Here is a 72,089-nt window from a genome sequence, read left to right on the forward strand (position 1 = left end):
AACACTTTTATAAATAGTTTTTTTCTTCTTCTTCAATGTGCCTTTTTTTTGAATAAATATTAGAAGAAGATGACGGGATCTTTAATTTATGTGTTTCAAATATTAGTTATAGAAGAAATCAATTAATCATCCGATCCAACTCGTCCGATATTGGATCAGATGCAGATGTTAAAGTTGAAATTCTCCGTACATTAAATTGGATGCGGATGTCTCAGAAACGGGAGCATGCTAACCCCTAGCTTCAAGTGTAATTGGACATGTTAATGGGCTTTTTGTGGGAACTTGTTGCTCTCCTGGGCCCAGGCATTGGGTTAGTTTTCTAATAATATGTAAGAACTATAATTTTGGGCATACCAAAATCTTCCAAGGCATACTGAATGAAGACAAAAAAGGTTGTGAAATAGCAAAATCAGATAACCCCTTAACCCAAAAATTTTAATGGCAAATCTTCCCTTTACGTATTAGTGTTAATAATCTTGATTAGTGATTAAATATTTTATTTAGTGATTAAAATAATTTTCAGAACTATAAGAGTTGTTTAGATGAAAAATTTGAGGAAAAAAAAATCAAAGTTTTGGTTTGGTTAAGAAGGAGAGAAAGAGAAGGAGAAAGTGAGAAAATTCTAATTCTTGATTCAATGGAGGATGAGGAGGGTCATCATTCATCTAAAAAACCTAGGAAAATACATATCAACTACAACAATGATCCAGAAATGGCTGATTTCTTAGATTATGAGAATGATTTTACACCCACTCAAACTCATGTTCAAACTCAAACACAAACTCAAGATGATGATTTTTATGAGCCAAATCCTTATGATGAAGACATTGATGAGGAACCCAATGCTTCTAATACACAGGTACACTTATATCCTATACTTAATCTCACTTCTATAGCTCTCAATTATCAAAAGTTAGGTTTTTTGAATCATGGTTCGGCGAAACAGGTTGAGGTTCGACTCACATCTATGAGCCGAATCTACCAATTGATGAACGGTTCGGCTTACTGAATCTGTTTACTGCATGTCCCGAACTGTTTGCTAGACACTAGTTCGGCTTATATGAAAGTTTCATAGTAAGCCGAACAACATCCTGAATAGCTCAGAAAAAAAATAATTACCGGTTTCGGCTTATATTTCGAAAATCGTATGAGCCGAACATCAATTTGTTATTTTTTGGGTTAAAATATTGTTATTGGTTCGGCACATATTGAGAATATCGTAATAGCCGAACCTCGTTAATGTGCTAGGTTCGGCACATATTATGATTATCGAATACGCCGAACCCCTATGCATCTCTATCTTTGACTAGGTTCGGCTTGAAATTTCATGAAATTTCATGCCGAACTGTTCATATACACTTACAGGAAGCTTTTGTGAAGAACAGTTCGGCTAAAAACGCAACTCAATTTTGAGCCGAACCCAACACTGTAACCGTCATTTAATCGATGAAAAACAACAAATAGGAGATTGGGTTTGTAAAACTTGCTTTCTTATCCTCATTTCCGGAGTTGGAGATGCAGTTGGTCCAATTTCTGGTTCAATTGGTGGTTGATTTTCAGTTTCTACACCTTCATCTTCAATTGATTCTTCTTCAATTGATGGATTAGAAGACGATTTGGTTTGCCTAGTCCCTGCTTTTCTTTTTACGAGTCATTATGTGGTTGAGTTTAATCGACGATCAAATTTTTACGAACCGACAATTAATCACGATGATGATTTTTTTTTTCGCAGGAGGGGGAAAAGTTCGGCTAGAGGAGGAGGAGGAAGAAGTGATGGTAAGGGAAACTGATTTTGATTTTTTAGAAAACTGATTTTAAATTTTTGTATTAAGGGTATATAGGTAATTGGACTACCCATAGGGTACCCAGACTATTGTTTTGTATGCCTAGAAAGATTTTGGTATGCCCAAAATCAGGGTTCATATGTAATCTTTTTTATTTAATTTTCTAACTTGCTCCAAAGAGTATCATTTTTTTAGCAACAATAAATATTCTACAGAATCAATTCCCTGTTACCAAACAACCTTAATATCTAGATGGTGTAGCTAGAGAGGAAAATGCTACCTTCCACCGTCGAAAGCCGAGCAAACTCGGGTGACTTGTGACATCTACTTATTATAGTTGCAATTCTTTAGTTGCACTTAAATGCCATGGTTGGTCGCCGATACGCCAATCAAACCTCTCATTTAAAGTCTAAAGTTTGAACCTTCAATCTTCTTCATACTTGTCCGTCATATCATATCAGAGTTTCGATCAGAACCTTGACATATACAAGTAGTACGCCTGACCTCTGTGACTGACACAAGCCATGAGTGCTTGTTGGGCCTACTATACATTGACTACATGCGGACAGGACAAGTACTGTTTCTGCCTATGACAAAGATTCCGTATTCATTACGGTTTACAAAATCCCCAAGGAATATAAATAAATTGTTAAGTACCTCAATCACGGAGTGGTATGATGGTTGGCATGCTCCCTCCCACTATGAAGGTAGGGGTTCGATCCCTGTAATTGTTGAAATCCACTCCAATTTAAGAAGTTTGGATGTAGTCTAGCGACCACTAATCTAGGACATCAAAAAAAAAAAAATCTGCAAGTACTCCATTCCATAGTAAGGGATTGGAAATTCTTTGATCTCCTTCCTCCGTTGACGTCCCCTTGTGCATGCATCCACTTGTGACGCAGAGTTGCTCATCAGTTGTGCTGCAAGAAGTTGTTGTCTGGTGATGAACGAGGCCACGAGGGGACTACAAGTGGACAATGTGACAAAAGAAACATGTGAAGTTTGTAGAAATCGGCAAATACAAGGGAGAAAATAAAATAAAGTTGCCACCTAAATTGCTATCTAGATAGATAGGGGGTGACAATATGTGCCTCCCAACCAGAACTCTCTCAAGGTTTAATTTAGGCGTGAGTAAATGCTCTTTGCCTAATCTTTCTGTCGATAGAATTACCTGCCAACCAGAACTCTGAAGCTGCACATATGCACGAGTAACTTTATCAAGTAACCCCAGATGGGTACATGCTTGTTGCTAAGAGATAAAATGCAAGTCTTTTTCTATCTAGCTATAAGCTCCCACTTTCGTTGAGAAAGGTAATTGTCTCGTCTTATCAAAATAGCATTTTTTTCAACTGTAGGAAGAAACAGATATGGTTTTGCAGAGTTGAATAGACCTCACTTAGTATAGCTTTTCCATGTTCGGTTTCAGTCGACCTGGATTAAGGATCTCATAGTTAAGGAATCTATGCAAGTAGGTCCGTGACACTAAATCATTAATTGTCATGCTTTCACTAGACTATAAAAAGGTAGCTTCATCAATAATTACAAGGTGCAAGGAAGTTCTTCCGAGAATTAATGTTCACCTGTACCAATGATATTACCTCTCAGTCTATCCTAAAAACAGGTTAAATTGGAAAAATAATGGCAACTCTCTTTCATATATGGAGGGAATAACACGAATTCTTAATTTTGTTAGTCGAACCGTATCATGTAGACAGGCAAAGCTTATACTTTAAGATTTTTTGAAACCTAAAGAAAAAAAGCAAATCTACCGGCAAAAGAATTTTCAGTGTAATTTAAATTGGATATTTAATTTAAGATTTTGGGATTCATTAATATTTTTTTCCTTAATATTTTCGGGATCCTGGCTCCATCCCTAAACGTGAAAACTTAGAAGTTGGAACACCACCAAATTTAATCACCTGAGCTATTTGTATTACTGATAATTCTCTATCAGCCCCATAATTATCAGTCACTCCCAATAGATTAAAAATGACAAAGATGTCTTGGAACATCAATCCACAGTGCCGGGAGCCTCCAAGTCTGCCAACAAGAGTGTGTATAAGGCAGGTTGCTAACTCACTTGTCTCGCTCAATCATATTTACTAGTCTCACTCAGCCATGAAGTCACAAAAGAAACAAAACTAGGAAACTAAAAGAACCTCGCGTTTTTAGGGGTCACTCAAAAGGATTTAGGGACCATCAATTTATACCCATCCAAAGACTCTAGTTAAGGGGTACCCTATATGATATTGAAGTTACATAAATGCCCTTCTGGTAAAACCGTATAAAAACCAAATCAAAAAAAATTCTATTCATTTCAACTCTTCTTCTTCCAGTTTCATATCTTCCGATTGTGGAAGAAAAAAAACTTTCCCTCGTTCAACCGAAACATCGCCGCGAATCGTAAAATCAAAACATCGTCGATTCGTTTATAAAACAATGGATAAGGGAAATGAAACCCACAGACCTAGAACCAAAAATGTTGCTCGGGGTATCGATCCAAAGATTGGGATTTTAGCAAGAAATAAAGAAATTCTTGCTGCAAATGAAGAAGAACGCGAAGAACGTGAAGAACAAGTACCCGACAATGTAGTTGGTGGTGGCGATTCCGACAGTCAAACACTTCGTCAACTTCAAATGGCCCCAATTAGGTAAGAATCTATCGTTTTTGGTGTTTATTTCGCTTTCATTCGACGAATCGAGAAAAAAATTTCTAGGGTTTTCGGTTTTTTATCCAGATTCGGGCGATATTCATGCTTATTTACTTACGAGTGTAGTCGTGTTCTTCGTTTCTCAAGAACATCGACAGTATTCGAGAGATATATTTGTTGGTTATCTGCCGAATATTGTTGGCCATATCTTCCTGGATACAAACTGGTAATAATCGGTAGTTTGATGAATTTTTTGGCTTCGGAATATATTTAAGTAGACACACAGTATTCGGAAGTACACTCACTACCGAATATATATATATTGAAAAAATCTCAAAATTTCTGATATAGGAAAAATCCCATTTTGGGGCCAGTATTTATTCGGAAGACAATATAATGTTTTATACCTCCGATTGTGTAGGATAAAATTTTAAAGTTTCTGAACTCCAGTTGATGAATATTCGGTTGTAAACATGTTTAGTTATATTCCGATTCGGGAAAAATATGTGTCTTCTTACTTCCGAATTTGTTTATTCGGGTTATAGTTTTGTACTTCTTCTTCCGATTGTGTAGGATGAAAAATTTAGAGCTTCAGAACTCCAATTGATGCATATTCGGTTGTAAATATGTTTAGTTAGCTTTCGATTGTTTTGTATTCGGGAACAGTATGTGTCTTTTTACGTCTGAATGCGTACATTCGGGTTATATTTCCATACTTTGTCTTCCGATTGTATAGTTTGTAAATATTGTTCCTTTCTTTGTTGTTTAGACAAAGTCGAGAAAGGAGGAAGAAAGTGACAGCTAGTGCTAGGAGGGAAAGGAGCGCCAAAGATAATTCAAGTGCTCAACAAAGCTTACAAGAACAAAGAAGTTAACAAGGAGTGCAACCAAGTGCTGAACAAAGTGTAGAACAACAAGGTAGTGAACAAGGGGTGCAACCAAGTGTTGAACAAGCCGCTCAACAAAGTGCAGAACCAACTGCTCCACAAGTTAAACCCCACCATGAAATTGAACCAGTTGATCCAGTGCCAAGAGTAGAAGAAGAAGGACAACCAAGTGGTACCCAAAAAGCCAAAAAAGGAAAAGATGGTGTAAATAAGGATATTGCTAAGAAAGCATCACATCTTGTCCCTCAGCACTTGAAGAAGAAGGGTATTCCAGCAGGCACAATCCTTGGGCTACCGGCGGATGGAGGAAAATTTCTATTTGGATACAAAGACTCATGGGCCAGAGAAATATACGGAAACCGAGGTAATAAAATTACTATTTTTTATTAATGTATTGTCTATGTGTTATATCGTAATATTTGTATTAAGGATTTTTTTATGTACTTTAATAGGATCATCAAGATGCGGTCCGTCTACTCAAACCTACCGCCGCACCAACAAAAATGCTTGCGTGGCCTTTATCCGGTGAATGTGAAAGGTTCAAGTCAGTTGTTGCCAACTCGGGGTTAGCTAATGCCGCCGAGAATTCATTGTTGGTACATGATCGTGTGGCCATATCGGCGTTCGTGGAGAGAATGTATCCTGAGACCGATACTTTCCATATTCCGTTTGGGGAGATGACGATTACTCCGGATGATGTTGTGCAGATTCTTAACCTTCCCGACCAAGGCACAACTGTGAAGTTTAACTACACAAAGCAGTTAAGTTGGGCACAACTTTATGCTCTAACTAAAAAGTGCTTAGGTTGGGATGAAGAGACAACAACAACAGAGTTTAGGAGGCATGAAAGTTACAGAACAAGACAGATCAACATTACAGCTTTGATGAATATGTTCCGAGGCACCTCGGAGAAGGAAAAAAATGGAACGTTAACTGATGAGCAAGTGAACCACGCTTCCACCACATATCTCCTTTGTGTATTGGGATGTGTCATATTCCCCAATACTTCTGGCAACCGGATCGACGCCAACCTTATACAACTTTTGGATCCTCTCCATGAAGTCGGTGACTATTCTTGGGGCACGACTGATGAGTGCCAAATATTGTATATATTTATCCCTTTTTGTTGGCATTTAACTCATCTTTTGCGCATTAATTCTACATTTTATCCCATATTCTGTATTTTCATTGTTTTCAAGAATAAATATTTTTATTAATTAATTTTGCATTTTTAGGTAATAAATAAAGTTCGGATGAGTCGCGGAGCGAAAAGAGCAGAAAAGTAGTGAAAAGCCGGGAGAAATTACGCAAGGAAGCCGCGAAGAATGGTGCGCACAACCTCATTTTCTACACACAAAAGCGCCTCCGTTCTCAGCCATCAGATCAGTTCTCAGAAGCATCCGACGGTCGCTTCTTCATAGAGCATCAAAATCGGAAGTCTCTGCCAAGCACCACAGCGCTGAAATTCCAAGCCTTCAGATTAGATGGTAGTTGAATCCAACGGTCGCTCCCTTGCTGTTCATCAAATCTCGATACTTTCGCTTAACACTACAGCACCTAACCTCGATCTTCGCCGTTAACTTTGTTGTATTTCACAATCCAACGGTCGAAGTGATTCATCTCTCATACCACCGTTAGATCCACCTACCATCTTCACATCCGACGGATCTCCTCGCTGCGCATCAACTTCAGATGATCCCGATCAACACCTTAGCCATCAAACCCATCGACCCAAACAAACACCCACCTTCTTCTTCCCCAAAACTCATTTCCCCCAAATTTCTCTTCTTCCCCCGACATTTGCAGAGACACCATGTCCTGCCACCACCATCTCTTCCATCACCACCTCCACAACCAGCCGACCAAGACACCTATCGAACCCCCTAGTCTATCTCTCTCCCTCATAGCTTCTTCTCACATAGGTGCTAAGATTAAGAGAGGCAGGCTTAGGGTTTCGCTCCAAGATAGGGTTGCAGTGCAAAGAAGACGAAGAATAGGGGATTTCGAGCAGCGTAAAGCCAGTACAAAGCATGGGTTGGGTCGAAATTATCCAATTGGTATGTCAAATTTGATTTTCCCCAAAAATCAATTTAGGGTTATCAACATTAGGGTTTGTAGAAATTTTAGGGATTTGTAAAACTATAAAAGGGGATGTGTAGGAGATGTAAAAACTGTTCTTGGACTAGCCAAGTTTCCCCCTATTTGGGTTAGGTTTGATTTTAATTTTTGCTGCACTGTTAACCATTTGCATATTTTTTCACTGTGCTGTGTATGATGTTGTAGTGTGTAACTGTTTGATGTTTGTTAGTTTAATGCTCTAATTCACCACTATGTAATTGTTTGATGTTGTGTAATTGTCTGTTGTGTTGTTAGTTTAATGCTCCTGTTCATTTGTAATTGTTCCTGTTAAAGTGCAATGTCTTGTTAATGTCTTGTTAGTGCCATTCCTAGCTCACTGTTATGCTGCTTGTCATGTTCTAAATCACCTTGCTAGGGACTTGATGAATCACTAATGTCTTATTGTGTAGTACATTGACCACATTGCTCTAGAAAGCTAAACAAGTTTAGGTAAAATTTGAACTTAGCTCATCATCACCTCACTTTCACAATGTATGCCATGTATACTTTGTAGTTAGGATCATGAGCTGCTGATAAGCTGCAACTTAAGCTGAATTCATAATCTCTTGACTAGTTGTGCTGGAGAAAGACAATTAGTGCTTTGGAAATAATACCATAGTTGTGTTTAACTTCCTATAGGAGAATATACAGTAAAAGTTAGAGTGAATTCAACCCCTAGTTCCTATCCATAAATCCATCTTTAACTGTTAGTCTTGTTTTTTGTCACTCATTTGCTTTACCTGCACTGCTGCATTACTACTTGTATTTCTGTTTTTGCACTCTCTTTACTACTTGCTTCCCCTGCTGCCAAGCTGCAGCTTCTACTGCATTTCTTCTACTGCAGCCACTTCTGTTGCTTTCTCTGTTGTGCCTTTTTCTTCTACTGCAGCTGCTTCTACTGCATCTCTGCTTCCCCTGCTGCCACTGCCTTTCTTGGACTGCTGCTGCCACTGCCTTTCTTGCATTGCTGCTGCCACTCCTTGCCTTGTGCTGCTGTTGCAGCTGTACAGTGACTTCTCTTCTGTGGCTGTTGCATAGCTGCTGCTTGCTTTGCTCCAAGGCTCACTTCATTCCTGAGCCCAAGCCCAAGTCCACTTCTGTGAAACCAAAGGTTAAAGGCCTAACCAACTCAAGCCCAAAGTTCACTTCCAAAAGCCCAGAACACAATCTGAGCCCAACTGTAAGATCAATACTAAGGCCCATTCCATTAAAGCTCAAAGCCCAGTTTGGGTTAAGGTTGAAGGCCAAATCCAAATCAACTGTGGGCTTAACCCAAAGCTCAATCAAAGGCTCAAAGCCCATTTGCACTTCAAAGATAACTGAGCCCAGGCTCAGTTCATTTTATGTTTAACAAACCCACTAAGCCCAATCCATTCAAAGGGCATTCAAACCCAATAGTACATTAAGCCCAACACTTCCAAAGGGCTTCTAAGCCCAAAGCAAATCTAGGAACCCAATTAGCTAAAACACTTCCGAAACACACCCGATCTCTGTGGATCGACCCGTACTTGCACGAGCTACAACTGACGACCGTGCACTTGCGGTATTACTGTAGGCCCGTTTCCATTGCACCAAATTTATACGCCTTTCCGGACCTGCCAAGTTTTTGGCGCCGTTGCCGGGGATTGGTGCTGTGTTTTTCTTGTGTTTTTCTTAGCTATTTTGCATTTCACTGCATAGCATTTGCATCTGCATCTGCTTCACTTCATTTGCTGTTGGACCTGCTGTTCTGAACCTGTTCTTCCTCTGCTGGGACGCCACCAAGGAAAAGAACCAAAACCCAACTGGGTTTTTGCAACAATATCAGAGCAGCTGGGCTGTGCTAAAAAGGTAAGCCTAAACCCATTCAATTGAGAGAACCCAACCTGTGGGCTTCCAATTTTTTATTTGTGGGCTTGTAATAATTAACCCAATTTTTTGGGCTTTTTATTTTTCTATTTTGGGTTTGTAATAATTTATGTGTGGGCTTGTTGTTTAATTTGTGGGCTTGTATTTATTTTGTGTGGGCTTGTTTAAATTTTTCCATTGGACTTGTATTTTGGACTCTGGGTTTAAACCCAGCTGATAACCGATTGTGGGCCGCAGCCTTCCTTCCATTTCATTAGAGGCTTGCACAGTGGGCTTGCTCCCATTCAAAAACCAAATTTTATTTTTTTTTTAATTTTACTTTTCTTTAAAAAAAAAAAAAAAAAAAAAAAATATTTCTACTTTGCTCCCAATTTTAAAACCAAATTTTTACTTGCTCCCATCTTAAACCAAATTTTTATTTTTACTCCCATTTTAAACCAAATTTTCAAATGTCTCCCACCAAAACCAAATTTTTCCCAAAAATCCAAACCCTTTAAAAACCAAATTCTGAGCTTTGTAACATAGTTACTTAGCTTTTGAGCCAATCATGTCTGGATATTGGTCTGCTCCTGGGGATGGAAATAAAACTCTTAGAGAACTTGCTTATGGGCATATGCCACGTTATGAACCTTCCACGGACCATGATGTCAATAGTCATAGGAATTATTATGGACATTTTCAAAGTCCCGAGCCGCAATACATGAACCCTAATGACTATTCATACATGCATCATTCGCCACAACGTGAAAATGAACATTTTGCTAGTGCCTCACTCACACAATCATCACTTATGGATCAAATAGAAGCTCGAATCACAGCTTTAGAAATGCAATCACATGAGGAATCTGTCACATCTAATTTTCTTAGGCAACCTGAAATCTATGCATGTCCCGCATGTGGTAGTTTAGACCACCCTGTTGAGAATTGTCATATTTTGCATAATTTTAGGCAATCTAGAGAAAATCCAAGGTATGAAATGCCCATAAATTGTGAGAATGGTAGTCATTGGGACCATAATCAATCCTTTGAGGGTTGCGATCAATCTTTTATAAACCCTAATGACCATGCACACATGTACCAATCACCACAATTTGAACATGAAGAATTTTGTACTCCCATGAATTTAGACTCCACCACACAGAAGCTTTCAGACTTAGTGAGCAAAACTTCGATAGATCTACATCACGAATTCAGGCATATTTAGATCAGATTTTGCTTCACCTACAAAAGGAGGAAATTCATGAGGAAATGTATGTTGTCCCTAATGAAGTGTCTAGTCCCATTCATATAAATAATGTTGAATATGAACCTAATTTAGAGGAACATGAATCGACTAACGACACCACCACTTTTAATGAGGACCAATATGCATGCTACCATGATGATGATTATGATGATTATGATGATGTGTTAGAAGAACATGAAAATATTATGGAACCTTTGGGTTCAAATACATTAGGCTTCTCTGCCCCGACCTTAATGCATGATATTTCTTCTAGTATTCCATGTGATGTTTCCCCTGATTTGCCGATGCATGAAAATCAATCTGTTGATGATGTTGATAATTCTAATTGTGATCTTGCCAATTTGATTAATGATTGTGAGCATGATGTGACATGTGTAGATGATTTAGAAGATTTTGATTTGATTGATAATGATATGCCTATTCTTCTACCTAAGTCACAATCTGATGGCCTTCCACCCAACCTAGATTTGGTTTGTGCCAATATTGTAAAACCAATTTTTCTGAAAATTCCTAATCTAGGATTGGAACTGTGTGCTTCCCAAGTCCTCTTGGACTATTTTGCTTCAAAATATAACACTTTTAAAGAGCCACAGTTGGAAATTGCATGTTTGCCCATCCCGAAAACAGTCCATTATGAGCTAGACCTTGTGCATGATGAACCCCCAAAACTGCGCGATTTTGTTTTCAAAATTATATCTTCTGTAAAATCCAGGTTTGGGGGTAGCTCATTTTGTTTCACAGTTTCACTTGCGTTTCTTTCCTGTTATTATTGTGTGAAGCTGTTGAAATGTCTACACTTCGTCTTTTGGGTTGATCCTCAACTCTTTAGATTGTTAGTGTATGGTGAATTTTTTGTATATAATCCAGTAGATAAAATTTCTTAAAAACCCCTTTTGTTCGTTTTGTATATATTTTGCTAATCCAATATGATCTCGGCTGAAATATGTTGGATTTTTGCCTTGAATAACGGAGTTTTAATTCTGCTTTCGCCGAAATCGGGTATTCTCTCTCCTTTTACTCTACTCAGCATGTCCCTTTCCATATGTTGCATTTTAATTCTTTCCATATTTTGAAACATTGAGGACAATGTTTAGTTTAGGTTTGGGGGTATAGAGTAGATACCACGATAATATGCTATAATTAAAAACGAACTCCTTCTTCTTTTTGAAAAAAGTGAAAAATTCCAAAAAAATTAAAAAACTCAAAATTCAAAAAAATTAAAAAATGAAAAAATCATAAAAAATGGAGCTCATTTACCTTGAAATGTTGACTCTTGTGCAAATATGTATTATTATTAGGAGTCTTAGTCTAGATATTTAGGCACCCTGATTCTAGCACAATTCACATAGTGATAAGAAATTTGCACGCGCACGATCTACCAATACATGTATGGCCTCGATCTTCAAGGTGTTGGATAGGAAGTTACGATTGCCAATCACTTTAGAATACTGAACGAAACTGGACTAGCTTGTTCTTTGGTTGGTTGGGATAGAAGGTGGAGGTTACATTAAGAAAGACAACCATCGAATTTAACTGGGTGCATCAAAAAGGGCTACCTCTTGCAAAGTGTCATGTAATCTTTTGTTTCCTTTTGTATATGTATCAAAAGTGTTTCTATGTTAAAAAAAAAAAAAAAAAAAAAAAAAAAAAAAAAAAAAAAAAAAAAAAAAAAAACAATGTATATATTCAAAAAAAAAAAAAAAAAAAAAAAAAAAAAAAATCGATGTATATATTCAGAAAAAAATATCAGAAAAAAAAAAAAAAAAAAAAAAAAAAATCAAGTATTTATCAATTCCATCATCTCTTGTTCCAAAAATAAAAAGAGAGTAGTCAATGTAAATAAGAGTCATGTAAATAGTCATCTTTTGTTGTTTCTTTTGTAATAAGCAAGGAGGGTGTATGCCATTGATGTACAACGCGAGTAATTGTGAAATACCTCCAACTCATTCACAATTCTCGTAAAGTCCGGACAGCTAGCTAGATTTCGACCTCAGTTCTTAGCCTGAGAAACTATCTCTTGGTGATTAGTAGTCATGACTTCAGATCTTTCTTTACACATGTGTAGATACACTTTACACTCTTATCACATGTCCTTATTTGTTATCAGTGCTAGGATTGTGCCTTCGATAGCTAGATTGACATCTCCATTTTGCTGTGAGCTTAACTGTTTTGCACATGTCACGTTTGATGGAATATGAGCTTATATTTTGTCCTTAGGTTTTGTAGGCACACCTCTGGTAAACCTTCACGAGACTTCAACTCGTCCACTAGGGACACTTAGTGGTTTAAAAGGCTTAGTGCATACGCTAAATGCATTGAGAGACCAGCGACAGTGGTATAGTTAGGATTTCCTTAGTTTGTTTTTACTTGAGGACAAGTAAAATTCAGGTTTGGGGGTATTTGATGAGTGCCAAATATTGTATATATTTATCCCTTTTTGTTGGCATTTAACTCATCTTTTGCGCATTAATTCTACATTTTATCCCATATTCTGTATTTTCATTGTTTTCAAGAATAAATATTTTTATTAATTAATTTTGCATTTTTAGGTAATAAATAAAGTTCGGATGAGTCGCGGAGCGAAAAGAGCAGAAAAGTAGTGAAAAGCCGGAGAGAAATTACGCAAGGAAGCCGCGAAGAATGGTGCGCACAACCTCATTTTCTACACACAAAAGCGCCTCCGTTCTCAGCCATCAGATCAGTTCTCAGAAGCATCCGACGGTCGCTTCTTCATAGAGCATCAAAATCGGAAGTCTCTGCCAAGCACCACAGCGCTGAAATTCCAAGCCTTCAGATTAGATGGTAGTTGAATCCAACGGTCGCTCCCTTGCTGTTCATCAAATCTCGATACTTTCGCTTAACACTACAGCACCTAACCTCGATCTTCGCCGTTAACTTTGTTGTATTTCACAATCCAACGGTCGAAGTGATTCATCTCTCATACCACCGTTAGATCCACCTACCATCTTCACATCCGACGGATCTCCTCGCTGCGCATCAACTTCAGATGATCCCGATCAACACCTTAGCCATCAAACCCATCGACCCAAACAAACACCCACCTTCTTCTTCCCCAAAACTCATTTCCCCCAAATTTCTCTTCTTCCCCCGACATTTGCAGAGACACCATGTCCTGCCACCACCATCTCTTCCATCACCACCTCCACAACCAGCCGACCAAGACACCTATCGAACCCCCTAGTCTATCTCTCTCCCTCATAGCTTCTTCTCACATAGGTGCTAAGATTAAGAGAGGCAGGCTTAGGGTTTCGCTCCAAGATAGGGTTGCAGTGCAAAGAAGACGAAGAATAGGGGATTTCGAGCAGCGTAAAGCCAGTACAAAGCATGGGTTGGGTCGAAATTATCCAATTGGTATGTCAAATTTGATTTTCCCCAAAAAATCAATTTAGGGTTATCAACATTAGGGTTTGTAGAAATTTTAGGGATTTGTAAAACTATAAAAGGGGATGTGTAGGAGATGTAAAAACTGTTCTTGGACTAGCCAAGTTTCCCCCTATTTGGGTTAGGTTTGATTTTAATTTTTGCTGCACTGTTAACCATTTGCATATTTTTTCACTGTGCTGTGTATGATGTTGTAGTGTGTAACTGTTTGATGTTTGTTAGTTTAATGCTCTAATTCACCACTATGTAATTGTTTGATGTTGTGTAATTGTCTGTTGTGTTGTTAGTTTAATGCTCCTGTTCATTTGTAATTGTTCCTGTTAAAGTGCAATGTCTTGTTAATGTCTTGTTAGTGCCATTCCTAGCTCACTGTTATGCTGCTTGTCATGTTCTAAATCACCTTGCTAGGGACTTGATGAATCACTAATGTCTTATTGTGTAGTACATTGACCACATTGCTCTAGAAAGCTAAACAAGTTTAGGTAAAATTTGAACTTAGCTCATCATCACCTCACTTTCACAATGTATGTCATGTATACTTTGTAGTTAGGATCATGAGCTGCTGATAAGCTGCAACTTAAGCTGAATTCATAATCTCTTGACTAGTTGTGCTGTAGAAAGACAATTAGTGCTTTGGAAATAGTACCATAGTTGTGTTTAACTTCCTATAGGAGAATATACAGTAAAAGTTAGAGTGAATTCAACCCCTAGTTCCTATCCATAAATCCATCTTTAACTGTTAGTCTTGTTTTTTTGTCACTCATTTGCTTTACCTGCACTGCTGCATTACTACTTGTATTTCTGTTTTTGCATTCTCTTTACTACTTGCTTCCCCTGCTGCCAAGCTGCAGCTTCTACTGCATTTCTTCTACTGCAGCCACTTCTGTTGCTTTCTCTGTTGTGCCTTTTTCTTCTACTGCAGCTGCTTCTACTGCATCTCTGCTTCCCCTGCTGCCACTGCCTTTCTTGGACTGCTGCTGCCACTGCCTTTCTTGCATTGCTGCTGCCACTCCTTGCCTTGTGCTGCTGTTGCAGTACTGACTTCTCTTCTGTGGCTGTTGCATAGCTGCTGCTTGCTTTGCTCCAAGGCTCACTTCATTCCTGAGCCCAAGTCCACTTCTGTGAAACCAAAGGTTAAAGGCCTAACCAACTCAAGCCCAAAGTTCACTTCCAAAAGCCCAGAACACAATCTGAGCCCAACTGTAAGATCAATACTAAGGCCCATTCCATTAAAGCTCAAAGCCCAGTTTGGGTTAAGGTTGAAGGCCAAATCCAAATCAACTGTGGGCTTAACCCAAAGCTCAATCAAAGGCTCAAAGCCCATTTGCACTTCAAAGATAACTGAGCCCAGGCTCAGTTCATTTTATGTTTAACAAACCCACTAAGCCCAATCCATTCAAAGGGCATTCAAACCCAATAGTACATTAAGCCCAACACTTCCAAAGGGCTTCTAAGCCCAAAGCAAATCTAGGAACCCAATTAGCTAAAACACTTCCGAAACACACCCGATCTCTGTGGATCGACCCGTACTTGCACGAGCTACAACTGACGACCGTGCACTTGCGGTATTACTGTAGGCCCGTTTCCATTGCACCAAATTTATACGCCTTTCCGGACCTGACAACGACATGCCTAGCATTCTTGATGGAAGAGTTGAGAAAGGATTCGAGGCTAGGAACCTGCCAAGTTGTCGGGAACATGGCTCTATTGCAGGTTTTTTCTTTAACTCTATAACTCACTCTATAGTTATTCGGTAGACAATACATATGATGCATATCCATAACTCCAAATGACGCATATTCAGTAGAAAATGATCCATCTCTTTTTCCGAATGTTGGTTATTCGGTGGTTAGGTACTTATTTTGTTTTCCGATTATATACAATCGGAAATATTCTTTTGATATTAGAACCGAATATACAGGCCAGAAAAGCTATAGGTTACTGAACTCCAAATGACGCATATTCGGTAGGACATTATCTATCTCTTTTTCCGAATGTTGGTTATTCGGTGGTTAGGTACTTACTTTGTTTTCCGATTATATATAATCGGAAATATTCTTTTGATATTAGAACCGAATATACAGGCAAGAAAATCTATAGGTTACTGAACTCCAAATGACGCATATTCGGTAGGACATTATCCATCTCTTTTTCCGAATGTTGGTTATTCGGTGGTTAGGTACTTACTTTGTTTTCCGATTATATACAATCGGAAATATTCTTTTGATATTAGAACCGAATATACAGGCCAGAAAAGCTATAGGTTACTGAACTCCAAATGACGCATATTCGATAGGACATTATCCATCTCTTTTTCCGAATGTTGGTTATTCGGTGGTTAGGTACTTACTTTGTTTTCCGATTATATACAATCGGAAATATTCTTTTGATATTAGAACCGAATATACAAGCCAGAAAAACTATAGGTTACTGAACTCCAAATGACGCATATTCGGTAGGAAATGATCCATCTCTATTTCCGAATGTTTGGTATTCGGTGTATAGGTACTCAGTTGTATTTCCGATTATATATAATCGGAAATAATGTTTGGAAATTACTACCGAATATACACAATCTATTTACTAAACCTTGGTTTCTTATGTATATAGGCATGGATCTATGACCACTTCCCTATCCTGAAGTTGGCCGGAGAGAACCCGGGATGGTGCAAAGGTACTCCTAGAGGAACAAAGTATATATTTGAAGACAACCGTTCTAGGACAAAAGAGCAGCAGTTGATTCGCATGAGGGAGATTTTGGACCAATTGAAGGCCTCTGACGTATGCTTTGATCCATACAAGGAAGATCGATCCAGTGGGCATATAAATGTTCGGTCGGACTTGTCCCTTTATTTTGGACCATTGTGGCACCCCACAGGATATGTGATGTATAACCCCTCTAGGGTGATGCGACAACACGGGTATATACAACAGCAACCTGTGGAGAAAATGGGGGATTACTACAAATTGGAGTTGGAGTTGTGCTCTTCTAGTGGTGATAATCTCACGATTGTTCACACAGGCCCACCTATTGTTCTTGATTACTGGGATAAGAGGAATGACTTCATTATCGACACTGGTAGACGAACCACCCGAGGTGATGAAAATTCTCCAGACTATATAAGTTGGTATAACAAGGTATCACATCCTTTGGTTATCCGTGAAATCAAATCCAACACTACTGCGGCGGGTTCAAGTTATAATTGTATCATCAAAGACAAACCAGCTGGTTATGATAGACTGGTGAGTGTTCTTATATTTTTGTTCATTTTATATTATTCCTATAAATCTTAGGTAATTACTGTTTGATGTTATGTCATTACGTATAAAAAACAGGTGAATAGGTTCAAGCGTGTTTCCAAAATGTTAACTGCATGCCTGAAGAGCGGAGATCCCATGCCAGCTGAGAAGATCAAAGAGGCTAGAGATCTAGTTGATAATATGGATAACGAAGATTATGCTACCCAGTTTGGGGAGAAAGTCACAAAGAGGCATCAGCCCAAGGTGGCAGTATCAAAGACGGGTAAAAGAACTCGAGCTTCATCGAGCGCTGAAGCTGCTCCAACTGAAGCTGCTCCAACTGAAGGTGCTCAAACCCATGGTCATGCAGTACTGGGAGGTAGTCACGGTCGTAAAGTAAAGAAGAGCAGATAAGTAACAATGATTTGTGTTGTACATTCGGAAGTTTGGGTAACTAAGTTAGACAAGTTCAAATGACAGTGATTTGTGTGGTACATTCGAAAATTTTGGTAACTAAGTTAACTTCCGATTATTTGAAGTTCAAAATTTGAAAAGTATCAGTTTTTCCCAAATTCTGATTTTTGGGCCATCGTACATTCAGAACTTTACAAAATCATTATCCTCCGAATATTACAAGTTCAAAACAAACCATGTCATGGCTCTAGGTGGTTCCAAGGGCCAATATAGAAGGTTAGACACCCCATATTCGGAAGTTTTGGTAACTGAGTTAACTTCCGATTATTTGAAGTTCAAAATTTGAAAAGTATCAGTTTTTCCCAATTTCTGATTTTTGGGCCATCGTACATTCGGAACTTTACAAAAAAAATTATCCTTCGAATATTACAAGTCCAAAACAAACCATGCCATGGCTCTAGGTGGTTCCAAGGGCCAATATAGAAGGTTAGACACCCCATATTTGGAAGTTTTGGTAACTGAGTTAACTTCCGATTATTTGAAGTTCAAAATTTGAAAAGTATCAGTTTTTCCCAAATTCTGATTTTTGGGCCATCGTACATTCGGAACTTTACAAAAAAAATTATCCTCCGAATATTACAAGTCCAAAACAAACCATGCCATGGCTCTAGGTGGTTCCAAGGGCCAATATAGAAGGTTAGACACCCCATATTCGGAAGTTTTGGTAACTGAGTTAACTTCCGATTATTTCAAGTTCAAAATTTGAAAAGTATCAGTTTTTCCCAAATTCTGATTTTTGGGCCATCGTACATTCAGAACTTTACAAAATCATTATCCTCCGAATATTACAGGTTCAAAACAAACCATGTCATGGTTCTAGGTGGTTCCAAGGGCCAATATAGAAGGTTAGACACCCCATATTCGGAAGTTTTGGTAACTGAGTTAACTTCCGATTATTTCAAGTTCAAAATTTGAAAAGTATCAGTTTTTCCCAAATTCTGATTTTTGGGCCATCGTACATTCGGAACTTTACAAAAAAATTATCCTCCGAATATTACAAGTTGAAAACAAACCATGCCATGGCTCTTGCTGGTTCCAAGGGCCAATCGGAGGATAACAATGTTATCATATCCTCCAAATATATAAGAGTAATTTCGCCATTACGAATTACGCGAGATAAGGGCTGGCTACATTTTTTCCTTTGGGTGACCTTTATTGTTTTATTGTTGGCCCCTAAATTCTTTTGAGTGGCCCCTAAAAACGCGAGGTAAAAGGACTCTAGTGTACCTGATCAAAGTTAGGCCCATGGAGGGAGGCTGCACAGTATGTGGAAGTCTCCCACGTCTTGTTTTTCTCTCGACCGTTATCACTTCTGACGTGTGTCTTCGTGTTTCGATTTACACGAACTCTGGATGGATCGACTCCTATACATATCTCACACTCCAATATCCCATATTTTCTTCATTTCTTTTTTCTGGAAAAACCCTTCGTCATCAATATCCAACACTCTCTCTTCATTACTAGTATCCATCTCGGTGATTCTATGAATTTAATGTTAGATTTTCATTTTTTAAATTTCTTCCCTATTCAGGAAACGAATTAATCATCCCTCCAATCCATTTTAAATATACTTCTCATTCCGTACTCTGTATTTTTCCATCTCTGCCTTTCTCTGAACCCTGATAAATATCATCATCTCCTCTTCCTTCTTGTTTCCTTACTCAAAACCCAGTTTTCTTTTCATACAGATTTTGTTTCTGTAGAGTTTATTTCTTAAAGTTCTCTCGAGTGTAGAGACTCTGATCACTACTCTGTTTCTGAATTTCTTAATTTTTTTCATAGATTTTTGATTAAAAATGATGCTTCAAAGAATTAATCTTAAGAACAGAACCCAGCTATCTTCTTTTACCCAGGTTTGTTCCTCTTTATCATTTTTCAGAATTTGTTTTCTTTGTTTTGCATAGGCATGCATCCATTTTATTTGCTTCAAAAACCCCAAATTCACAAAATATCTTTCCGTTTTAAGCAATTTGAGGAAATTTCAGGGTTTAGATTTATAGGTTGATCATTTACTCTGTTTTCTAAAAATGTGTTTTTCATTTTTTTGACAAGTAGAACTTACTTGAGGAAATGAAACCAAACCACTGAGATAAATTATTTCAAATTTACTGTCAACTAATGAAGTTTGAATTTCTTTGTTTCAGTTAGTAAATAAATCATTCTTTACCTCTCAAACTGCATCCACATTACAGTCATTGCCAGAATCTTCTCCTACTTACAGGTAATTTCACTATTAATTTTACCTTTGATGATCAATTTACCACTTCCTCTTTGATAATAGGTGAAAACATTTTTACTGTTTTAGTCAAGATTCAATTTGCTCTGTATAATTCCTGATCTATGGTAATTTATTTATTCATATTCATGTGAGAACATTTCTTGGCCTTTGATTTCCATTTTAATATTTGTATTTATTTGGGGATTTTCATTAAAAGTTGATCAGGATTTGTACTCTCCCAGACCGGCCCAACTCCCAATTACTAATATCGGTCTTGGTCCGTACCCCAGTGCCAGCACCAGTCCCATTCAATTAGTACTAGGGGCAGGTCGAGTTATAAATCGATTCATCTGCTTCTTGTTTTCCATGTGTGTGTGTTCACCTTTACTCTTTTGAACTAAACTTTAATGGAAAATGTACTATTTTTTTGTGGATTCCTGTAAATGTACCTACCCCGAAAGCAAATCAAAAAATGCCTTTCAGACTAGAGTTTTAATTTGCTAATGGTAACAGCCCGTGCAGTTGTGCACTTGTGAATAATTATCATACTAAAACACATGTTTCTCCCAAATTTGTAGTCTAACCCAAGTGGCAGTTGTTGATTCGCTTTCAAGATAGTTACATGAGTCTTAAAAGATTGATAGTTTTATTATTGGGTAGGAAGAGAACCAGCCAAATCTTTGTCTCGTGATGGATTGTGTTTAGGACTATCGATAAGTAAAGCCTCCGCAGACACCTAAAAAATGTGTAGGTTAATTTTTTTATACTGGCTGTATTTTTAGGTTGTTGTGAAGCGTGAACTATGTGACTGGTTGGAGGTCGGTCTCTCTCCCCTCTGCTTTTTGTATGAGTGCTTTATCAGTCTGCCTATGTTTAGGGGTGTTTCCGCTACTGAAAAAGAGGTGTTGTGATCTTTGTTCTTACTAGTAACCGAGTGATTGTCCCACAGTAAAAACTAAAAGTAAAAGAAGGAAGAGTTTGCGGAGGTATTTCATGAAATGAGCAAAGTGACAGATTTCGTAAGCTATTGAATTATAACCACACAGTAGAGGCACTTTCCTTGCTCTTAAGTTAGTAGGTCTGTTAAGTTTGACCGTAATCATTTTAGAGAGATCTGAATAATGTTTTACCACTTGAGAGTTGAGACTCAGTAGCTTAACTGTTTGTTGCAGTTGTGCTGGTCTTTCATCTGTTGGACATGTTTTTTATTATTGTTCTGCCTGTTTGGGTTGGGTTTTGCATCTTAGATTCCAAAATATAAATTCTATACGGAACTTAAAATCAATCTTTTGAAAAATTGAATTTACAATGACTAGGTTCGATGATGACGGAGAAGAATATGCTGATATAAAATGGGATGAACTTGGTTTTGGACTGGTACAAACTGATTACATGTACATTATGAAATGCTCAAACGAAGGGGAGGTTTTCACGCGTGGTGAACTCAACCCTTATGGAAACATTGAAATGAGCCCTTGTTCTGGTGTCCTGAATTACGGCCAGGTACTGTTAGTACTAACAATGATGTCAATCAATTTCTTTAGCTTCACCCTTTTTTATAAATAAGTAAATTAAAGTGGTTCATTATCCAAAATATCAGGGACTGTTTGAGGGATTGAAGGCTTACAGGAAAAGAGATGGGAATATCCTACTATTCCGTCCAGAACAGAATGCAATGCGTCTGCAAATGGGTGCAGAGAGAATGTGTATGCCATCACCCTCGATAGACCAATTCATCGATGCTGTCAAGCAAACAGTTCAAGCTAACAAACGTTGGGTAATCATAACTTTCCCTTGCATTTGTTTTCTCTGTTCCTGGCAGAGCACCTAAATCTGATTTTTGCCAAAGTGAGATTTCAGACAACTAGATTTATTATTTACTCAACTGGCGGATTTATATTGAATCAAATTAGGCCTTTGACACAAATGTTGCATAAAAAAACCTCTGACTTGGTGGCACAGACAAGTTAGAATGAAGAAGCTCTTTGTTGATTCCTTCTTGTTATAATGAGATTTTCAAATTGGATCCAGGTTCCTCCTCCAGGGAAAGGGTCTCTGTACATTAGACCGCTTCTCTTAGGAACTGGACCTGTTCTAGGAATATCGCCAGCACGAGAATGTACGTTCATCACTTATGCTTCACCAGTTGGTAACTACTTCAAGGTGAGTTTTTGTGTTCGATAAATTATGGTTTTCATATTGATCTTAAAAGAGGTTATGGTTTTTAACTTGTTTTCTTGCTCGTGTATTAGGAAGGAATAGCACCATTGAATTTGGTTATTGAAGAAACGATGCATAGAGCTAATCCTGGTGGAACCGGAGGAGTCAAAACTATCACTAATTATGCACCTGTAAGCAGTTACATAATGAACTTCTGCGAAATTCTGCTGCCAGCCAGTTTACTGTTTCTGCATCATATCTGATATTGTTTTCTTTATGATATCATAACTTTTTCCATCTACATGTAGGTTCTTAAAGCACTAACTCATGCGAAGAGTATGGGATTCTCAGATGTTATATACCTGGATTCGGTACAGAAGAAATATATCGAGGAGCTCTCTTCATGTAATATATTCATTGTGAAGGTATAACAGCGGATTGGATTTTTTCATAATTTCAGTTCAACTCTCCATTCGTGAATACAATTCCAAGTATGATAATTGCAATTCCTCATTGACATCCCAAAAATTGTGATGCTTATGTAAATTGACACCCAGAAACTCTATTGGCTTCGTCTCTTATCTTCATCCAATTGGATTGCTACTCGTTATTAAATCCTGCTTCCTTAGTAAAGTCAGATGATACACAAGTTGTTTTGTCATGAGGTAATGATTTAATTTGCGATTTCCTTCAGGGGAATAGGATTTCAACTCCACCTACAAAAGGCACTATTCTACCTGGAATTACTAGGAAAAGCATCATTGACATTGCTATTGATCAAGGTTATCAGGTAATATAATCAAACAATAGTCTTATATATGTATTCTGCTTCTTTATTTTCCCACTTATATGTAAAGGAAGAAAAAGTCTCTAAACAGTTTTGTGCAACTTAATTAGGTTGAAGAGCGTGCCATTGAAGTAGAAGAGTTGATTGACGCTGATGAAGTTTTCTGCACAGGAACTGCAGTTGTTGTTGCTCCTGTTGGTAGTATCACATTTCGAAGTAAAAGGTATAACTAACTGCTCACAGAATCCGAGCTATTTTTCCAATTCAAGAATAAGTTCGAACTACTGGAGAATCGTTGTTGCGAGTCTTGATTATTTAAGATAGAGAAAAACCAGTCCTATATGGGCTAAAAGTATTTGTGAACTTGTATAAACATATTTACATTTTTCTTGTTTCATGCAGATATGAATACAAAACGGGAGCCGGGACGACATCTGTGAAACTGCACTCAATCCTTACATGCATTCAATCAGGTCGTATAGAAGACAAAATGGGTTGGACAGTTGAGTTAGATTAAGTTCTTGTTTTTTCATTTCCTTTAGCCTCAGCATTTTGGTGTAGCTAGTCATTACACTAGACACCTAAATGCTGTATAGGTTGTTCTGTTCTTGGTCACATCCATTGTCTTTAGCCATCGGTTCAGAAATATAGTTACCATACAAGTGTGAAACAGACAATATGAATAATAATATAGTGATATTTCAATGCATGCATATTGATTTACAATGTTATGTAGTACAATATACTAGACATTCTTGAAATTGCATATGGAAAGCTGTTTTAACTTTTTAGCTTGTGAGTCGTTCGTTATGTCAAAAATTCTGCGGCACTGACAGTTCCCTTCGCTAGAGTAGAAAACAGCATAAAACTGCAGAGTATTGATTTTAAACTTTCAAGTCACCTTCATCAGCAGAGCCAACCATCCAACAACTCTAGAAAACTCTGGGAAGACAAGACCGACTGAACTTGCATTTACCAACATTCATCTGAATGCGAAGGGGTTGAAAACACATACGTACGTGAAATATATGAATGTAGCCTTTGTAAGTGTTTTAAAAGTCAACATCTAAAGTCGTCGAAATCAAATTAAGAAGATCTTGATTCTTGACTCTGTATCTGAAGAAATTTTCCTTCACTTCGACCGAATTCTACTACTAAATTGAGAATATTCTCATATCACGTTTATATATAGGACTCGGACTGGGTCAGTTGTAAGTTTTCTTTTTTGGTAAGCGAGATGACTGAAATCTAGTTTAACAAGTAAAATAGAAAAACTTAGTTATCAGATACAGAAGCTTAAGAGAAAGACATGTCGAGGCGCGGATTGAGATCGTTAAAGTTTGAAATGCAGTCTTTCTTAGAGAAATTGCCATTAAGAATGAGAGAGACGTGAGATTACTTTCAAAGCAGTGGAAGCGACAGACAGCCCTAGTTCAAGGAGAAGGCGTGTCATATGTAATAAGAACAAACATGAATTAACTAAGTAGATGATTGATGAAACTATTATTAAAGGGTTACAAATTAAGGTACGCTAATGTAAAATGCCGTCCTAAAAGCGGTGCTGGCTGGGTCCTGGGACATTGACTGGGGTTGATCGTTTGATATTAGCTGTCGTTTAGTTCACCAACAGGTTTTATTTAGGATCAATTTGTTGGTACAGCAGGTCAACAAGAAGAAATGTTTAAGTTTGAAAACCAAGAAAGGAGACGGTGGACATAGTCGTATTAGTGATCGATGCCCTTAAATCATGCTCCATGCATGAACAAAGCAGGGTGGGCCTTTGGGTGATGTACAATGTATGTACCTTAACCTCACACTCTGTCATTCTCATTCTTTGTTTTGCTTTGCTTTTGGGTACAGAGTAAACATATGTCATACTCCGATTTGGTTCGGCTGGGTTTTCAAGGGAAAAAAATCCGATCAGACGTGATTTGACAGGGTTACAGAAAACACTGTTTGAGTTTAAGGGTCGGCCTGGTTGAAAAAGAAATCATATTTGAACATTAGGTTCAGTTGGGTTTTAAAACAAAACCTTGTGAGAACCTTGGGTACGGTTCAGATCATTCTTCTTTTTCAACCATCATTCGAGACATACAAGAAAATTTTGGAGCATATTGAATAAGATAAAAATAGAATTGGAAATAGTGTTTTTAGGGTATCCGTTATCCAACCTATTTTCATAAATGCTAAAATACCCCTGAATGATTAGTGTTCAATTAGTGTTAATTTAATTGATTAGTTGTTAATGATTGTAGTTAGGATTAGAATTTAATTTAGGATAATAATTTTCTTTTTAAATAGATTGAGTGAGTAGAAAAAAGAAGAAGAAGAAGAGGAGGAGAAAGTAGAAAAAAAAACCTTTTTTTCTTTGAGATTTTTGTGATTGTTGATAGATGTGTGATCCAAATTCAAGTGAGGAAGGTGAATCTTCATCACGTAAACCTAAGAAAGTACATATCAATTACGATGGAGATCCGGAGATGGCTTATTTGTTGGATTATGAAAATGATTTTATCCAAACTCAATCGCAAACTCAACTTTTTTTCTCAAGCTCAAGATGATGACTTTTTGGAGCCAAATCCCGAAGATGAGTACATGGATGAGGAACTCAATGCTAATAATACATAAGTATGGCTGTGGACGTTGTTTAATGTCCGTTTTGTAGCTTGAATTCACCAAAAGTTTTGATTTTTGTATGTAATTCGGTGCAACAGAGTTAGGTTCGGCAGATAATTTGTATGCCGAACCTTGATAAATAAGAACAGTTCGGTTTGTACGATTGAATTCTTTATAAGCCGAACTGTCATAGAATTATTTTCGCACCAAATAAATTCTATGGTTCGGCTTAAAGAGGATGTGCTAATGATCCGAACTTCAAAGATCGGCTTTCAAGTAGTATTGTGAATGAGCCGAACCTAACTCCAAAAGATAGTGAAGTCTACTAATGGAGAACATCAACGTCCAAATTAAACTCATTCAAATCAATGAGATATTATCGTCATCTTCAAGAGAATGAAAAGACGAAACAACACAAAAAGAATGAGGCCGTCCCGACATCGGACGAAGAAGTTATGGCCAAAATAAAATTTAAAAACTTAAGTGTACAGAGATAAGTTCGGCTGATAACTCATCATCACGATCTAGCCGAACCTGGATCCTACAAGTCAAGATTTTCGAAGTGTTTACAGAGATAAGTTCGGCTTAAAAGTAATCTAATCGAGTCAGCCGAACCTGACAACCACCTGGGGTAAATTTCATTTGTCAGGTTCGGCCGGGAAAGGTTGGCAAGGTATTAGCCGAACCTGACACTATTATGGGGCATGTTTGGACGTAAAATTGACTTTTATCTCAAAGAGAAACAGTTTCGGAAGGATTCTAAAGCCTAACTTTGAGAGCTCTATATAAGAAATCCTTAAGAAGAGATCTTTCAATCTTTATCATCTCTTTACACCACATTTTATCATTCATATTATCTTCCACATCATAAAAAATACATCCAAAGGTATAAAACGACATGCATCAATTTTGAGAAGAAAAATCAAGTTAGAGTTTCGCGATCACCACCATATTCATCATCCCCTCATCCCCCTCCACCACCGTCTTCATCATCACCTCATACTACACCCTTATTTTCATCATTACCATCCTCTTGTTCTAGAAGCAAACATCCACCCGTGTCATTTCGCCTTTTCCCTGCATGCAAGTTTTTGGTGCTACCACCTCGAGGTTTGGGAGTTTTTGAATTAGAAGGAGTCACTTCCATTGTTCTGCTTTTAAGCTTCTCTTTGAATTTTCCCGGATGGGTGCTAAAACAAATGATACGCCTTAATTAATTTTTCAAAATAAATAAATATGACTCTACTAAACAATGTGATAAGTCACATATAAATGGACAAGTTTATATGAAGCTATTAGTCATACACAGAGTAAAGTTCGGCATATTCGATATTTATCAAAATGAGCTGAACAGTGTAAGATAGATTATTCAAGTTCGGCTAATTATCATAAAAAATATTTATAAGCCGAACATGTAGGTTCGGCTGATTCGATATTCAAAACACAACATGTTTTTCAGCAGAACTGTTCTTCTTCTGTAGAAAAAAAAATAAGTTCGGCTGATGAATGTCAGCCGAACACTACTCTGTAACTACCAAAATCGCAAGGAATCATCGATTACATGTCATGAAATCAATGAAATACGAAAAAAAAAAACAAGCAATGGGTTTGTGGGAAATACCTTTCAATGTGCAATTTTATGGAATCGGGGTCTATTTATCGCTCTCCAACACCAATTAATTCATTATCCTCTTCATCTCCATCTTTTCCAAAAACCCTAGATTGAGATGCTACAGAAGCAACACCATGATTCAGCGTCTTACCTCTAGCAGATCGCTTATAACGAGGTGCCATATATGGGTTTAATCGAGAGCTTAATCGAAAAATCATGTTGTGTTTTGAAGGGTTTTGGTTTTTAAAAGTTTAATTTATTAAGTAACGGTTAATTAGTGGGTAACGGTTAATTAGTGGGAGGGTAGTTAATTAGTGGATGGTTAATTAGTGGGAGAATTTTAGGATTAGAAATTAATTTAGTGGAAGGGTAATAATGTAATTTAAAGTATAGGGTATTATTGTAACTTAAGCACCATTAGAACATCTCTTATCATCCAGCATTGGATGGCATAATAAATCTGTATGCCCCAAAATTTTCATGTATGCCCCAAATGAGGGTTCTTCATTTTCTTTTCTTTTGAACTCGCTTTTTCACCCTTTGAATTGACAAAGTGAACCGAATTGAAAAGCAATTTGTCAAATGATCTAAACAAGCTTTCATAGCTCAGTTTGTTGGAGCACCCACTTAGTAAGCTTACCTCTCTTCTCCTCCTTCAAATATCCAAGTTTCTGGGCAGGTTCAGTTTTTTTGGGATATTATGGTCAATCGTCGTTAATTTTTGTATAACTCGTAATCTCATATACAGAGGATCAAAGAGAAGATAATATTCACCTGCTCCTTTGGAACATTCGCACATAAAAGCATGTCATTAGCTAGCTCTTTGAATTTTTTTCTTTTTTACAGCTCTTTGTAATGGTCCTGCTGCTGACACCTATTATCAGGTATTTAACTTGGTAATGGCAAATTTAGCGGCATAACAACGAATTCAACAAGCCTACAAATTATGAAGTGTGTTGAAATGGCTCCACTGCTAAAAGCGTAAGTTCACTTTATTTGTACACAATACCAAACACAACGGCACGGTCTTGGATGAGACTTTGGACATCAATGCATCGCAAGTCGCATCCCACTATAAGCTACAAAGGCCCATTCAGTGCTATCATGAGTGCACAATCAATATGCACCAGTAACTTCTAATTAAACAGTCAGATTTTATTTTATTTTGATCACTAAAAAAATTAGTGTTGACGAGTTTCGAACTCAGATCACTAGTATCATTATTCAGTGACTTTGCCATTATACTACAATGACATCGTATATTCGTATCTAGTCGACGACTATAGGAGTCGGATTTACTATTATAGACTATAGAGACGGACATAATGGATACAAATTTAACATGCTAAAAATGCATGCTCACTGTGACTTGTGCGCGTGCTAGCACGGCTCGTTGTTGAATACAGATAAGGTTGAGAAGGAGAAAAATCAATGAACATAACTTTAGATTATTTAAGAAAACAATGAGGAGACAGAGATTCTAGAGTAGGAAAGACCAAGAAGAAAAACACTAAGATTTCTGTTCTGTCACTTCTAATAATTCCCTTCTTCTCGTTTTTAAATACATTTTGGCAGAAGAAAGATGAAGAAAACTTCAAAAAGGTCATCTTTAATTAATGAGCCCCATCCAGTTAAATGCCATCACTGTTCCAGGAAACCATGTCCCTCAATTTCCACCTTTTTGCCTTTTTATATTTTGACTCTCTCTTATTTCTCTCAAATAGACACACCACCGTTACCAAAAAAGATCTAGAAAAAGAGAAGTTATATAGCAGCCTATATACAACGGAGGAGGGATCATCAACATCAGTTAGATAACCTTTCATATCACAATCTCTAACTGCAGCTAGGAGGAGCTCCTCTACTTCATACCCTACCTACACATTAACAGCAGCCATGGGAAGAGCTCCTTGTTGTGACAAAGCTAATGTTAAGAGAGGTCCTTGGTCCCCTGAAGAAGATTCAAAACTCAAATCCTATATTGATGAAAATGGTACGGGAGGCAACTGGATCGCCTTGCCTCAAAAGATTGGTATGTACATATACATATAAACCCCCATTCTTCCTGCTACACAATCATATGGATGAACTTTATATTGTTCATATCGATCTTCATGCTTATGTACTCGTACATCTTCAAGTTTCAAGGGATGAAATACTTTTTTTTTTAAGATGATGATAATAACACTTTTTTTGCATGTTTGTCTGTTTGTTTGTTTATCTGTTTTAGGGCTAAAGAGATGTGGTAAGAGTTGCCGTCTTCGCTGGTTGAATTATCTTCGTCCGAACATCAAACACGGGGGATTCTCAGAAGAAGAAGATAATATCATTTGCAATCTTTATATAAGTATTGGAAGCAGGTATGTATATGTTTACATACATATTTTATGAACTTCCGATTTACATACAACTAGTACTAATTAATTAATATGCTGGGGCTTGTATATATGTAGGTGGTCTATAATAGCAGCACAACTACCGGGAAGAACTGACAATGATATTAAGAACTACTGGAATACTAGGTTAAAGAAGAAGCTATTAGGTAAACAGAGAAAGGAACATCAATCGCGTAGAGTTAATGCTCATCTTAAACAAGAAATGATGAAGAAAGCTGGGAACGATGTTCATTTCATGATGAATACCACCGCTGATAACAACAATAAGACGAACGGAACGACTCATCAAAATCATCCTCAGAATCTCTACTTTCCGCAGCCAGCGCCGACTGCGGCACCCCAATTAGACTCTGCTCTCAACGATCACACTTCAATTAGAAAATTGCTAATCAAACTTGGGGGGAGATTTTCAGACATTCAAGATCATCATCTTCAACAGGGACTTGATAATAACAAGCTTAAGAATATTAGTTTTTATACTCCTACTCAAGATATTCCCTCTACACAACAAGTTTATGGTGGTCATGATCCACATAATCCATCCATGGACTGGTTTTCTTCATCCATGAATTATTCCACTATCAATACTAATAACAATTCTTCGTGTGCTGATGAATTATTGCTGAACAATAGTTATGATATTGTGGATGATGATGGGATGAACATGCATGATATGCTAGTAAGTGATGATGGATTAAACAGCTGTTTTCCAATTGATCATGAACATCTTGGTGATGATGACCACTCGATGCCGGCGTTATGTAGAAACACTAAGATGGAATCATCATCAGTTATTGATCATTATGATCAAGCAGGTTCTTCATCAACTGAGTTACTTTATGGATCATCATCAATGGCTATGGAAAATGAAAGCAGTAGTAGTACTCCTGGAACACATATTGATATCACTAAACCATCATCATCAGGAGGAAATGGTAATAGCTGGGTACATGTTGATCGTCATATGAGACCTTTTATGTACCCTAACACTATCCCTACAGTCAATACTACTACCGGCTTTGGAAGTTCACAACAACAACCACCACCACAACAACAAAGGGTTTTACAGGAATATGGGCTAAATTGACGAAATAATTAAGCAATATTGGTAATTTGGGATTATATGAATCCATGATATATTAGTTAGATATTTGTGCTGTTTGTATATGCATGAGAGTTTGTTATAATGTGTTGCATTGGTGAAGGTGATGCATGATCGGTTTGGATTTTCAAGGAAACCCTAATTATTAATTAATAAACTCACCAAGTGATTTGTTTGTTTTCTTAGTTACTCTCTATTTCTTCATCATAATCAGGTGGACTGTGAAATTTTGCACAAATTATATGGCTAATCTTCTATAAACCTCTCACATTGGCTATAAGCTTTGAACATGAAGGCCACATGATATGCAAATATTCTAGACAATTTTATTTTTTTTTGATGGGTCAAGTAGAAATTTCATTGAAAAAAGGCACTTAAGAGGGGTACCTTAACCCAATGATTACAACCGAACAAAAAAGGGGAGCCGAAAGGGGATTCGGCTACCCAAGAAAAAACCACAAAAAATTACGGAGGCCGGTATAAAGAATCTCATTGAGAAATCACCATATTCGCCGTAAACCCTAACATTCTTATGTTCGATTCGGCCCAAAAGAACGCTTGTAATTTGATATCTCTAATGAGACTTGCTACATTTTTCTTTTTGTTATCGAAGATTCTTGCATTTCTCTCTTTCCATATACACCACAATATAACAACCGGGATGTTATTCCATATTCGACTAACATTCCGTGAAATATTCTAAACAAATTAACAGTGGAAAATCTTGTGAAATTCTGTGGTACATAGCAGCTTCTCAGGGCTTGGATTAAATTGATCTGAATTTACTAGTCAATGACATTGGTAATTCAGATTAACGCTGTCTCAAAAAGAAAGTCCAAAAGAAAAATATAGGGTTTTACTTGGCATTTGTGTAGCACAGATCTATAACGTGTACAGATTGAGCATGAACCACGTAATTTTTTTCCCAAGAACTGTTACTTCAATTATGATCTGTTATAAATTGGAATGCTCTTGTTGAAGCGTCAATGTAACTTTGTTTTCTTATCTGTACGCTGTGGTAGGTGTGATGGTTTGAACTTTGCATCATCTTAATGCTACTACTACCTATATAAAGAAAAAAAGAAACACAGCAGCTATTTATCTCCTGTACTTGGTGATTATGTGCATAGTTGTGTTGATTGATGGGAGAATATCATAATAATCATACTGATTTGATTTTGATTTTGAAATGAGACTTTTCAACTATTTCATAGTACTAGGGGTGAAAGAAAGAAGGGTGTGACATAGGACACATGGGTCTATCCCAGTACAGTCAAAAATATTCCTTGAAACACTCCCCATTTTTGAATTGGTAAAATAAGGAAAATTTTGTTTCTACATTTTGGAGTCACCTTATAGGGCTCTAGCAATTTTGGCATCTCAGGTTTAGTTTATCAAAAAAGGGTAGGAAGTTACAGAGTAGTATACAAGAAGTTTGAATGTTTCTGTGCTACATTTTTGAGGGTCATATCAGTACTAGCTAACTGATGCTACTAGAGATATTGTACGAATGTATCTTTTATGTGGGTACAACTACAACTCAATCTTTTTCCGAGGCACAAACAGGAGAATTTGTCAGAAGCGGAAGAACCGCTGAAACTTGGCAAAGTGCTAAACTAGTATTCTTTGAGCTGGTTACTGGCATTTATCCCAACCAGTTAACAACCATTTCGAGGATGCAGGACTTCGGATGGGTGCCACACCACCAACCACATCAACACCAAGTAAATGGCGCGCAAGTCCCCGTTATTGATCATTGATATTTATTAGCTACTTGAAGGATATTTAATCATATTGCATTATCATCACAAGTAGACATAGTTGTTAAAACTTTGGTTATGTACACTCAAATCATCAAATTTATAAGCTAAATTCATCGATCACTTTAATAAGTGCTGACTTTTTATCACTTTGGTGGGATTTGTTTTGTAGTTAATCGTGATTTGTTAGATGGAATATATATTTGGTTATCCGCTCGTTGACAAATACATTTTTAATTGTCAAACTCAATTATTTGATATACTATTACTATCATCCATTACCAAAATTTAAAACCAACTCCTAATTTAATCAAGGCCCTTAACAGTTTGATAACTAAGATTATGGTTTCCAGAAAGAATAGAAGAAGAAGCCTCGGTAAATCGAGACGATAAAAGATCTTCTTCCTCTGGTTAGGTATCTCGGTTTTGGTTCTACCAACAATAAACATTGTTTTTTCATTACAAAAATTACTGACGTTTTAAAAAATTTAATGAAACAATTGACTTTACCGGCCTACTTAGGTGAATAATGTCGAGTTCTAGCTGGTTAGAGAGTTTCTAACAAATTTCCAAATACGCGCAAAATCTATGATGCAGAGGAATGTCCTTCGAGATCCCCAGCGTCATCAAAATAGCTCTGCACTAATCTACATACGCATGCATACGTGATTCTTGTTTTTCTTCTTGACTTTTTTCATACATAATTCTTCTTCACTAAGTAAAAATTAGCCAGCCACCTCTAAAATGACATCATTCATGAGGGATGGTGTATTGATGGAAAAGCTTAAACAGAAAAATTAGCATATATCTAATATCTGTAAAGTGATGAAGAACATTGAGAAGAGCATGGACAGAAAACTCCATGAAGAAAACAACCAAAAATACATTCAAATAAAGATAGTTTTATATGGGGGCAATGGGCGCATACACTCTGTCAACTGATCAACAATGACGACACTAGCAGAAGAAAACTTAAATCAGTAATTGAGGGAGGCGCCTTGATTATCAACACACGACAACAGCTTAACGATGAAGGTCTTAAGATTACTTTTAAATTTTATAATGCAATAACCAGATTTAACTTATCCAAAAGTATGAGTTGATTAATATATATAAAGTCCTGATAATGACAGTCACTGCAAAAAAAATCTTAAAATCATGGTTTGTTTTCTTTGTGAAGGGCCTCTTTTGATTTTTTGTTGGAATTTGTGTTCTCAAGGTTTATATGGAGAAACAACAACCAATAAACCAAAGATAATGTGTCTAAAAATATATAAATGTATATGTCTTTTCTAAAGTAATATGGTTTGTTAATAGACACTATTCTGCTGCCAAGAAGAAGATGTCAATCTATTAAGTAAAAGTACGTTCATTTGGCTATTCAAATTCAAAGAATTAAGGGATATAATTGAACATGCGATCAAAATGTATTCCCCAAAAAATGTATGTTCTTAAGCCCTTTACGCTATCTAATTTTGTTTGGGAATCAAGTGGGAAAACGGATTATATTTTGCCGCCGGTTCTTAAATAAATCCATGAGTTGTCAGATTTTCTTGCTTTCATAAGATGATCTTGGCGCCGATCGAAAGACCACATTTTATCTGTCAAGATTCCAATTTAATAAGATTTCAGGAATTAATACAACATCCAAATTCGTAGTGCAACAAAAGTTAACTCGTATTTAAGCAGCTTAAAGAGATTACATCATTCCAGTAGTGGTTAATCCTTACCGCCACGAAAAGTAGTTATTTTTCCAACAGGTGGAAGTCGGCAAATTATCGGTCTAAAAAAGAAAAGAAAAAAAGAATCGGCAAAATATGGCGAAGTTCGATTAATTATGGTAAGTCGCAGCCCACTGAGCCACTGACCTAAGATATTCCCGCTGCGGAGTGGTAAAGTTGTGCATGGTGTCCAAGAAATGAGAAAACAACATTGCCCCTTAGCGTTCCTATCTTTGTAAAATACCCATAAACAGCTAAAAAGAGTCTTGGTGAAATTTAATCAGTACTTTCTTTTCATATGATCATTATTTTTTGGCGCGTGAGATGTCAATACCTCTAGGGTAATTAAATTAACCATTATGTTTGGTTCAAGGAATTTAAGGCTAGGTAATCCATTTTCCGGAAAACGAGAGAATAATATCCCAGAATCAACAAAATATTTTTAGAAGGGATATGACTAGTTTAGTTTCAAATTACAATAAAAGATTTCAAATTCATGATGCTAGGAAAGATAATGAGGAAGATGATGGAAATTATGATAGAGGTGATGTAGTAGCTGAGGAGAGCGAAGCAAGAAGCTTGGAGGACATTCGAAATGCAAGGGAAGAAGTTCTTCTAAATGGATTTTAGAATTTTGTGTTGGAATGTTAGAGGTTTGAATGACTTGGCTAAGGTCAACTCTCTGAAAAACTTGATAGCGGCTCAAAGATGTGATGTTTGCTTGATACAAGAAACTAAAATTGTTCATTTAACTGATTGGTTGGTGAGACAGTGATGGCATGATGATAATTTTGGATGGGAATATATTGCTTCTGCTGGGAATGTTGGCAACAGTGGAGGTCTCTTATCTATCTGGAATAGTAGCAAATTTGAGAAGCTGGATGTCAGAATTGGATTGAATAATATTTCAGTGAAGCTTAATACAAGATTAAATGTTTTTCAATGGGTGATTACTAATGTGTACAGTCCTTGTGAGTTTGAAGCAAGAACAAATTTCTAGCTAGACATGGAGGAGGTCAAAAGATGGTGGAATGGACCATTATGTATTGCTGGGGATATGAATGCAGTGAGAACTAATAAAGAAAGAAATAGAAAAGATGGAGATGGAGATGGAGATAGCAGAAATTACGCCTTCTTAAACAATTTCGTTTTGAATGAGGAGTTGATTGTTCAACCTTTGATAGGTAGCTCTTTCACTTGGTAAAATAATCATGTAGACCCTTTGTTATGTAGACTGGATAGATATTTGTTTAGTCTGGAATTTGATGCAGCTTTCCCTAATGCTCTTAAGATTGCTCTGATTAGAACAATATCTGATCATAATCCTATTTTGGTTATTACTGAGCCTAGTATCAGTTCTAAGCCTTATTTCAAGCTTGAGAAGAGTTGGGTGGAGCATAAAGATTTTGTGAAGAATGTTAAAATTTGGTGGAGACCAATATCCTTTCAAGGTAGTAGCAGTTATGTTTTCTTTAAAAAGCTTCAAAATCTTAAGCATATGACTAAGACTTGGAGAATTCAAGAGTTTGGGTCTGTTAGAAGAGAAAATATTATTGTAACTGAAAGAATTCATGATTTGAATATTATGGAGGAGTCTGATGCATTAAGTTTAAATCATTTAGACGAAAGATTGCAGTGTAAATTGAAGCTCAAATATATTGAGGCTTTGGAAGCTAGAAAGTGGCAGTTGAGAGCAAAACAAAATGGTTTTAGATGGGGTGATTCAAATACAAGATATTTCCATGGTGTTGCTAATTCTAGGAAGAAAAGAAATACTATTGCTAAATTCCAAATAGGAGGAGTTGATTGTTTTGATTAAAACATTAACAAACAACAAACATAAATTTCTATACTAATCTTTTTTCTCAACATAGTTTTGTGGATTCAGATATGGAGGGACTTTTTTTTTCCAAAAGTTTCTACTATGAAGAGTGAATGGATTGAAAGAGATTTCTCTGAGGAAGAAGTGTGGAATGTGGTGAAGAAGATGGGAAGTAACAAATCTCCAGGTCCTGATGGCTTCACAGCACGAGTTCTACAAGAGTTGTTGGGGCATCATTAGGGAAGATTTTATGAATCTTATGAGGGACTTTCACAGGTATGGGTCTCTAGAGTGGAGAATAAATTGTTCTTTTATTACTCTTGTTCCTAAGAAGGAGGATTCTTGTACTCCTAAGGACTTTAGACCTCTAAGTCTCATAGGCAGTGTTTACAAGATTCTTTCCAAGGTTCTTGCGGAAAGACTAAAGAAGGTGTTTCCAGAATTGATTTCTGATTTTCAAGGTGCTTTTGTTCATGAAAAACAAATTCTTGATGGAGTTTTGATTGTGAATGAGTGTGTTGATAGCAGGGTGAAGAGTAAAAAGCCTGGAATTCTTTGCAAGATTGACATGGAGAAGGCTTTTGATAATGTCAATTGGGACTCCTTTTTCACTATTTTGAAGATGCATAATTTTGGTAGCAAATGGATTTCTTGGATCTCTTGGTGTGTTTCTAATATTCATTTGTCTGTGTTAGTCAATGGAGGATCTACTGAAAAATTCAAGCCTAGTGAGGCTGTAAAAAAAGGTGATTCCTTGTCTCCTTATTCATTTCTTCTTGTGGTGGAGATTCTTTCTAAGCTCATTAATGATGTTGTTTCTAGAGGGACAACTTTCTGGCTTTTCTGTTACTGAGAATGGTACAAGTATATCTCATCTGCAATTTGCATATGACACTTTAATCTTCATTAATGTTATTGTTGAGGAGGTAAGGAGGCTTCTTATCATTTTAAAAGTTTTTGAAACTTTAACTGGTTTAAAACTGAATTTGGATAAAATCACGATGGTAAGTGTTGGAGCTGATGAAGTTATTGGGATACTTGCTCAAGAGTTAGGGTGTAGAACTGAAAAATTGCCTATTACTTATCTGTGCTTGCCAATAGGTGCTAATTGGAGAAGTGTTTCAGTCTGGGAGAAAGTTTTGTTGAGAATGGAGAAAAGATTAGCTAAGTGGAAGAAGAAGACTCTCAACAACGATGGTAGGTTGGTTCTTATTAGAAGCTGTCTTGCTAGTTTGCCAATTTACTTTTTATCTTTATTTCATCTACCTGCTAATGTGGAGAAGAGAATGATAAAAATAATGCGAAACTTCTTATGGGGAGCTGAAGAAGGGAGGGGAAAACTTATTTGGGTGTCTTGGACAAGAGTCTGTCTTCCAAAAGAAAATGGAGGTTTGGGAGTGAAAATTCTGAGAAAAACAAACAAAGCTCTGGTAGCAAGTGGATATGGAGGTATTCGAAAAGTAAAGGTGCTCTATGGAGGAGATTAATGAACCAAAAATTTAAAGTGGACGAAGACTTATTGATTCCTACAGTTGATGACAAGCCTCAAGGAAGCAGTTTGTGGAATAATGTAGCTAGGACATTGAAAGACATCCATAGCTTCTCCAACTTTACGATCAAGAATGGTAGAGGTGTTCGCTTTTGGGCTGACAAATGGCTGGATAGGGGTTGTCTTAAGGATATTTTTCTGGTGATCTTTAAAGATGTTAAAGATAAGAACATATCGGTGGAATACATGATTGATGGAAATAATTGGAGATGGAATTTCAAGAAAAATATCAACGCTAATGAGCAGTTAGAATGGGATTTATTAAGGAGGGATTTGGGTCAAGTTCCTGAGCTTTCAAATGAGGAAGATGAGATGAATATTCTAAATGATTTTAGTACTAAGAATTGCTATGATTCTTTGGTTGGAGAGTTAGAACATTGCGACTTTCAGCAGTTTTTATGGAGGAATAATATTCCTCATAAAGTGAGTTTTCTACTCTGGGCTGGTTTCCAGAATGCTATTTCAACAGGAGTTATGTTGAATCATAGAGTAGTTCAAGTTGACAGTGAGTTATGTATTTTTTGCGATGCTGAAAGGGAGACAGGTGAACACATGCTAATGCATTGTTCTTATTCTTTCGATGTTTGGGACTATTTTATCAAGGCGTTCAAAATATCATGGCCTTTACCTAGAACATTGCAGGAACTTTTTGAAGCTTGTTTTGTTAACGTTCTTCATTGAAGAGGAAGGAATATTTGAGTACTATTGCCTTATTCAATTTGCTGGTTATTGTGGATGGAAAGAAACAATCGTCATTTTGGTTCTGCTAGACAGAAGAGTGCGTCAGAATTGATTGATTCCGTGAAACATAATCTAGTGATCTGGTCTTGCGACACAGACACTTTCAAGTTCATAGACTCGATCTTAATTTGGAGTCAATGGGATACTCTTATGTGTATGTAATCCCCTTGTAATTGTGCTAGGATATCTTGTCTCTGTTTTCTTCTTAATATAATCTTTTCATTCAAAAAAAAAAAATCCATTTTCCGGGGAATGAGCCAAATTCCCTGAACCAAATTAATAAGACAACTAATTATGTGATAGATTCAATTATCCAAAATAACATATTTTTATTGCACTAGGCACTATTTGGAATTGGATTCCGAGGTGAAAAGAAAGGGATTGAATTAGTTCACCCCAAACGTTAATTTTCGAAATTGAATTCAATTCTCTGGAATTCAATTCCAAAAATATTGGATTGCATATAATTAAATATTTAGAATTTTGATTCTTGCAACCAAACGAGATGTAAATGTAATTTCATACATGAAGTTAATTATGAACCACAATAAACCACTATTCTGAAAGATTTAAAATATGGAAACAGACTAGGACAGACCATCACAAGCTCCAAGAACACCTCACTATAATTGTAATTCTTCTGATCACTAGACTAAAAAGAAAAGGTTCTAGACACTAGAAGAATTCTAGTGACTAATAAAATGCAAAATGTGTGGGTCGGAGGATTAAAATGCAACCATTTATTCTTCCATTAAGACTATATATCCTAGAGAGGTATGCTTTTATTTCATCAAATCCTTCAAAAATTCATGATTTATATACAAGAATAACTATTGTTGAATTTCTTAGCGTGGTATGTTTTGTTTTTTGTTATCTCCACCTTGCCATATCTATAAATGCTCAGGTACAACTTTGTTCTAGGTTAAAACACTATCTTTTATGGTATCGAGATCTTTGGTTTTTCCTTAAGAAGTCACTTCCAGCTGTCATAGTCTTCAATGGCCTCTGTAACTTCTGATGGAGAAATTCCTCTTAATCATACCCATCAAACACAATCTACTACTACTAACAAATACAATTTTCCTTCCTCAAAACCTTTTTCCAACATATCAAACTATGTTTCTACAAAACTAGATGATTCAAACTATTTGATATGTCATACCATTACCTCCTTATGTTATACTTCTAAATGGAAAAGAATAACCAAATCCTGGCTATGTTCTATGGAGAAAGTGGGACACAGATTCGTTCTCAGTTGCTTGATCGCAACCTTTTCTCCTTCAGTTTCAAAGATGTTTTGGGTCAGACTACTTTCTTACAGGTTTAGAACTACCTTGCTAAAAACTTTTCTACCAATTTTATTTCTCGTAAATCTATGCTTCAAATCAACTATTTAATATGAAGAAATCGTCTGACTTAGTAGTGAGTGTTTACAGAAGATTATAGAAATTTATGATGCTTTGTCTACTATTGGTTAACGAGTGATTGATTGTAATTTGGTTGTGCATGTTCTGAATGGTTTAGGCCGTGATTTTGACAACTTTGTCGTCTATGTACAAAATCGTGATGTAGATGTTTCGTTTAATGAGTTAAAATCCCGTCTCATTCAACATGAACAATAGTTGAAGAATCAGTTTGTTGAAACCACTAAAGCTCTTGAAAGTGTCACGTCTTCCGCATTTTTCACTAAAAATACTTTTGTCCACAGATAATTCTGGCCCATCTGCTCCTTATGTAAAACCAGATTATACCAATCGTGTCTGTCAAATTTGCAAAAAGTCTGGCCATTGTGCTTATAGATGTCCACACCAGTACACTAAACCACATAGACCTAAACGACGAGCAAATGGTTCAATTAAAGCCTCATGATATCATCTTACAGGAGAAAGAAATAAAGGAAAAACTCGTCTCAAAAGAGCTCTGCAAATCGGGAGAAAAATCGATTCAACTCACCCTTCGTCAAAACTCAAAATCTACTCCTCTGCAACCCTAATACCCAATCCAACTATTATGATTTCTCAAATTCCTCTCAGCTAAAACTCATATCCACCGACCCTTTCACGATGTAGTCGATTAACTTTGAGGTGGTATGATTAAATGTTGGTGTTTCCCCTAAACCTAATTTTGATGCTGCTGTTTTAACCCAAACTTCTTCGTGTTGTGGTCTCTTCAATGGAGCTATACTCCGATTGATTACCAGATGATATATTCTGATAAATTGATTTAACATATTTGATGGATTTTATTCACGGATTTGATTTTCTCTCAAAAGTAACCCTAGCTACACCCCTCGAGGATCAATTTCATCACGAGCTTTCACTTTTCTCTTCCATGGTGAGACAGCGGGTCCTCAATGCGACTGGTCTTCTCCACAAGTTCCAAGGAGCACTGTTCATCCCCCTGGTGTATTGCTGTCTTCTCAGAGTCATTTTTTTATCCCCTTTTCAGCTGAGGATTTTGAAGTGGCAATAGGAGATTAAAATAGGTAATTCTAAGCCTTATTTATTGCTGTAACCAATATCAACTCATCAAATACAGCCCCATGTTTTCTGCAAAACCTAATTATCACAGAACCAAAATTTCGTTATCTTTCTAATTTCACAGAACCAAAATTTCATTATCTTTTTTCATTTAAAAAACAAGTTTCTCTCTGTTCAATTCTCTCTGGATTCTCCCTAGTTCCTTGCTTGTTTTGTCCCTTCTCTGGTTTTTGTTCTTATAACCTTATGTTGTTATCTTTATGTGTAGTTGTATGTTTAGAGATGTTTCTTATAATAGTTTTCTTAATGATCATGCTAGGAATGCTTCTTTTCCTAATAGACATTGGCAAGACCAATTAGTTGGTTGCTTTTTAACAAAAATGAACAAAAATTCATTTCACTTAAGAAATGCTTTAAAATATAGATGGTAGCTGCTTGGTAAGATTTCTGTTAGCAAGCTTGGTAGGGGTTTTTATCTTATTAAGTTTGAATCCAGTCTTGAAATGTTTAATGTTCTTAAGCAAGGAACCAGGGTGATTTATGGAGATACCTTCTTATTTCAACCTTGTAGTTTTTCTGTACTGCCTCAAAACTTTGAAATCACCTCTGAGATTTTTAAGATATCCCTTCATAAACTATACCCTGAACAGACCAGAATCATTAATATCATGAAAAACACTCAGGTATTCGGAGAACTAATAGCTTACGATGATCCCATTCACCACTTCAATGGTTACAACTCCATGAAAATAAGACTCAAAATGGATATTACTCAATCACTTCATTTTGTTACTTATGCACCTAATGATAGATTGACTTTGTCTATCAATAGCTCCCCAAATTATTTTGCAGCTTCTGTCACGGGCTTGGACATGAACACCATGATTGAATTGATGTACTTTTGCTCAACAACCAACATATGTTGCCTCAATCTCCTTCACCAGCTTCTCCTCGGCCAGATCTTCATGCTCTTGTACCTTTTGCTGAACCAGAATATGATGATGATTACTATGAAGAAATGATTCACAATGTGGATTTTGAAGATCCTGATCCTAAGTGGAGTGACTGGGGTTCAAACCCTTTTGGCTTCCCTGCATCCTCTAGTCAAAAAAAATATGCTATCTCATTCTTTGATGGAGAAGAGTACCAGCAAGAAGGTTTTCACTCTGATTCATCCTTGGACTCTGCAAGAACCATCTCTGAGGATTGGCTAGTTGAAGCAAACAACATACTTGAAGATCCAGTCAAAGAAATCATGCCTCTGCCACTATCTCAACCAGCTGAGCTGCAACAAACTTTCAGTCCTTCCATTTTCCTGGTATCAGACATTGAAGAATCGGAGTTATTTCCAAACACTGACCTTCGAAGCCCAGCCATAAAGCGACTTAACCCTGAGAAACAATCCTACCTCCATAGTGTTGGCATTGGTTCTTCATCAGGCCCAGAATCTTCAAGGATAGTCATTTCTGAAGAACACGATCAATGGACTAACATCTTTCAGTCGGCCAAAAGGTTCAAGTTGGACTCTATGGATCAAACAATAAATATACCATCTATCATTTCAATCATCTACACCTTTAACATTTCCTCCGTTGAAGAAAAATCTACACGGCATACCACTTTTGCTTCACCTGCAGCCACTTTATAATGACAACACCAACAACATCATAATCAGACTCACCCAAAGAAAAAAAGACACATTTAAGGGCCGGTGGATTTCACAAATTTTTGGTTCACTCTGTTAATATTTCACCTTTGTATGTATAATTATGCTTGCTAGTTTCCCAGGTAGATTCTTGGTTGAGCTGGTGGCTATAAGTTTTTGGGTTCCACCTTTCTTGCTTGCTCACTTAGATTTTGTTACTTGTTTATATTTCCTGTGTGTATGCATCTAATAATTATGTTCAATAGTAGTGTATCAACTTCTAAATTGTTTTCCTTCTAGTTAAGTTTTTTAGTTTTATGCTCTGAGTCTACTGATTTTTCTAGATGATAATTGCTCTCATTTTTTACCTCTAAAATGCTTGATGTTCTGATTCTGAGCTGATAGTTAACTCATTCTCTTATAATTAGAATTTTCCTTCTTTAACTTAGTCTTTCTAAGTACCTACCTTTATTTCTAAATTCTACAGTTTATTTTATTGTCTGTTCGATTATTAACCTCTGCTTATTTTAAGATTTGGTGTTTAGTTAAATAGATAGCGAAATCTTAACCTTAAGTTACACATTACCTTTATTGTTTTCTCCTTTGTGACCTTTTAGTCATCTAATTCTTGTTCTATTATCTGATTTTATCTCATTAAGCTTCTTTACTGTCTTACAGCTCTTTCCCATTAGCCTGTCTTTGTTTGTTGTTTTGATCTATAATACTAACTTGCCTAAACTCCTCATTTTCTAGTTCCACTAGGACCATTTTCTTTGTTTTTCCATTTTGCAAGCCTTTTCCTCCTTGCAACCCCACTTACACTTTTTCTCTCCTTCCCTCCTAGCCTTCCCACTCTTCCCACCTTCAGTGAAGCCCAATTAAAACTAGTAACCATAAACTCACAATGACTATTCTAGCTTGGAATTGTCAAGGCATTAACCTCCCATCATATATTCAACATTTAAAAGGACTGGTTTCCTTACACAAACCTAGTATACTGTTTCTCTCCGAAACTTTAACTAACGAGAAACACATGAGAAGATTATCTAAAACCCTGCAATTCAATAATTATTTCACTGTACCAAAATTAGGAAGACGAGGCGGATTGTGCTTAATGTGGGAAGAAAACCTAAATATCCAAATAATACTTCACTTTCAAAACTACATTCATACAAAAGTCACGCCACTACCTTCAAACCATCCATGGTACTGCACGGGTGTCTATGGCGCACCACATCCCGATACAAGGAAAGCCCTATGGCAAGAATTTCCAACAATATTTAACAACATCAATCCATCCACAACTTGGATTTTACTAGGAGAATTCATTGACATCCTAGACCAATCGGAAAAAAAAAGGAGGAAGACAAGTAAGATATGCTCAATCTCAACCTCTACTCAATCTGATGGACCAGATGGGTTTTATTGATTTGGGATTCCTAGGAGACCCCTACACCTGGACATGCAACAAAATGGGGCAAGACAACATTCTAGAAAGATTAGATAGAGCTCTAGCAACCCAACATTGGAGAACGGAAAATCCACATGCAGCGGTTACTCATCTTCCAAGAATAGCGTCTGATCACGCACCAATTCTATTACAAGAGAAAGCAGTGGATTGGCAAGGAACAAAAACTTAAAAATTTGAACACCTATGGCTCTCTCATCCTCAACTTAGGCAAGTAGTTGAATCATCTTGGGAACAACAACAAGATAATGAACCTACTCTCGGTCTCCAACTCAAACTCATAAAAACCGGACAAACACTCCTGGAATGGAACAAAGTAACTTTTGGCCACCTACCAACTATGATCAAGAAATCGACAGACAACATAAAGCATGCTCAACGTCAATGTGCAACCCAATCGGGTTCCGATCTGGAATACTGGCTACAACAAGAGAAACAACTAAGAATGGACCACTTAGAACTTCTACAATGTCATGCGACATACTGGCAACAAAGATCTACAATTCAATGGCTATAATCAGGAGATCTCAACACCACTTTCTTTCACACTAAAGATACCATTCACAGAGCCTGTAACAATATACAATAACTACAAGACCCACAAAACAACTGGATTAACAAAAAAGAAGACGTTCTTCAACTCATTCTGGAACATTATACTCAACAATATACGGCGCCGCTAACAGTGATAAATGAAGATATCTTTACAAACATCAGACCAAGATTAACTCCCAGACAGTCAGAAATACTTACGAATGAAGTAACTACATCAGAAATCAAACAAACCCTCTTTTCCATAAATTTTGAAAGCGCTCCAGGTCCAGATGGTTATAAAAGTAAGTTCTTCAAAGTCTTCTGGGAAACAACTCACCCTAACCGATAGCAATGATTAGAAGTTTTTTTAACAACTTAAATATGCATCTTCTCATGAATCACACGAACATAACACTAATACCTAAAGTCGACCATCCTTCAAAACCATCACAATACAGACCCATAGGGCTATATAACGTCACATATAAAATCGTTTCAAAAAATTTAGTCAACCGAATTAGACCCCTTCTTAACGAGCCCTTTCCAAAGTGCTTTTGTTCCACAAAGATAAATACATGTTAATATAGCAATCGCCGGGGAACTTTTCCATCATATCAGAACCTCAAACCTCACCAAAGACCCAAAAATAGCTCTCAAGCTAGACGTCCAGAAGGCATATGATAGCTTAGATTGGGGATTCATCAAAACATCATTTACAAAATTAGGATTTCCACCAACCTTTATAGAATATATTATGCTATGCGTATCAATAGTTACATACTCGATCAACATAAATGGTACACCCCATGGCTACATCAGCCCAAGTAGAGGTATCAGACAAGGAGACCCACTATCTTCCTACATTTTTATCATATGTGCTGAAATAACAAATCTAGGAAACCTCCAAAACCAAAAATTAGTTCAAGGAATTAACATATCAAAAAAAGCACCACCAATTATTCATTTTATGTATGTGGATGTTTTACTAATCACTTACAAAGCCTCAGAACAGAGTAACCAACACCTTAAAACCCTTCTCCACTCCTATAGCACTTCTGCAGGACAAGCAATCAGTACTACAAAATCAGTAATCATCCACCACCCAAACCTAGACCCAACCAAGATAATCAATCTCCAACAATTTTTCAATATGCCGGCTACATCAAAACCACCAACATATCTAGGAGTCCAGTTTAAACATGGAAGGACTTCCATTCAAACCTTCGCTCCCCTCCTACAGAGATTAGCCCGAAAAGCCAAAGGATGGATGACAAAACGCCTGACTCCAGCTGGAAGACTCACTCTAATAAAAACCTCCATAATTCCAACCTCAAATCACATCATGCAAACACAAAACCTACCTACCAATATTCACAAACAAATAGATCGTATCATAACAGAAATTTTTTCTGGGGACACGACTCAACAATTAAAAAACTACACCCTATAGGATGGGATAAAGTAACAAACACATTATCAGAAGGAGGACTAGGAATAAGGAAAAGCATTGATCATAATAAAGAACTCCTCATGAAAAGAATCTGGAACCTACGTGAACAACCTAACTCTATTTTCGGAAGTCTTTTCAGTGCAAAATATCTTGATCAACAACCAATTCTACAAGGCATTGATTTTATACCCTCCTCCTCCAGTCCTCAATGGAGAAAACTGGAAGCATTAGTTCCTACCATGCAACAACTAATTTTTCATTGTATTGGAAATGGATTATCAACTCCAATAGAAGCCAATTGGATCCCACACTCAACTAATCTAGACCCAACACAATGTTACCCAATCTGAATGGTGGAAGATATCATTGACCCAATATCTCATTCCTGGGATCATGAAAAATTAAACACACTTCCCAATCCTATAATCCAAAAAATCATAAACATCCACCTTCCCCAAAATAGTCCCCAAGGTAAAATTATCTTGCCACACTCAAAAACTGGAAACTACACTACCTCTTCAGGATACAAATATCTAACCCAAGGTCAACCAATTCACACCCCTCTACCACCAACCAAATTTCTATAGACCTTACCGTGTCCACCAAAAATTCTTCTTTTCTCGTGGAAAGCCATCAATGGAGTATTACCAACCTTCTCTCTCTTACATCACATCCATTTGACCAACTCAGACATATGCCCTAGATGCAACACAGATCCAGAATCGGAAAGCCACCTTCTAATTCATTGTCCAACGACAACTAACTCTTGGAAAACCTTATTCAATCAAATTACAAATTCACCAAACTCCAATACCCCCCAAACTTTCATCTTAACACCCCAAACAACCATCTCCCAAATCCTCCAACAACCTGCTTCAGCATCTATAATCTCATCTTTCTGTTTCTTATTTTGGACCATATGGCTGGCTAGGAATGATCTAATATACCAACAAAAGCGAACAACCTCGGAAGAAATCTTAGCTTGGGCACAAAAACTGCAACAAGAATACTACAAGGCTGTACACTCTTCACCACCAATCATTCCAGGAGATGAACCGATATTTAACCATCGAATAAGAGGCAAAAGGATATCAACCATGTTGGTAAAATGGTCCATTCCAAACATAAACTGGATCAAGATTAACACCGATGGAGCATCCAGAGGACTTCCAGGATTGGCAGGGGCAAGATTCATCTGCAGAGATTCAGACGCACGAACCTTATTGGCTCTTTCTCATCCATTAGGAATTACAACTGCTTTAACAGCGGGAACTTGGGCTATGCTTTTAGCTTCAAGAACGGCAATATAAAGACAATGGCCAAGAGTTCTCTTTGAAACCTACTCAGAAAACCTAGTGCGCTTCATCACTTCCTCTGCACCTCCACCTTGGCACATAACAGAAATGATCGAGGAAATAAAAACTAGATTTCAACAGATCCAGCGGGCAGCTATTCAGCACAACTACAGAGAATGGAATCAAGCAGCCGACGGATTGGCCAATCATGCGGCGGATGGAAGTCAAACAAGAAGCTTGTCAACCAAAATCTGGGACAAGGAAATCCCATTTTTTATTAGCCAAATTTTATTTCATGATTTTGTGGGTACCACATACCCACGACAAGTTGTAAACTAGTTTCTTTTAGTAAAATGCATGCTTCAAAAAAAAAAAAAAATCAAGTCTCTTCAACCTGTACAAGATTGATGTTGATTATTGATTATTGATTATTGAAACCTGAAATTGTCAATAATTTCTAGGGTATGGGTTTTCTACTTTTAGACCTCTAATTGAGAATTACAGTATAACTTCTATAAAATAATAAGCTTGGGACCAAGAAAATTTATTATTTTAAAGAGATATTATATTATCGATAATATAATAAATTATTATTTTATGGTTAAATAATATATTCTTATTATAAAGAATAATCCTAGCTTGGAGGTTGAATAATAATTGTAGATTGTAAATACAATACCTACTAATTTTGTAAGGATATTATATTATTAACTCATTACAATAAGAATACAACCAGTCCAAGTATCAATTGCACTTTAACACTTATTTTTGCTATACAACAACGTGATTCCGGATCTATTGAGTGCAATACGAACTATTAGGGATGAAATACAACTTTATTTTTATTTTAAAAGAAAAAAAAACCAATATTGAATCATATGTGGAAAAAATTTAACATGCATTAAATTTATTTTTTATTGTTATAGTAGCATTATTATTTTATATATATTTTTTGGGACGTATTAATGCTTAAGGGGAACTTTAGAAATGTATTATTTTATGATTTTATCGAATTTATGATTTTATCACTAACGGCCTGAGTTGGGATCAGGAAATTTTATTATTTTAAAGAAAATATTATATTATCGAGTATTACTTTAAAGAAGTTATATTGTAATGAATTTCTAAGATTGATGTTGATTATTGATTATTGTCATTGAGATTGTTAACAATTTATATGGTTTGGGTTTTCTGCTTTTAGTAGAATTGTGCGTACATGAGCAGCTTGTAATGTACTGTTATTAATGAATTGTTAGTAAGTATCTCATTGTTTTTGTCTATCTGCAATTCTTTACAAACATTACAGAACAACTACTATTGAAATTTTGTGTGTGGTACTGGTCATTTCTCCACTCCCTCACCTTTTTGTTTACTAGATAGTGTTGTATAATTTACTAACAAGTTACTGATGATGCTTACTTACAGGTTGCAATGTCTACTCCTTGTCAAGGGACTAAACGAGGAAGAGCTACTATGGATAAATATTTCAAACCTGTAAAAGCAACAACAAATAATGTTCCGTTTTCGTCTCCATTAAGTACTAGAAATCATGAGATTCCAGTTGTAAATTGTGAACCTGAAGAAGTTGAGGGTATTCAAATTCGTGTTGACCGTGGAATGATATTTTTCAACAATGTCAAATGTTAAATCAACTTTTCGCAACAAAATGGAAGCAGATTTTCTGATTGCATGATGATATACATTGAGAGTATCCTTGCACAAAAAATCAGTATTAAAAAATAATTGATTTGTTTATTTTTCGAAATGAACCAAAAGTATGAACAAAGGAATATATGATGATCTAAATTTTGGTTGATGGGTTTTGTTGTATATTTGTATCAACCTAACTATTACATATATAATGTATATAATGAAAAGTTTTTTGTATTGACGGTGTTCTCTTTAGCTCGTTAGTAATGAAGGTTTCCAAAAAAGAATCTGTTCACATTATACTTTTGTCTGAAATCCTGGTTCCGCCACTGGACTACATAGAGACTTTTATTCATGTAGTCAAGTTAACTACTTTAAGAACCATCATCATTGTTGCTTTTTCTAAAGGATGAAAGATCTAACAATTGGATGTTTCTGATTCTTTTCTTCATGGTGATCTCACTAAAACGGTTTACATGCAAAAACCACCGGGGTATGCTGATCCTTAAAATCCTACTCATGTGTGCAAATTGAATAAGTCACTCTACGGTCTAAAACAAGTACCTAGAGCCTGGTTCACTAAGTTCAGAAATTTTCTACTTCAGCAAGGCCTCACAATGTCAGACTCGGATGATTCATTATTTTTCTATTTCTCTTGTGATTTTGTATTGCTTCCTCTCGTGTATGTTGATGATTTTCTGTTGGTTGGTAGTTCACAAGACCTTTTATGATCCTACATCAATAAGTTGAGTACTGCTTTTTCTATGAAAGATCTAGGTGATCTTCGTTATTTTCCTAGTATTGAAGATGAAACTTCATCAGACAATAAGACTATCAAACTCACTCAATCCAAGTACCTAATGGATTTGCTTCAAAGTACTGATATGCTAGACCGTAAACCATGCTCTACCAGTTATACATGGACCACGAGTCTCTATTCTAGATGGTGTACCTCTTGAAGACCCTAAGGAGTACAGAAGTATTGTTGGTGCACTACAATTATGAGACCATGCATTACTTTTGGAGTTAATTATGCTTCACATTTCATGCATGATCCTACTGTTAGATAATTTCTCGGTCGAACTCGCAAGCGTTGCTATCTCAATCTTGTTTGTCAAGTTTAGTTGCCAAAACTATAAGTCTTGGTTTCTAGTCTACTTGTATCTAAGTCTAGGATTAGGATAGTAAGTGTAGTTGAGATTTAGACTCCACAACGTTCATTGAATGAAGACGTAGAACTACTCAAAGGAACTTGTGGAGCTTCATCAATAAAAGGTATGTGGAGACTTGAACTTATCTATCACTCAAAAGTCTATCTACTTTATCGCCTATTTGAGACAAAAGTCGTATTGCTATATAGACTTCAATTATACACATTTGCTATTTCGAGCCGAGTTTATCTCGCTTATCTATTTCTCGAAATATGTGTTGGTAAGAATTCGATTTGGCCAAGTTCATCTTTACTCGTGAAGAAAGTCATGTTGATTATTTCAATAACTTGAAAATCGCTTTGATGCTAATAGTTTGTGGATCAAAACTATTTTAACATCCTATAAGAAAGTTTCGATGATTGAAATGAGAGTTTAGAACAAGTAAATATGTTTGGATGTAAACATAGTGTGTTATCACATTTGTGTAAAACTCCAAAACCGGGAACCTAAAGTATGTGTACCCGTACGCGTACCCGACGGCTGTTGGAAATCGGGTAAGTATGTGTACCGGCGGAAGTTTCACGTCCGTGATTTTCTGCTGGAGTTTGGAAGTAAAAACAAACTCAATCTGGTTACTTAAATATGCGTACCCGTTTGCATACTTAAGCAGGTTACTTTCTAAAATTCGGTTTGTTCATGAACTAAAACATTTATATAATAAGGAATGCCATCTTTGCAAACCGTGACTATAATGTTCATGAATTGATTCGAGTGAATCAAAATTGATTGTGTCTTGTATACTTCTATGAGATCTTAGCAATTGAACAACTCTCTAACTAGTTTCATTTGAGTCATTTGAACTAATTATGGTGAAGATGAATAAGGTTGATATGAAAGTGGTCATATGGCTAACCATTGGTTAACTATTGTGGAACCGACTAAGTGTACACGTTTAGGTACGGTTACTCAAACCTAAATGATGGTACATTTCATTTGTATATAAAAAGCTAAGTTCGATCTAATGGTTGTAATATATTAGTTTGAATCTAATCAGGTTTTCATCCAATGGTGAATATTGAATGATTTGTTACCAAGGTAACTTAGATTGTAAACCCTAATTTGAAATCTATATAAAGGAGAAATTTAGCAACTGGGAAACCTAATCCCCACACCTCCTGTGTGATACTAGTTGTATAAGATAGAGTCGATTCTCCTTTAACCTTAGGTTTTTCATGCAACCCTGTATGTTAACGACTTAAAGACTTCATTGGGATTGTGAAGCCAAACCCAACTATTTTCTCTGTAGTTGAGTGATCTGATCTTGCTGTTTTCTATCGTGATTGAGTACAATCGTAATATTTTCTTGATATTTATATCTCCGATAAGCAAGATAGAAAAGTAGTCACAAACACCTTCGTCTCATCGTTTGTGATTCCACAATATCTTGTTTCGTTAATCGATTAAGATTATTGTGAGGTTATTGATAATTCCAGGATGTTCTTCAGGAATATAAGTCTGGGTTATCAATTGGTTCCTGTTCACCTTGATTTATCAAAAGACGGAACAAAAACTCGTTGGTATATCTGTGGGAGACAGATTTATCTATTCAATAGACTTCTGTCTGATACAGATTTGTTTATCAAGTCTTCGACTTTGGGTCCTAGCAACTCTTAGTTGTGGGTGAGATCAGCTAAGGGAATCAAGTACGCAGAATCCGGCGTGGTTCAAGAGGCGTAAGGAACGCGACTGTACCTTGATCAGTGTGAGATTGATTAGGGCTCAGCTACATTCCAGACCGAAGTTAGCTTTGTAGTAGGCTAGTGTTGTAGCGGCTTAATACAGTGTGGTGTTCAAATCTGGACTAGGTCCCGGGGTTTTTCTGCATTTGCGATTCCCTCGTTAACAAAACTTCTGGTGTCTGTGTTATTTTTTTTCCGCATTATATTTTGTTATATAATTGAAATATCACAGGTTGTGCGTTGAATCGATCAATAGGTAAATCCAACCTTTGTTTGTTGATTGAAATTGACTGATCCTTGAACATTGGTCTTTGGTACCGTTCAAGTTATTTCTCTTATATTCAATTAGGCTCGCAAATTCTTATTTGTTTGATTGCGGATTGAATTGAGAAATTGAGATATAACTCTTTGATATACTTTTCTTAAGATTGAGTCTAACTGTCTAATTGATTCTCTTGAAAGTATATTGGAGTTAGTCCATACAGATTGTTAAGCGAAATATTGGGTGAGGTTGTTAGACCCCCGCTTTTTCACCTACTACTTCACATATGATGATTGTCAATAGGCTTTTACGCTACATTAAATCTTCACTTAGATCTGGAATTAAGCTCACTGCAGGAGATATTACCTCCTTATCCGACTCAGATTGAGAAGGTTTCCCCGATACAGTAAAATCTACAGCCGACTACTGTGTCCTTCTTGGTTCATCTCTCATTTCTTGGATCTCAAAGAAACAACCAACTATGTCAAAGTCAAGCACATAAACATAATACAAGGCCCTCTCAATGTTGGCAGCTGAGGTTATGTGACTTTCAACTCAAATCTCTGAACTTCATCTGCCTCTATCTACTCATTTTACCTTGTACTGTGATAAAAATGGTGCCTGAGCTCTGGCTGCAAATATCATTTTCCAAGCTCGAACTAAACACATCTAAGTCGGCTACCACTATGTCAGAGATCTTCTTAAAGCTGGTTTTTTCAGCTTTACCTATATCCCAATAACATTACAATTAGAAAATATATTCACAAAGGGTCTGACTTACAATGTGTTCTCTGGATTACCCAACAACCTGATACATTTTACTACACCAACATCAGCTTGAGGGGGTGTATATAGTCACTCTATTTTCTCCTGTAACTAGAATGTACGAATATTTATGTTTTAGTATCTCTTCTGTTATTCACTCCTCTGTTAGGGATCTCTTTTGTTTTTTGTTATCTCCACCTGTCTATATCTATAAATATTCAGGTGCATCTTTGTTCTAGGTTAATATACTATCATTCGATACAATATCGTATATTTTAGTTGTATACTGTACAACGAGGAGGTGAGTGAGGCTGTGCTAATGTTAGTAAATAGTAGTAGGGTTTTTGTAAAAATCAAGTGATGGTTTTGTAACTGTTTTCTTTTATATATGAATTCAACCGCCAAAAAAATGAACTATGATTTTAGGCATACCAAAAACTTTCAAGGCATAAAAAATAGTTTTACCATCCTAGGTGACCTTATAAGGGGTGTCTATTGGGTAGTTAAATTACCTATATACCCTTGAACCTAAATTCAAAAAATAAACTATCCTAAACATCTCTTCTTCTTCCTCCAGCTAAACCACCTTCCTTTTCTCTCAGATTTTTTTCTCATCACTGTAATTAATTATCGATTCATGAAAATTCGATCATCGGTTAAATTGAACTGTATAATGGATCGTACAAAAAAAAAGGAAACGGCAGGTGTTCTAAATCCTCTTCCAATCCATAAATTAAAGAAGAAGAACCAATTAAAAATGAAGGTGTAAAAACTATAATTGAACCGGAAATTGAATCAGAAATTCAACCATTTAAAGATCCAAATACTGAAATGAGGATAAGAAGGTATTCCCTACAAACCCAATCTTTTATTTGTTGTTTTTCATGGATTGAATGGGTTAAATTGCTAAAAATTTAGGGTTTTTGACGGTTACAGTAGCGGGTTCGGCTGATAATTGAGTTGAGTTTTGAGACGAAATGTTCTTGAAATTTCACCCTGAAAGTGTCTATGAACAGTTCGGCTAAACCGTAAATGTCAATTTTTAGCCGAACCCCAAAATGTGTATTGAATACGTCCCAGAACAGTGTCAGGTTCGGTTAATACCTTGCAAACCTTCCCGGCCGGACCTGAGAAGTGAAATTTACCCGAGGTGGTTGTCAGGTTCGGCTGACTCGATTAGATCACTTTCAAGCCGAACCTCTCTCTGTAAACACTTCGAATATATTGATTTGCAGGCTCTAGGTTCGGCTAGCTCGTGTTGTTGAGTTATCAGCCGAACCTTCTCTTTGCACACTCAAGTTTTTCGATCTTGTTTTGGCCATAACCTTTTCGTCCGATGTCGGAATGACCTCATTCTTTTTGCATTGTGTTTGTCTTTTCATTCTCTTGAAGTTGAAGATAAGATCTAATTGATTTTAATGAGTTTAATATGAACCTTGGTATTCTCCATCATTAGACTTCACTTTTTTAACACTTTTAGTAATTTCCACTTTTTTTGTTTGGTTCATCCTATGAAAAGGCTGCACAATAGAAAACATATGTAATAAAAAGCCTAACCCTAAATGTGTATGAATTTAAGTGTTTCATGGAAAATCAGTATCATGTTCGGCTGATGTGATTTTTTGAATATGAGCCGAACTTGGAAAAATATATATTTCGGCTGATACGATATTTAGAGTGAGAACCGAACCTAACTCTCAGGAAGAAGTTCGGCTTGTTATTAGACTTTAATATAAGCCGAACTAGGATCTTGCAAATAGGTTGGAAGTGGGAAAATGAAGGTTCAGCGTATAACGTTAACAAATTCATCTAGCCGAACAGTTCATCAATTTAGTGGGTTCGGCTTATATTTTTAAGCCGAACATAGTCCTGGTTCGCCGAACCATGATGAAAAATACAATTTTTTGATGATTTCAAGCTATAAAAGTGAGATTAAACATAAAATAGAAGTGTACATGTGTGTTAGAAGCATTGGGTTCCCCATCTATGTATTCATCATATGGATTTGGCTCATAAAAATCATCATCTTGAGTTTGAGTTTGAGTTTGTGTAAAATCATTCTCACAATTTAAGAGATCAGCCATTTCTGGATCATTGTTGTAGTTGATATGTATTTTCCTAGGTTTTTTAGATGAAGAATGACCCTCCTCATCCTCCATTGAATCAAGAAGAAATTTTTTCTCACTTTCTTTTTCTCTCCTTCTCAATAAAAACTTTGATATTTGTTTCCCCCAAATTTTTTCATCTAAACAAAACTTTATAATTCTGAAAATTATCTTAATCACTAAACAAAAGTTTTATAATTCTCTCCTTCTCTCCTCCATTGAATCCAGATTACTAACACTAGTACGTAAAGGGTAGATTTGCCATTAAAAAAGTTTGGTTAAGGGGATTTCTGATTTTGTTATCTCACATCCTTTTTTGTCTTTATTCAGTATGCCTAATAAGATTTCAGTATGCCCAAAATCATAGTTCAAAACAATTGAAGAAAAAAAAAATACAAACTGAAGGTTCTATAATCACGAACTGGGCCTCACAAGACAACGTTAGCCCATTAACTTCAGGTATGGGCTACAGCATTTCCAAAAACTTTTTGGTTGAAAAACCGATAGTAGTTCAAAGTTTCTAACGAAGAGGAAAGGGTTTTTGGCATTTCTGCATCTTGACTTCTCTCCTTTCAGATAATCTTCAATATTCAGAGAACAGCAATGAGGTGAAAGAGCTGGTGATTTCAGGGTTCAGGGATTGACAGAGACAGGGAGAGATGGCACTAACAACTTCCACAGTAGCTCCATTTAGATTTCAGGTACACAAATTATTTCTCTGGTTCCTTCTTCATGTTCCTAAATTTTATTCACATTGGAAAAAAAACGGTAAGAAATGAAATTTTGAATTGTAGGGTTTTGAAAACATGTCTAATTCCAGCTAGCACTTGTTAGCTCTGTATTACTCTGATGGACATTTTGTGAATTATAAAGAATCAATTTGCTTAAAAGAATTAAAGATAAACCCTAATTGATTTTTATTTACTGTATTTTCCGTACATGAATCTATCAGTAAGGATGCAGTTGTATGTGATCTTAATGTAGATTGTGAGCTTTTCAAAGCTAGAGTTCAGTTAGTTAGCTTAGTGTAATAGGAACCCGTTTGTTATCAGTTTCAGGCCAACTTTAAATTGTGATTAGCTTTGAAATGGTTCTATTTCAACGAAATATTATAGGAATTTTGGATTCTAGCCAATCCCAATTTTCCTTGAGGATATGATTGTTTAAGAAATCCACTCATCAATACTCATTAGTTAAGAAAACAACCAGAGAATTCATTAGAGATGTTGTCAACATTTTAGATACACAAAATTGGATGATATAACACTCCAAAAAGAGGAACACACAACCAAAAGAAGAATATATATATTCATAAGATTGGCATGATCAGCATGACATGGGTTATAACAGAACCTAATTCTCAACAAACTAAGCTGAGTGGACAGTTTAAAACAGAACCTAATTCCGTTTTTGCAATAAAGTTTGCATGGGAATTCCTCTATATATAGGCACACAAATGTATGTTCATGTGCACCAGAATATGAGTTAAATTTGTTAATGACTTACAATTAAGTTAGCGTCTAATTCTGTGCACTTTCTTTTGTGTGATTACTCCCGTGCGATCTTTATTGCAAAATGGGATTAGGTTCCACTCAGCTTAGTTTGTGGTCCTTCAGTTGTTTACCTTTACTATTTAGTATACTTTATTCTGTTCAGTTGTGATAAATAGTAAAACTAAAATATTGAACAACCACAAACTTAGCTGAGGAAAAGTAAAAATAAATAATTGGAAAAACAGTCATTCTAGTATGAAAATAGGGTCGTGATAGGCGTGGCGACCCAGCAATAGGTCAAAAGAGGGTGAGAGCAGTACCAAGATGGGTGACCGCTTGGGAAGTCCTCGAGTAACTTTGTTTGGTTGATTACCAGCCATTTCCCTAGGAAAGGGTGAGAGCAGTACCAAGATGGATGGCGGCTTGGGAAGTCCTCGTGTTTCCTTTCTGGCGTGGGACTAACGGCTTAGAAGAAGAAGAAGTTGTACACTTCACGGAGAATTCTTGTGGAGGATACTTTTGGTGGCAAGAAGCAGCTTCGAGGTGGTTGACGACAATAGGGAGCATAGTGTTTGTACTTTGTAGCATCGATTCTGTCATTGTTTTGTATCGTAGGAACAACCTCGGATTAATGTCATTGTTGCATCAATTTTGTCCTTGTTTGGTATGGTTGGAACAAACCTAGGATGTCGATGCTATCTGTCACTTGCAACTCCTACAATATCTAATTTTCCACATAATTCATTGAATGTCATTTACTATGGTGGTTTCCGCAGCATCTATCGAAGAAAATATACTCTTTAGATTTCATTGATTACTTTTTGTTTCTCCATAGAGATTTAAACCCCAATTGGGATTCTCATTTTTATCACCAAAAGCACTTTTTAATGAACTCGTAATCAACTTTTGACCAAAGATGTGTTTTGGATGGCACATGAATTGGTAGAAAAGAATGCTTAGTACTAAAATGCTTTCCTTCAAAAAAACGCTTCCACTTTGGCTGGTGTGTGCACAGAATGGGATGCTAACTTTATTGTAAGTCATTGATAAATTTGGCTCGTATTTTGGCATCTGTACATGAGCATGCATTTGTGTGTCTATATATATAGAGGTACTTTAGCATTCAAGGGCCGCAAGCTCATCTCATGCTGATCATGCCAATCTTGTGATTATATCTTATTCTTTTGGTTGTGCATTCCTTTTTTTTTTTAGTATTATAATCCAATTTTTTTGTATCTAAAATGTTTACCTAATTGATTTTTATGTATTTTCCTTACATTAGTCTATCAGCAAGGAAGTAGTTATATGTGATCTTAATATCGGTAGTGAGTTTTATAAGCTGGAGTTCAGTTAACATTAGTGTAACAGGAACCCGTATGTTATCAATTTCAGGCCAAAGTGATAGCAATAGCATTGAATAATTTTGAAATGATTCTATTTCAACTCAATTTTTTGGTTTGTTGAGGAAATCTGTTATAGGAATTTCAGGATATGATTGCTTAAGTAATCCGTTCATCAATACTCAATAGTTATGAAAATAACCAGGGAATTCGTTAGTGATGTTGGTAATGAGGTAAAATATAGTGGTATGGGGTACAGTAGTTATATTTGTTGACCCATATTAGTTTTCTGTACCTGTGTTTTTATTAGAAATTTGTATGTGCTATCCACTATTTCAAGTAGATATTTTGGTTTGTTGATTGTTATCCCTTCAGGATATGATTGCTCAAGTTACCTGTTCTGTAGTTAAGAGAGGAACCAGGGAATTTGTAAAATATAATGGCGACGGGCTAAGAATCCAAAACTACTGGTGACATTGTGAGGGTATAGTTACTAAATTGGTTTGACTGTATTAAATCTCTAACACCTATGTTGTTGTCAGAAAATTTTATGGGTTATACATTCTAAGTTGATTTACAACACCCGGAGAGAATGCGCCTTTTGGAAAGCTCTCTTGGATGACCAAGTTTGTGTTGCATACATGGGAACCACTGGTCTCGCTCTTCTTAGTTGAGGCCACCCCATTTTTTGTGAACACGTGAGGGCAGTTTTGTTTATGTTCTTGGCCCGTTAAAGATGTTGATGTGAGTTTTTATTGGTTAGAACTCGAACAAGAAAATGTTTCAGTTATTGCTGAGAAATCAACGCTCCTGGAAGTTGTTATTGTAATAGATATTCAAACACATATGCTGGAAAATTATGAATCCATTGCATCATCTTTATTTATCAAACGAAGCAACATGAACCTGAACTATGTAAATGAGTCTGTGCCTTGACTTGGACATTATTATCCTTGTTTATGCAGATAAAGCTTCTCGATAGCCAGATATTCCCACTTCACTCAGGCTCTTGTCTGTTACTTTCTCCTAATAAGCATCGTCAAACGATGATAAAATGTTCTGCAAAAGTTACAGGATTTGAGCAATTCGGTGATCCAAGTAAGTTAAAGATGCGGGTGGTTGACTTTGGGGAGAAGCTGTGGCAGACCTTCCCAGAACCGGTGAAAGAATTCCCTTGGAAAAAAGCAGAGGATATCATGCTGCAGCGTCTGTTATTTCTTGGAAAGGAAGCATTGAAATGGTCGCTGATTATCCTGTTTGCCTTTAGTTCTTTATCAGATATATTGCTTTCTATTTCAAAGAACAAGGAACTGTTGATCCCAGTAGGACTTTTCATTGGATGTGTGGTCTCTGATATTTTCAAAGAGACTTCGAAGGAGCTATTCCCGAGTGCAAGTGCAAAGGTACTCTTGCTTCATTTTAGTTTTTGTGCTTTTATATCCTTTTTTGCTGCATCTACTGATGAGATCCTTGTGCATGCTGCTGTTGTGCAACAGGAAGGAGGTTTAAAGTTGAACCTGGTAGCTATAGGTGTATTTTTTGTTTTTGTCAAATCTGTTGCTGCCTATCTGGCTGTAGGAGGAAAGGTGTTGTTTTCCCATGTCGGAAATGGTGGGCTATTGCAGGTTTTGTGGGCGTGGAGAAAAATACAGGAAGAGGGAGATTCAGACATACCTTCCTTGGTTGAAAATCCCGAGTGAAAAGAGTTGCGAATGGTTAATTGTACATGTAATAGAAATTTTGATCACATTGTTTAGCCGATGCTGCAAATGCTACCTTGTACTTGAGTTTGTAATCAATTTTTAACTACAAAACCATATATCTGGATCCGTAGCTTCAGTTAACCCATCCAACAACATTACATAGTACTGAGTTGGTGAAGGAAAGGCGGGTCTGTTCCACTTGAATGATCTTGCCAATACAGTGCAGTTTAGACAGGTTGGAGATGATTGGAGCTCAATGAACCATTCACCACTTGGTAATTACTTGGTACGTATTGACTTTTAAATTTTAATGAACTGTGTCTGTAGTTAAATGAAACACCATTTTTGAGTCTTGAATTCCCTCCCAGAGGCCAAAGCACCATAGCTTACATGGGCATAGAACTTGCAAGAACATAGATATAGAATGGGCCTTTTAACTAGGTTTTGGATGAACCGTTTTTTTTTTGAGGACTACTCAAAAATGGTGGGGGACTACTCTCCATTTTTCGGGTGGATATTAGAAGTAATATGAGTCACCGCTTATCTAAGTCCTTTTTAATATCAAACTTGTCCTTGGTAATTAAATTAGTGTAATGATTAGTTAGTTAATTAATGATTAGGGAGCTTAAATTAATAAGTTATTTTTTTTCAAAAGAAGAACTATCGAGAGGGAGAAGAAGATGAAGATGATAATGAAGATGAAGATGATAATGAAGATGAGGGTTTTGGAAGAATAAAAGTTAAGATTTTTTCTTTAAGAGCCACAACAAGAGTATGATGTTTTGGGTACTCACGGATACTTCAAATTTAGTTAATGGTGCTTGAATTGGCCAAAACAATCCTAAAAATGAACAATTTACAAATTGATTTCGGTTTGGTTAAAAAAGTTCGGCTACGAAATCTGAAGAATGGGTAGCCGAACTCATCTGCATGTGTAGTTCGGCTAATATTTCTGAAAACACAGGTAGCCGAACTCAGCTTTAATGGAGTTTTTTCTTTCAGAGAAAAGTTCAGTTAGGAGAAGAAAATTGCGACATAACCGAACTACGAGTTCTTCTAGGAAAAAAAATTACGACGTAACCGAACTCAATATGTAGGTTTTTTATAGAAAAGTTCGGTTAAGAGAAAAAAATTGCAATGTAACCGAACTTTTTCGATGCAACCGAACTTTTTTGCGACGTAACCGAACAATAAGTTCGGCTTGGACATTTTTTTTCTACGTAATCGAATTTTTCTCTGAAAACAAAAACCTCCATTAAAGTTGAGTTCGGCTAGTTCGACAAAAATTTTCACGTAATTCCTAGCCGAACTTCTCTCTGTAACTTCCATTTTCAACTCATTTTGATGATTACTTCTCATTTTTTCAATGGAAAATGAATGAAAAGTAATGGGTTTGTTATAATTTTGATTTTGATTTTGTTTTGTTAATGATTTAAATTAAGCTATATATAGAGGTGGCGAAAGTGGTGATTTGAGGTGGTCGGTGGTGGTTGGTGGTGGTGAGCAGCGGTGGTGATGGGAGGAGTTGGTTTGATATATAGGTGGTGGTGATGGGAGGAGGTGATTATATATATAGGTGAAGGATAGGTTAGTCATTTCCACACTTTAGGACATCCCTTATAAGTATAGGGTAGACAATCCTATCATAAAGTAGTCCCCCACCATTTTTGAGTAGTCCCCAAAAAACGGTTTTTTAGGATGTAGCCGCCTTTATATGATTCGTACTCCGTAGACTCTATAAAACACACTACGTTAGTTTCCGTAAAAAGGAATACTATTATGTTGAGATTATTAGTCCCACATTATCTGGGCATCTAAGATCCTGCGGTTTATAATCTCTTAGGACCTCTCCACTCATAGCCTAAGTTAAAATGAAAAAGTGATAATATTTCTTTTCCAGAATCGGATGGAGTATATAACAAGATTTTTCTCGTCGCTCAGTGAGCCTACTTAAGATTTTTTCTGCAACAAATTGTTGACTAAACTTTTCTGAATTTTCTAAAACTATCATATTTACATCTTCCCAGGGGGCTTTCGGTAGCCACTTGACCTGTTCTAGCAACAAATTCCGCTTCATTTTTGTTATGTGATCCGTACTTAAAATGTTTAACATGGACAAGGAGCCAAGGGCGCATGCGGGCACATATTTTATAATTTAAGTTTGAAAAAATGCTCTTGATCAAAAAAGAGTTCCAATAACAACCGCTATTGTTGTGAATAAATGGTAAAAGAAGAGAATTTTTTACCCATAAAAGAGTCAGTGGGTGCTGGTCAGTTAACGTAAAATGATATCTTATGATAAGAGCGTAGAAGGAAAATCACAATCATGATTTTATGACTCTAATTTGGGTAGGCAATCAGTGGTCAAAAACGAACCAAAAACCAGTGACTGATGATGAGCCCGCGGTAATACTCTAAATTACCGGTCACAGTTTATAACTAACCTCATGAAAATGTTCTCAATCAAAAAAGTAATCAAATTAATTATACTAATGATTAAGGTAAAAGTTCAAAGTTGATTTAGACTATATGCCAAAAAGAACCGAATTGTTGAATCTTTCTCTACCAACTTAACACTTTTCTGAGACAACTTCACTTTATGGGCATGCAGAAGGCAAAGTATGTGTTGAAAAGGAGTTAAGTGCGTGTGAATTGTCTCCAAAGTTGCATATGATCATCAGAGTAAGTTAATTACATTTAGATGTCTTGCTAATTAAGCAACAAAAACATCATCATAGTACTTATGGACTTTTTAGCAGCTCGCTCCTTGATTTAGCTTTATAGGAAGTAGACTGCAAGAAAGTTTCAAGGCCAAGAATGATGCAAGTAGAAACCTACGTGTTGGGTGGTAAACTGGTAATTTATCGCCTAGCTGGCTTAAGCTTCTTCGACAGTAGAAATGTGCCTTGGAAATGACGACATGCCCAAACTTCATGCCTTGGCACACAACATTTCAACGTAAAAAATGGGAAATAAAAGCAAAACAGGTGAAATGTTTGGTTTCAGGGTAGACAAGCTATAACTATCATATGGTCCCATGTTGTTCCTGTCAATATGAACAAGAATGAAATACTGGTGGGGGTCAATACCAAGTTTGCTTCTACAAACAGACACCACCATGAAAATATAGAATTAACCACCATCACAAAACAATCTCCCATCTCTCTCAGGCCACACCACATTGCAGGTGGTTATTGTTCCCCCTCAGGTATGTCTCTTAAAACCCCTACATCGTTCATGTGGTATCCACATGGTCGACTAAATTTTAACTGACATTTTATCTTATATAAGCAGTCAGTCAGTCAATCAGTATGATCGATAGACCTAGCTTTATAGTCAGACGTCACCTGATATTGTCTCGGACGTCAATCAACAATTACGTCTATAATTGATAGTATATGTGCAGTTTGGATAAATCGATATTGATCAAGCAAAAAGGGTATTGTACAGAACTAGCTAGCTAGTTAAGTTAGTTTCTGCTAGTCAGTTACCTTTCATACACTTGTCGAGCTCAGAATGCTTATGTTTTTGGCCTATATGTCAATCTTTTGAATTCCCTGCTTATAGATAAAAAGAAGGGCCATCATTGTGGTGTACTATGTGCGTCGTGCAGAAGGAAAACAGGCTAAGAAACATCATGAATATGTCTTTGATTTATCCTTTTACTGATAATGATGTTAACTTTTCATTGCATTCATACTGGCCGCATATAGCAAATTATTTGGTGCCAGAAATGTGACGCCAATTAGGTCCAGAAATGGCCCTGTACTGATATATTCTATCGCTACATCTTAATATTCTTAGTAACCAAACTCTTGCATGACTATTTCGCACCTCACTATGGCGCTCAAAATCTCAGCGTCTCATTTACCAGTGTCCACCAAGTAAGTTGGTGGAGTAGCACGCCCCCGTATATAAAATGGTAGAGATGGAAAAGGGTCTACATAAAGGTCAAAGGTGAGCTAGCTATATATATCCCGGTTAATGCAAAATATACAATTAAGCATGCATGCAATTAATTGAATCGGAAATTAGTAGTCGCATATCATGGATGACCAATGGAAAGGGTATCATTTTGCAATACTTATAACAATATAAGTACACTTTTGTGCTCTCTAAGTTATTGAACAGAGACTTTTAGGTTTTACGAAAACAGATTTTCCTTTGAAAGTTGAATAGAAAAGGAAAATAAAATGAAGTTGAATTTTGAGTAGGTAGAGTAGAGACTAGAGAGATAGCCAAATCAAAATCTTCCTTTTGTTTTCAACACCAAAGGTCGACAAACAATCTTGCAAATTAGCAGCAAACCCGCGTGCGTGCAAATTCTTTTCCTTAATCAGCACTGACTTAACCTCTAAATTAATCAAAATCAACTCTCTTAAAGTATAAAGTGTTTAGTGCATCCCACATTTTAAATTTGATTCTATTGCGAATCAGTTACGTGTTTTCATCTCAAACCTCACAAGAACTGTAGTTTATTGCATCCCATATGTGAACTCAGGCTACCCAATATTTGTACGATTAGTAGTATGTCATGCCTGATTGCTTTCCATATGCTAGGCAGCAACAGATATCGTGGAATCGGTGGAAGTCATGACTAGTCAGAAATACGATTTTCTACTCTCTTTCCTTGGACTGCGACTTTTGCAGATTATATCCAGTTAACTTTTTGATGAGTCAGAGTATGACTGGCCAACAAAAGAATGAAAAGAAAAAAAGACTGCCACACCAAGTCGGTTGAAAAAACTACACTGTAGTTGATTTTAGTTTTGGTAATGTTTGACTTAGCTTTCTTTCTCTTGTACAGAACTAGCTGGAGCATAAGTCTATATAATTTTATTCAATAAAGAGGTCAAAATCTTACTGTTACGCACTCCTTAATGTTTATAAAAGATTTATGATTTGTGCTAAATGATACACATGCATACGCATTAAGTACGTCGTTAGCATGAACTCATGCATGACAAACCTTTGATTGTTACTCTTATACGCGCTTCTTTACATTAGCAAAAAAAATCAACAAATTTTGATATAGAATCCTTTTAGAATGGCGACCGACGGACCGAGGATTTTTCAAAAAATAATCTGCAAATTTTATTAGGGAGTCGGATTCGAATCTTTGAGCTCATGCATGAGAGTTTTACTACCCCTAAATCGCCTGTCCCTGGTCTCTTTTCACTTATAAGCCCTGGACTGACAGAAACAACGTGTACCTGCAATGCCATGAAAATCCAATAGTCTGTCGATCAAAATAACACACAGTTTTAGTGTGTTCAATCGACCACAGGATTAACCAGGATTACTGGTAAGAGCAAGAGAAAACATGGGACGAAAAGCCGGAAAGGTAAATGACAATTGTGATCAGAAGCAGAAGCTACAGAACATTATCCTGACGCGTACTGGTAACAGTGATCAGTACTGTAACCAATGATTCGATCCTTTTGTGCCCACATTTAGTATTTAACCAATGAATTCACGTTTCCTCTCTTAGAGGGTTCATAAACTGGTTAGTAAATTGTAAACACGGCAATTACATATGATCACTCTAATGGGTTCATTAAATCTCATTTTATATGTCCAAAAGTGAAAGTGACACTAAACATTTCAATAATACATATATAATCTACCTGCCGATAAAATTAATCTAATTAAAAACGAACCTGCCGATCAGACATATATCTATACTTTAAAGTGCACGGCCATAATTTGAATAAATAATCCAACATTATTAGTCAATAAATTAAGGGATTATTAGATATAATGAACGCCAGCGCCAACCAAATCTCGGCGCTTTCCATTATCAGAATCAATCTTTGTAGCTAAAATTTCACTATTTAGCGTTTACACTTCCTAAAATGGTTTCACAGGAGAAATTCTGGATTTAAGTAATTTTGTCTGGTACGGATTAAAATTACTAGTTGAATATGAGTTGAAACACAAGTAAATTAATTAACAGTATGTTTTTGACATTTCTGAGGCAAAATTACATAGTTTGGGCCACTACGAACTCCAATTGGTCCGAGTGCTCTCTACTACACTAATTACATTAAAATACCAATCAACTAAATATACTTAAATGTAATTAAATTTCACAGATTAAATTACTTAACTACTAATGTAATTATCGTTCTGGTTCACTATCATGAGAAACCGATGCCGATAGTCGCATTACCCATTTCGTTAAACCCATTCTTGGACTTCTGAGCAACCTACGTTGTTGCCTTCTGTTAACGTTACTCTCTGTATTAAAAGATTCAACAAAATCTTTAATCCTTGTAATGGAGAGGTTTAAGGTTTCTTCAGACATATTGGCAAAGCACATACGGAACCATCCTGGTTCAGTACAATGGCAAGAAGCTCCAGGAGAAATGTTTAACTTGGCTTCAAAAAGGATTCTCTTCCAAAGATCTTTTTCGGCGTCGAATGTTTTAGACTTCAATAGATGTCTCATATCAACCCAACAGAACAATCCAGCATTGCTTTCCAAACAATTAATACCGGCGGAATTTTTAAGACCGGAAACAAGCATACCATGTCTCTTCATTAGTCTAATCTTGTTTTCTTTGAGGTAATTGCTTGTAAACTTCTTGTCTGATAACATTTGTGAGAGAAGATATTGAGTTTGTGAAGAAGGGAGTCCAAAACTAGACATTTTAGTGGCTGCGGACACGACGTCTTCATTGTTGGAGTAAAGAGCACCAACTCTGAAGCCAGGAAGACCCAAGTCCTTGGAAAGACTGTAGACAATGTGAACACGTTCAGATAAATCACTGTTTTGGAGATTTCGCTCTTGCAATATTTCTGTGATGCTTACAAAACCAGGTGAATCGAAAACAGTTCCTGAATAGATTTCGTCGCTGATTATATGGATGTTTTTATCATCAACAAAGTTGATAAGAAGATTGAGTTCCTCTCGGGTGGTGGTAGTTCCTAATGGGTTTGAAGGGTTGGTGATGAGAACACCTTTAACTTTCAAATTCTGTTTATGTGCTTGGTTGTAAGCTTCTTCTAGTGCTGATTCAGTTATCTGGAAGTTGTTAGAGCTTGAACATTGAATCGGAACAATCTCAACTCCGGTTCGCCATTTAAGATCTCTATCAAACCCTGGATAGTAAGGAGCAGGGAGTAGAAAAGCTTCACCAGGGTTGGCAAGACAAAACATGAGAGTCTCATTTGCAGGAGTTGAACCAGCTGTAAGAACTAAATTGTTTGGATTAAAACAGACTCTGTTTCCTCTGATTTCAGACATGAAATCCACCATTGCCTTCTTGAATTCCGGCAAACCATGGTAATCTTGAAAAAGAGCAAGTTCTCTGAATACTGATTCACCGTCACGCTTGAACGCTGCAGGTTCGGGATTTTTAGCAAGCCATGATTCCATAAGATCAAATGAAAGCTGATTCTCAGCAAGTCCCATCTGGATAATGCCATTTGGATTCTTTTTCTCATCATAAGGATTCTTCTCATATTCTTCCCATCCTAAGAAATATGATGAATCTTGTCCATGAGTATTGCATGCAGCTTTTCTAGACAGTAAACCCATTTCTTTCTTGATAAGAGCAGAAAGATTTGATGTTTTTTTTTACTGATCAGCGAGCAGAAGAAGTCTATAGAATGTTGTAAATGAGAAAGGAGAGCTAGAGCTAGAGATAGTTGAGAAGAAGATGACTGCAATAGCTTGGAGAAGGAGTAGATGGTATATATAGTGAAGCAGCACTACACCAACACACATGATGAGTCGACTGTTTTGACTAAACTTATAAAAACCAAAATATTTGAATGATAATTGTTTAATTAATTAAAGCAAAACAAAAATAGAAATTAACCAGATGGATAAAGTGAGAAGATGTTGTATATTTTTGTGTTTTCCGGTTTTGGTTTTTAGCTGCAGTTGTTATGCTGAAAGAGTGAGAAAGGGGAACTAATTGCCGACAAATAATGGGCCCTACGTACAAAAGCCCATTCACTATGGCCCATCACTGTTCCCTCCCTCTTTTACACTGTTTCTAATCGGCTCCCACCAAAACTTAACTCTATTAGCTCATGTTATTAACCTAACTAAAATCCAGCTAATTCTGTGTCTAATTAAACTTATCAAATTATCCACTATCGGAAATCAGAAGATTCAGATATCCTTCCTATCATGCCACCATTTCATCTGCTTTTGTTCTTAGCTAGTACTAGTACCAGTAGAGAAGGTTCACACTAACCACTAATCAAGGAAAGATCGCCAACCTTTCCCTTGTGTATGGCCTGGCCGAGCAAATTGCTATCCGGGACACTCAATAGTGTTTATACATAATGGATATTGTACCAGTTACGGATAAAAACTACTTGCTCGGTTTCTGAAAAGTGACTTTCACTTTTTCAATTCAGACTATCTTTAAGAAAAAATGAAAATATTAAAGTATCATATTTCCTCAAATGAGGGTAGTATGCTATACGGATCCTAGTTAGCAATTCGGGATTCGGCAAACGTACGGAACGGCAAACGTACGAGTATTATACGGTTTTGTAAAATCCAGATTCGGTCCAAAATTCGGTCAACGGGACGTGATTCGTCAGTAATTCGGAACGGCATACGTACGTGTATAATTCGATTTATAAATGTGAGTTCGGCTCTGAAAATTCGGTATCTATATATAACAAATAATTTGTATTTATAAGGTCATAGACCAATTTTTATGCATATGTGTGAGTTATTTAAAGAAAAAATAAACTTAATATGATGATATTAATAATATATACAACATTAGTTATCCAAGAGGACGTCGTATGGTGGTTTAGATGCTTGGTTAGTGAGTTTGAGATTTCTCTCACCTTCACCTTCAAATCTCTTCAGTCGTTTTTGTTTCATAAAAATTACAACACTTTTAATATTCGGTCGTGTATGCTCGGGATGCAGTAAAGCCCAAAAAGTGGAGTCTTTAAAAAGTAAAAGCTAAAGAATTTATGGCGAATTAAGCGGACGTATCATTCGGGATACGTAAAATTCGTGAACGGTTCGCGAATAATCCGGGAATGCCACATAATACGCGACTTGGGTTCGGAGTTGCAAACGTACGTGAATAAGACGGTAAAATTCGTGATACGGAAAAATTCGCGAATGATTCGCGAATCATTCGCGAACTTACTAACTAGGATACGGATAGTCTTTTATTTTAATGGATAATGGGTTATTTGTCCAAATATTTTTAAAACATGGTTCTAATAGACGAGTAAAAATTAGTATGGGTGAAATGGACACCAAAAATATAGTAAGGATGAAACTGGATTCATCCTGTCTTAAACTTAAAACATAGCGAAGATGAAACTGGATGCATCCTGATGTAAATTAAAATCTAGATGTCTTTTTCACCCAGAATTTGTTAATTTTGGTCTTTTTAACTAATTTTGTATTATTTTAATTCAGGTTGTTGATATCACCACGCACCCACATAAAAATATTTGTTACCCATCGTGATATAATACATTCAAGTCACTGCCTTTCAGCTATTTATAAAAACATACTTAAAATATACTAATTATTTTTGTTATTTCAAATGGCTAAGAAATTACAAATTCTACACTATTAGAGCTTTTAAAACCACAAAACAAAAAGAAGAAAAAACCCATCAAGAAACAAAATTTTCAAAAACACGAGTTAGAATAAGAAAAAAAAATTAAACCACGATTTTAAAACGTGGAGCGGAAAACTAAACAGAATCTAGGTCTAGAGGCATTCAAGGATAAAATTCTAAACAAGATGTTAGGAATCTACGATGGCGGATTCCTTCAACAGACCAAGATACTAATTGCTTTGACATTTTAGGTTGAAATCAAAGACATCAGAACTAGTAAACCTCACACTTAGCATTATTTCCTTTCCTTCTTATTTTTTCCTTCTACTTCAATTTTTCCACGACCAAAAAGAACAATGTAAAGTAAGTAGAAGTCAAAAAATTTATTTAATTTACTTGTTATCTTTAACGGTCATTTGTTTCAATTATGTATGAATTTATATTCTACATTCGAAAAGCTTTTTTTTTTTTATTTAACTATTTGCAAATTAAAATGTTAACGAATTTTAAACTATCAATATCCAATAAATTAACCAGTAATAATTTATGTTCATTCAGAAATCTTTCGAAAGCAAAACTTTTAGTAAAGAAAGAAACCCAATTACTATAATTAGATGAACGGAGTGGAAAAACGAAAGTATTCAAAAAAAAATATATATATATATATATATATATATATATTGGAATTAATGAGGGTAAATCAGGTAATACTAGAGAAATTTATAAAAAAGAATTTCTTATTCTAAGAGAATTTTACTTCTCCGCTTTTATATTAGAGACGGAGGGAGTAAAAATTAGGTCCAAACGCATTCAAGGATAAAATCCTAAACAGAAAGTCAGGGATATCCAGTATTGGATCCCCACCCAGAAGACCAAGATGCTAATTACTGACATTTTAAGTTGAAATCAAACACATCCGATTCACCAAACCTCACACTTATCGAACATGATTTTCTTTCTTCCTCACTTTCTTCTTCCATAAACTTTCTTCCCCAAGCGTGTTTTGCTTTTTTCCTCATTTTCTTCTTCCAAATACATTTTTCCCCGACCAAAAGATAATTCCTAAAAGTAGAAATCAAATTAGAAAATTAACTTCCCACCCTTAATCACCCTTTAATAGAACAATAATAATATATTAATTTATAAGATGGGTTTGGTGAGATGCGTAGATCTACAAAACTTAGTGCACAACAAAAAAAACAGATCGCATTTTCTTGTCAGCCCAAAGAATATCAAGACAACTCACAACACTTGGATAGTATTTGGAATTTTGCTGCTCAAGGAAATCACAAAGTAAAGGCCGAGATTTGAATATTGAATAAATAAAATATTATTAAGTGTGCACGTACAGTCTCTCGTCGTGATAATTAATTAATCTAAAGCCATTTTTAGCCTAGTTTCCATGTAGTTTCAATGGTAACAACTTTTGATTTCTCCTAATTTAGGAGACCAGTGACCAGACCAAAACACATTGCTTTAGTCTATTTGTCCCTTAAAGCATTCACTACATTTTGACTATGTCAAGTATTTATTTATAATTAATTAAACTTAATTAGCTAATCAAAGTAAGTTAATATTTGTAGGTGCCACTCATTGAATTTGCTCATTTATACGCCTTCAGACTCGAATAACTGTTAACATGATTGGCATGTCCATTCGCGCACAATAGTTTTCCATCGAGCGAAAGGAATTCGTGAAAAAAAAACCTCAAAAGATATATGACCATTGAGTTGATGATTCATGACATTATAGATCAAATCACGTCTCCAGAAAAATCCACGAGAAAACTTCAAAGTTCAAACTATCCTTATCCAGATTAACTTGGGGTAATATCAACTGTCTTTATATTGTACGTCATTTCTATGACCCTATAAAAATCTTGTCGAGTGTAACGTATCACTGGAATATCCCTTAGTGTTTTTTCTTAAGGTCACTTCAATCTACTCCATGTTACTATGTTAGCTAGACAAATATTAGTTGAATTCTGCAGAACATTAATTCTGGGGTGTTTTCTATTTGGATATATAATGCTTAGTTTTGTTTTATTTGAGTGTTGTAATTGCCCCCAGCAGTAGGAACAGAGATGGGCCGATTTTAACTACATCTTGTTCACATATCTTTACGGCTGACTCTATATGTCAGATATATCAAGTTGGATGTAAGGAGTGTAGAACAGTTAATCAACATTATATCCTTAGTGCCGCATAAGAAGTTTGAATTCCTAGCCAACTTAAATTGACGCTACCTCTATCTACATTTTGGATTGTGGAGCAGTAACATTTAATTTGGCTGCAGTATCAAAATCATTTAATTTGGTGATCGAATCAGGATTAAAGGTAAGAAAGGAAGGCAAAAAAATCAAGTGTATGCAAGCTAATGACGAATAAAAGAAGACAGTTGCAAGAGTTTTGTTGAAAAAATATATGCATGAGTATTCTTTTATAAGCCATTTGGTAAGTGTGCACAGTGCGGACAACCATCCTCGTTTACCTATATTTGGCTATGCCCTTTATAAGCATTATGTGAAACTAGACGAAGTGCTATGAATCATCAGGATAGGACTTTATACAACATCGTCGAGAAAAAATGGGATGCAAGTTGTACATCGTAATCACATTATTAGAAGGATACAAATTAATAGGCTCAATTTAAGACTTGGATGATCGTGAAAGGATGGGGTTTTATTGAAAAATCATCAATGCGTTTTTTTGGAAGAAAAAAAAAGCACTCTTGAAAGATATGTTTTATGTTACCAAGTATTTTCGATGAGTAAAAACGTCAACACATAGCTCTTAGAGATACTTATGGAAGGTCCTGAAAATGAGGTTATTGTTTTTGTCTTTTTGTAGTAATCGATTACAAAACTTTAAGCCAATACACATTATTTGTTTCTGAAGGTGGCCAACAAGAATCACGGTCTAAATTAACTCTCTTTCTCTATTATTACCTGCATTGTCTTCTAGCTTATTATGAAGGTGTCTTCTGCTAATAATGAGTGTAGATTTGGGGTGATATATGTAGGGCAAAGCGAACGGGGTGCACGGTGATATATTTCTTGTCACTGCATGTAATTTTAGCCGGCATATAAACAGAATGTGTGTAATTTTTACGTTCAAATGGATAGATTTCTTGTCCTGGATGTAACAGTATTGCGCATGGCAGTTCCTATATGTGAGAGGGATGAAATAATCGAACTTCACCGTTCTGTTTCTCTTCTTGACGAATGGAATAGAGTATCAAAATCATTCCGCTTCGCACAAGATCGAGTTTCTCTAAGCTGCGTACGAACATTACCATGTGGATTGTATAGTATAG

The 72,089-nt window shown here is 36.3% G+C and overlaps 5 protein-coding genes and 1 pseudogene across 5 annotated transcripts; 5 read left to right on the forward strand and 1 right to left on the reverse strand.

Moving 5' to 3' along the window:
* Window positions 1-19,026: 19,026 nt before the first annotated feature.
* LOC113285924 (branched-chain-amino-acid aminotransferase 2, chloroplastic-like) lies at window positions 19,027-23,524 on the forward strand. The gene is made up of 10 exons (XM_026534661.1): window positions 19,027-19,503; window positions 19,795-19,871; window positions 21,185-21,371; window positions 21,469-21,645; window positions 21,900-22,031; window positions 22,121-22,219; window positions 22,337-22,453; window positions 22,723-22,818; window positions 22,926-23,038; window positions 23,218-23,524. The coding sequence occupies exons 1-10, from the start codon at window positions 19,447-19,449 to the stop codon at window positions 23,330-23,332; spliced, it is 1,170 nt and encodes a 389-aa protein (XP_026390446.1). The 5' UTR covers window positions 19,027-19,446; the 3' UTR covers window positions 23,333-23,524.
* Window positions 23,525-28,776: 5,252 nt separating this feature from the next.
* On the forward strand, window positions 28,777-30,608 carry LOC113285925 (transcription factor RAX3-like). Its single transcript, XM_026534662.1, has 3 exons — window positions 28,777-29,075; window positions 29,274-29,403; window positions 29,497-30,608. Exons 1-3 carry the CDS (start codon window positions 28,940-28,942, stop codon window positions 30,524-30,526), a joined length of 1,296 nt encoding a protein of 431 aa, XP_026390447.1. The 5' UTR covers window positions 28,777-28,939; the 3' UTR covers window positions 30,527-30,608.
* A 4,420-nt stretch (window positions 30,609-35,028) lies between these two features.
* On the forward strand, window positions 35,029-35,841 carry LOC113291150. The gene is made up of 2 exons (XM_026540717.1): window positions 35,029-35,206; window positions 35,294-35,841. Exons 1-2 carry the CDS (start codon window positions 35,029-35,031, stop codon window positions 35,839-35,841), a joined length of 726 nt encoding a protein of 241 aa, XP_026396502.1.
* A 1,489-nt stretch (window positions 35,842-37,330) lies between these two features.
* Window positions 37,331-38,074, forward strand: LOC113291151. The gene has a single exon (XM_026540718.1). The coding sequence runs from the start codon at window positions 37,331-37,333 to the stop codon at window positions 38,072-38,074; it is 744 nt and encodes a 247-aa protein (XP_026396503.1).
* Window positions 38,075-55,215: 17,141 nt separating this feature from the next.
* Window positions 55,216-59,355, forward strand: LOC113285926. Its single transcript, XM_026534663.1, has 3 exons — window positions 55,216-55,379; window positions 58,477-58,914; window positions 59,008-59,355. The coding sequence occupies exons 1-3, from the start codon at window positions 55,338-55,340 to the stop codon at window positions 59,209-59,211; spliced, it is 684 nt and encodes a 227-aa protein (XP_026390448.1). The 5' UTR covers window positions 55,216-55,337; the 3' UTR covers window positions 59,212-59,355.
* A 5,804-nt stretch (window positions 59,356-65,159) lies between these two features.
* LOC113285927 lies at window positions 65,160-66,859 on the reverse strand (annotated as a pseudogene).
* Between the last annotated feature and the right edge of the window lie 5,230 nt (window positions 66,860-72,089).

Source organism: Papaver somniferum, chromosome 6 (genome assembly GCF_003573695.1).
Source record: "Papaver somniferum cultivar HN1 chromosome 6, ASM357369v1, whole genome shotgun sequence".
Taxonomy (NCBI): domain Eukaryota; kingdom Viridiplantae; phylum Streptophyta; class Magnoliopsida; order Ranunculales; family Papaveraceae; genus Papaver; species Papaver somniferum.

What these genes read in the sequence shown, in the direction of transcription:
- LOC113285924 (XM_026534661.1), top strand. Translation starts at nt 19,447, where the DNA reads ATGATGCTTCAAAGAATTAATCTTAAGAACAGAACCCAGCTATCTTCT. An exon ending in CTATCACTAATTATGCACCT is followed by an intron (nt 22,220 to 22,336) that starts GTAAGCAGTTAC and finishes ATCTACATGTAG; the next exon opens with GTTCTTAAAGCACTAACTCA. An exon ending in CTATTGATCAAGGTTATCAG is followed by an intron (nt 22,819 to 22,925) that starts GTAATATAATCA and finishes CAACTTAATTAG; the next exon opens with GTTGAAGAGCGTGCCATTGA.
- LOC113285925 (XM_026534662.1), top strand. Translation starts at nt 28,940, where the DNA reads ATGGGAAGAGCTCCTTGTTGTGACAAAGCTAATGTTAAGAGAGGTCCT. An exon ending in CGCCTTGCCTCAAAAGATTG is followed by an intron (nt 29,076 to 29,273) that starts GTATGTACATAT and finishes TATCTGTTTTAG; the next exon opens with GGCTAAAGAGATGTGGTAAG. An exon ending in TATATAAGTATTGGAAGCAG is followed by an intron (nt 29,404 to 29,496) that starts GTATGTATATGT and finishes GTATATATGTAG; the next exon opens with GTGGTCTATAATAGCAGCAC.
- LOC113285926 (XM_026534663.1), top strand. Translation starts at nt 55,338, where the DNA reads ATGGCACTAACAACTTCCACAGTAGCTCCATTTAGATTTCAG. An exon ending in TAGCTCCATTTAGATTTCAG is followed by an intron (nt 55,380 to 58,476) that starts GTACACAAATTA and finishes TTGTTTATGCAG; the next exon opens with ATAAAGCTTCTCGATAGCCA. An exon ending in TCCCGAGTGCAAGTGCAAAG is followed by an intron (nt 58,915 to 59,007) that starts GTACTCTTGCTT and finishes GTTGTGCAACAG; the next exon opens with GAAGGAGGTTTAAAGTTGAA.
- LOC113291151 (XM_026540718.1), top strand. Translation starts at nt 37,331, where the DNA reads ATGAACCAAAAATTTAAAGTGGACGAAGACTTATTGATTCCTACAGTT.
- LOC113291150 (XM_026540717.1), top strand. Translation starts at nt 35,029, where the DNA reads ATGGAGGAGGTCAAAAGATGGTGGAATGGACCATTATGTATTGCTGGG. An exon ending in GATTGTTCAACCTTTGATAG is followed by an intron (nt 35,207 to 35,293) that starts GTAGCTCTTTCA and finishes AATTTGATGCAG; the next exon opens with CTTTCCCTAATGCTCTTAAG.